Raw genomic sequence first — 72,089 nt, 5'->3', positions numbered from 1 at the left:
TCCACCCTGCTCTCTACTACCTGATGCTCATCTGACAGCTGCTGTCACAGGCCTTTTGGGTCTGACAGCTGCAACTAGGTGGGCTGGGAGGAGAGGGAACAGGTATTAACCATCCCAGCTGGCCGGACACCCCCTTTCCACCACGAGGCTTTGCTCACCATGGGTGTGGCAAGCTGCTTTTTAGTAAATTATTTTTTGACATGAAACAGTGTCAAGTGCCAGAACCTCTGAGAGACCCAGCCAGCAACCCTCTCTCTCCTCAGACTCAGATGCTCAGTGGTGAGGAGCAGTCTTGTTGAGTATTCAGGGAACATCGGGGCAAAGCCCTGAGGGAACTTCCTCTCCCAGAATTTCCTCACATTTATGTGTGTGACCCACCCCAGCTGTCTGAAGGCCTCCATCAGACCCTGCCTCTTGCTGCCCATTCTGTCTTGGAGTCCCTGCAGGTCCCTCTCCCACCCCACAACAAGAGCTGGTACAGGTGGCCAGCAGGGAAGGACACCATGGACCACATGGGGTAGACACAGAAACATGAACATTTGTCATACAATGTGTTCCATGCTGTTTCCTCACAGCTAATGTTAGACCTGTGTTTCCCTCCATATCCACGGTTACTACAATCCCTACTGCCATGATGCCATTTTTCTTCCTGCCAATCTGGGAAGGGACCAGGCAGGGACCTCTCCCTCATAGTAAGGAAAAATAGAAAGATAAAATCAGCAAAAGAGGAAATGCATGTTTCAAACAATAAGTATGGTATATAAAATGTAACCGCATGTGATTTTACAAAGTTACAAAAGCACTTTTATAGCATTATATGCAAGATTTATCAGTTGGACACCATAACAAAATTCAGACCAGTAACTTTATTCTTTTGTTGGTTCTGAAAAAGGCAATAAATTACAGATTGAATGGGTGGAATATCTCTGAAAGAGGGAGACTGAAGTGATGTCATGCACTGCCTTTAAAGCTGAATACTTACATAATTGAACAGCAAGGCAGATATTTTTCACTACATTAACATCTTACAAAAATAAGTAGAAATGATTCAATCATTAGAATATTAAATAGAGCATCTTATCAACCCCATCACACTATATTCCTTTGTCAGCCTGCCAAATTCACCACCTCTGTATATGGGAAAATTATTTTTGCCTAGAACTATGCACATTGTAGGGTAATGATTTTTATTTTCAATATCTGTTTGATCTTTTTGCTTTGTTTCAGTTTGTCTGTTTTCAAAAACATTTGTTTTCCTTTCATAATCAGATTTTTAGCCCTATGACTTTATGTTAATTTCCCCTGTAATATCTTCAAATGTGTTAATAGTTGATATTTATTTTTAATTCATTTTTCTTTTTTCGTTTTGAATACAGCACACAGGGTTAAAAATGATGATGATTGTATTATATTTGTTTCTTGTGTATCAACATGACTTACATGGTGTCAACACATCTTGTTTAATTATTTTGGTAGTTCACAGTATATGAACAAAAATATCTGTTGTGGTATATTCTCTTGAAAAAATAATGTGAAAATGGAAGTCATTGAGATAATTTCCTTGGAATACTCATTGTAATGGAGGAAGCTTTTGCTACAAAATCATTTTCCTATTCTTTCCTGAAACACAGAGTATTCGGCATACAGAGCTATTGTGTAGCCATGAGCTAACAGTACAGGGAATATAAGTCACATTGTCAGCATCTTGTCACTTTTACACTCTCAGATTACCATATTAGCCCCATATCAAGCAATTTAGGGAGCTTATGACATAGGAAGATACAAATGATTTAGATAAGCCCATGGGTTCAGTTTTCCATTATATGCAGTCAGGTTTATTATTAACTGAATAGAAGCAATAAGTCTTTTTATTTTGTTAGTAAGCAAAATTGTCATCAATGAACCCCCTTATCATCTACCCAGGTTATCCTTTATGGTACTTTTGTCTCCCATAAATGAGGCATGAATTCCCTCTGATATTAAGGAAAAGGCTTCCCAGTGTCTGTACTCCCTTAGCTTCAACAAAATCCTAGCATTACTTTAGGAGTATAACTTTGAGCAAGATTTATCAAGTAATATAGACATCCTATAGACTATAGTAATACTATCTTTTTAGAGTCTAAAATGATTTTTGCTATTCCTATCTGTTCCATTAAAAGATACTATTAATTATGATTAATCTAAGTAAAAATAGCAGTTATGTTTACTTGTTCATGAATTCACTTTTGTGATTTTCTTTTTTCCAACAAACATATGTCTTGGTGCATAGTAACACTCCTGTTAATTGTGCATGTATAATTCCTGCTAGTAATGCCTGGGTCACTTTGTTCTTTATTACTTATTTTTATCTGAAAAATAATTTTCATCTTAAGGTGAGTGTTATAGCACAGTAGGTTAAGCTGACACTTGGAATGTACACATCAATCCACATTCCTGATAATTTATTGTGAGAAGCAGATATTGGCCCAAGTACACGGTTTGTTGCAATCTACATAGGAGACCTGGATGAAGTTGCTTCTTCTTGGCTTTGACCTGGCTCAGCTCCAGCTCTAGATCTTGAAGGCATTTCAGGAATGAAACTGAAAAGTTCTCTCTCTCTCTCTCTCTCTTTCTCTCTCTCTCTCTCCCCTCCCTCCCTTCTTCCATCTCCTCCTCTCTCTCCCTCTGTATCTTTCTGTTTCTCCATTTCTAACATTCTATCCTTCCCAAAACAAATAGCTTTATAATAGAATATCTAATGTGCCCACAGAATCAAAGCGGGAAGCATTGTTGGACATGATTTGTTTACCTTTGTATGGAGTAAAATTGCTGTAATTTTCCCAGTACATTTCTGTATTTATTTAAAAGCCTGAATGCATTTATCAATATAATTAAAATAAAACAGGAATTCAGGCACAACCCATGTAATCTTTACCATAAATGAGTCAAATAAATGTTGATGGTGGCTTAAGTACTGAGAGTTCGCTGGATTTTATGAGCTAAAAAGGGTGTATATCATCAAGAATTATGCATACTGATGTTAAGCTCAATGAAAAGAGCTTATCCAAAATTTTGCCATTTGAGAAATTATTGTCTTTTACTTTATGCCCACAATCCAGATAGATACAGTTGAGAAAAAGAATTCCCAAGGGTAGAAAACATTTTTGGATTAGTAACTGAAAATGGAATATGTTGGGTAGAGAGAACACTAGGGTCATACAAAACTAGAGTTAGAAGACACCATTTTTCACTGGGGGGTGTTACTTTGAGGTACTAGGCATTGTAGTGAGATTTTTTCACCCTCACACATTCAGCTTTAAACTATGGCCTCCAATATTATTGTACCTTTTATTTCAATGTGTGTGTGTGTGTGTGTGTATTTGGGATGGGAAATGATAATGAGGGCTAATCAGTCTAGTGATGGTTCTCTGGGATATCCAGAGTTGATACTGAAGTCAATGAGATAAGTGGGGTCAAAATCAAAGAAGAGGTTGAGATAAGTTAATGAACAGATGCTTTACATGAATCACAGCAATTCTATGTCTAGTTAGAAAGCTAGCAATAATCAGGGTTAGGTACAGAGAAGTCATGTACAAGGATATGCATAACAGTGTTTTTATGATATCAAAAAACCATGGAAACAGCTCAAATGTCACCATTATTAGAGTGAACAAACTAATCAGTGCATATTCATGTAGTAAAGACTATGCACAGTGAAAGTGGATCAACAAGACATGTCTACTCTGATGAACCCTAAAAAGTATATTACGGAAGCAACTTGGATATAGCACCATGTGATTTTTTTCATAAACAAAATGCAAAAGCAGAAAATATTAAATAATATCACATAAAGAATGTTTATAGTTGGGTGGAGGAAACCTGACAGGCTACCTCCCTGTGCAGGAGAGAACAATCCACTTAAAGAATGATTATCATAAAATCAGAGAGTGACTTTCACTGGGGAAGAATTGTAACAGAGAGGTAGGAAAAGGTTTCCAAAGTATAGTAAAATTTAAATTTGTAATTTGGTTAGTGGATTCATCAATGCTTGAAATGCACAAACTGTAAATTATATACAAAATATAGAATGCTGGTATTGACTCTTATTGTGTGCTGTCTCCAGGAATTTTCAGAGTATCAGTGACTACTATTGCTTCATCTTATATAAAGATAACTTTGGGCATAGTTACCTGGTCAAAGTCACATGGGGTAAATTATCCATGAATTCTCCATGAACACACATGATGGCTGATTTTCATTTCTTGTGTAACCTTCAATGGAACTTGGTAGAATTTTCCTTCACTATTTCCTTAAAATATACCAAGGTGGTTAATTATATGGCATACTTGAGGGCAGAATTTGAAGGTCTTTTGTGTTGTGTTGTTCCACATGTATCAAATATGCAGACTCACTATTGTGACCAAAAATATCTGCCACATAATTAATACATTTTCAAGAGTTTTTTCTACCAAGAGATGCTTTCAACACTTTCTTTCCACTTTTCTATTTTCAACTTAGTTTTCTTCTTATCAGTACTCTTTACTTGGCTCTATTCATCCTTAAATATTGTTTAATAACTTTTCACAATGTTTTGCATAATAACAAATATTAGCCTTAAAGATAACTTTTTTGTATCCAAGGTAGAGTGGCAATGTCTTGCTGAGCATAGGGCAACAAGCAAGTAGAAAACAACTGAAGATATAAAGGTAGAAACTTTAAGTATAATTTATTTTTACATGATGGAATTAAGGCCCATAGAAGTGGTATCATTGATATCAATTATCCAAATGATATAGTCAAGGTCTAATTTTTAACTCTTTATGAAATAGAAATGTCTTGAACAACTTTAAAAAGTAGATTTTCTTTTTGATTTGATAGTGAATAGGGCTGCCCCTTAATTTCTCTTTATTCACATCTTGTCAAATTCCTGTTATATTGTGTAGAACCTTCTCTTCAGCAACATTTTGAGCAACCAAAGTATATATGTGTTTGATGTCCCATTTATAAAATCAGTGACAAAGTTAACTTTGAATGATTATAATCCCATATATTCACATTAAGACTTTATTCTAATAATGAATCCAATTACACTTTACTCAGTGTTACTATTCTGATGAGATTTTAGAGGATATCTTTATATAAGAGAGGAGATTTCACATGGACATCATCAGATTTGCAAGGAAACCTAAAAATATCAGATAAAATCTTATAAAATTGTATACATACATTTTGTGGATTAAGCAGGAAATTATTTGGAAGAAAATGTTATCAGTTTAATTTATAAGAATCAATAAATGTGGAAATTCAAGATGGTGGAATAGGCCGGGAGCACACTATTAGTCTGGGGGAGAGAAAGTTTAATATAAGTGGAGATACTGCAGGGTCAAGGAAGAGTAGGGGATGAAACAGCAGAGAAAAATCTTCCAGAACTAGTGATTCACAGTGGACCTGCGTGGAGAGCGTGGGAGCCCAAGTTCGGGACACCAGCAGCAGACTCAACACACCAGCACTGGAACGCGAGGTGAGCCAAACCACAATAGCCCGAGATACCAGTGGGCAAGTGGAAAGAGGAGGCTAGAGGGAACGAGGCTTGAAACTCCGTGGGGAAAAGTTCACCAGGCTAACTAGAAGAGAGAGGAAAAAAATAAAAAAGTGACCGATACAGACACAAGTTTCTCTCTCTCCGCGCACCCTTCAAAGGCGAGCAAGACAGAGCAGGCGCCATTTTGGACATACGTCATAAGCAGGGCAACCTCAGGTCTGCACCAGCCCTGAGCCTAGCAGAAAAACCTGACTCTGGGGGGAGGGGTGAAATAACAGGAGATTAGCATCTAACTTGGCAACCCAGTGGGAGACTACAGGAGAATTGGAGCCCACACCGAGGGCAGCAGAGATTCCCTGTGTGGGCCTTGGGAAAGAGCTTCCAATCTCTGGCTCCTGTGGGTATATCATTTGCCTGCTAACTACCTCCAATAACGTTCAGCTGTGCAGAATTACTTCCCTTTTAAATCAAAAAAAGAAAGAGAGATTTACCACACCTAACCTGGGAGTGTCATCTTTGACACACCCTCAACCCTGAGGAACCAAATACAGCTCTCAGTCCACACTCATCTCAAGCCTCTAAGGCTCCACTGAAAGCAGACAGTCCACTTAATATAGAGTCATAGTGTAACAAGAAAAAAACACCACAGTGAAGAAACCAAATATCTCCAACATGCCAAACAACAAACGCAAAAACCAAGCTAACAAGAACAAGGAAGACACTATGATGCCCCCAAATGAAAAAGACACCCCAACTCAAGATTATGAAGATGATGAGATCGAAGAAATGTAAGAAGCGGATCTCAAAAAATTGATAAGAACATTAAGAAGTTCTCAAAAACAAATTCTTGAACTACAGAAATCCTTAATGGACAAGATAGAAAATCTCTCTTGTGAAAGAGAAATATTAAGGAGGAATCAAAATGAAATGAAACAACTAGTGGAACAAGAAACTCTGATAGTGACTAAAATCATAATGAAATGAAGAATTCAATAGATCAAATGACAAACACATTAGAGAGCCTTAAAAACAGAATGGGTGAAGCAGAAGAGAGAATATCAGACTTAGAAGACAGAGAACAGGAAAGGAAACAGGCAAACCAAAGAAAAGAAGAAGAAATTAGAAATCTAAAAAATATTGTCGGGAATCTACAGGATACTATGAAAAAACCCAACATTCAGGTTCTGGGAGTTCCTGAAGGCATGGAGAGGGAGAAAGGATTAGAAGGCATTTTCAGTGAGATACTAGCAGAAAATTTCCCAGGTTTGGAGAAGGACAGAGGCATCTTAGTACAGGAAGCTTATAGAACCCCTAATAAACATGACCAAAAGAGATCCTCACCACTACATGTTGTAATCAAACTCACCACAGTGAAACATAAAGAAAAGATTCTAAAATGTGCAAGAGAGAAACGTCAGATTACTCTTAGAGGATCTCCAATTAGACTCACAGCAGACTTCTCATCAGAAACCCTACAAGCTAGAAGGGAATGGCGAGACATAGCCCAGGTACTAAGAGAGAAAAACTGCCAGCCCAGAATATTATATCCTGCAAAGCTGTCATTTGTGAATGAAGGTGAAATTAAGACTTTTTATAGCAAACAGAAACTGAAGGAATTAGTCGCCACTCATCCTGCCCTGCAGAAGATGCTTAAAGATGTGTTACACACAGAAACACAGAAACATGGTCATCAATATGAAAGAAGGTAAAGGAAGGAAACCTCACAGCAAAAGATCACAGGAAGCTCAGTTTCTCTTTGACATAGAATTAAACTCTGATGCTCTGTTAAAGCAATGTGTTAAAGTAATCTATTATGCTCTCTTGATATCTGTTAAATTCTAATTGTTCAAAAACAGCTGAATTTTTATTAAGAGCTATGGGTTATGTAAATATGTGCTTATTTTCAAAAATTTGAATAATCACCTTGTAACAATGATCAAATTTGGTCTATGTTATGTCATGATTTTAAGAAATCTTATTTCAACCAGATATTTTGGATTTTGAGCCTTCTTGGCATTCTTGACAGGCATTCAAAAAATCAAAGTTTCAAACAATCTGGTCTCTAAAATTTCCAGTAAATCCTGGACTTTGGTTTTTCCAGTTTTGGCCCAACTGAAAAAAATCAAAGGACCTATGTATCTCATCTTATAGAGACACCAACTAATCAGTCTATTTGGATGATATTAGAAGGACTGTCAAGATGTGATGTGGTACCAGACTTTAAGTTTCTATAATGGAAAATGCTATTAATACAAATGTTTGAGAATTAAAAAGTCTAATGATCTTGTGTTACTAGACATGAGAAAAGCCCCAGAGGCCTAAAGGGTTAAATACTTGTAAAATCCTACAGGTGCTTTCAAAAATACTGTGAAGTAAGCAAGTGCCTCTTGTTGGTTGATGAGTTTATAATTTTAAACATGGCGACTTAAAGTCTTTTGTCATCCACAGTTATATATGATCTGCTGCTCATAAAACTAAAGTGTTGTTGGTTCTGTGTTTAGCTGTCCTCCTATAAGTTCCTATGGACTTTTTCCAGCCACTTTTATTGTATTCAGTATTTTGGGATGGCTCTGTAAACAGATGAAGCCAATAATGTATTAACAGTACCAACTGAGAGAAAGTATGGTTAACTGAGGTTACTAAAAACAAAAAGCAATTCAAATCAATTGGCAATCTACAAAAAGAGTTCAAGATTTTAAAAGCTATTATTAAAATTGCTACATTGGTCTATTATGTTATATTATATGTGTGTACATATTGTATGTCCACATGGGGAAATTTTATTAAGAGTTTTATTTTAAATGGCTTATAGATAAGATTGTCCATAAATTTAAGCTGCTAAAATCAATCAAAGATACATTTTAATTTGTGTGACCTGAATCTCTGCATCATATGTTTTAGACTTGTTGGTAGAAAGAAACTAAAAACATTTTAGATGGTTGTGCTTAAGTTTACTGGTTAAACAAACTACACCATCTTAGATATTTAAGAGGTGTTTTCAAATACATGATTCTTAAAATTTATAGAAGGCATTGGACCTTCTGGTAAATGTTTTCTTAAGTTGTTATCTAATGGTTCAAATGGTTTATTAGGTACTCATGTGATATTGCTATTGTCAGCAAGCGATCTAGGACTTGCTCCCTCATTTCTCTATTCTAAGCGCAACTGGTTCTTTCATTTCTCTATTCTCTTCAAGGTAGGAAACTAATTCTATTATGAAGGAATCTGTAGGATGCACAATTTAATCTTTAGACCTTATAAAAGAGATGGCTAACATTTTTCTGCAATAGCATAGCCAAAATAAGAACTTAAATAATAATCTCATAGTAGATTCACTTTGCCATCAGCGAAGTATACAGTAAGTAGAAAAACCTCCCTTTCAGACCAAAGGGAAAGAAAGTTTTAAAGTGAGAATATAATTTTCCTCATGGGCATTGTCTACCTTAGAAAAACTACTACAGAACATGCCTGTGACTATAGACTTGTAGTTCAGGCCACCAAAGATTAGAGATGGGACACAGGCACTCCCTTGTCTTGCATCCTCTGGTCTGCTTTAACACAAACCAGGAGGAAAAGAAAGCTTGGCATCAGAAGCAATGGGTGGCAGGCCTATTAATGGCTGATCTGTACGGTGATCTGCCCTCAAGGAGACCCAACAGGCCAGTCCAGTGCAATGGCTTTCAATGTGGTAAGTCTGGGCTTCAGCAGAAGTCAGCTTGTGAAGAGCACTGGCAGCTCTACCAAGAGTTGGATCACTGGAAATGGACCTGCCCTGGAGTCAAAGGATGCCCAGGTCAGAGCCACAGATCTTAGTGGCTCTAAGCTGAAAAGCCCTTCACTCAGCCCAACTTCCAAAGTGACCACTGCAGCTGAGGGGATGGTCAAGTAGGGTCAGCAACATTGCAGGCAGAACTGTAAATTTCTTGTTAGAGATGCCCCCTGCCTTTACCTGGCCAGCTCTCCTCCCAGGCCAGCCAAGTAATGAAAGTCAACAGAGTGCCTTCCCCTAGGAGGTTCACACCTCCCTTAGGATATACCCCATGTGAAGAGATAGATAGGTCTGGGCCTCTTAACTTACAAGGCCTAAAGCCCACCAGATTATTATCAAGCCCCTTCTATCAGGTTCTATTTGCCTCTCAATCAGAAAAATTACTTGTAGCTTAGACAGCACCTTTCTTAGCTCCTCTAATAATGACTCTGTCCTTTGTTCTAGGCCCTGTCTAGTGCACTTGGGCCTCATTCCTTTGTAATCATAACCTCTACTCTACCACCAATGGCTCTACTCCCAACCTGTGTGTACTGATGGTCCTCTTCCCCACTTAATGCTGTATAATTGTTCAAACCTGGTAAATGCCACTCTTAGGATCATTGGTTACTATCCTCACTCTGTCTTTTATGACCTTGTCTAAATATGATCAGCGTCGGCAAACTTGGAAGGCTTCCATAGCCTTGCCAACTCATGACGACAGCCTAGGATGGTTACTGGCGCCATAAACTAGACTGTCAATTTGTTGGGTCAACAACAGGAGCCACTGTGCACTTGCTCCTGATGTGGGATCTCTGTCCTTAATGTGCTGTACATTTTGATTTAATGCTATAACTAGTACTTAAACAGTATGTTTCACTTTGTGTGTCTATGTGGGTGCAAACTGTTGTAATCTTTATACTAAATTGATCTTCTGTATATAAAGAGAATTGAAAATGAATCTTGATGCAAATGGAAGGGGAGAGGGAACGGGAGAGGGGAGGGTTGCGGGTGGGTGGGAAGTTATGGGAGGGGGAAGCCATTGTAATCCATAAGCTGTACACTGGAAATTTATATTCATTAAATAAAAGTTAAAAAAAAAGTTTAAGAAAAAAAAACAAAAAACAAACAAACAAACAAACAAACAAAAAGGCTTCCATAGCCTTTGCAACTCATGACTAGAGCCTAGGGAGATTACTGACGCCATAAACAAGAATGTCAAATTGTTAAGTCAACAACAGGAGTCACTGTGTACTTACTCTCATGTGGGATCTGTACTTAATGCGTTGTCCAATGTGAAGTAATGCTATCACTAGTATTGAAACAGTATTTTACACTTTATGTTTCTGTGTGGGTGAAAACTGATGGAATCTTTATTGAATATATACTAAATTGATCTTCTGCTTATAAAGATAATTGAAAATGAATCTTGGCCGGTGCCACGGATCAATAGGCTAATCCTCTGCCTTGTGGCATGGGCACACTGCGTTCTAGTCCCGGTCAGGGCACTAGATTCTGTCCTGATTGTCCCTCTTCCAGGCCAGCTCTCTGCTGTGGCCAGGGAAGTGTAGTCGAGGATGGCCCAAGTGCTTGGGCCCTGCACCCCATAGGAGACCAGGATAAGTACCTGGCTTCTGCCTTCGGATCAGCACGGTGTGGCAGCTGCAGTGTGCCAGCTGCAGTGGCCATTGGGGGGGGGGTAAACCAATGGCAAAGGAAGACCTTTCCCTCTGTCTCTCTCTCACTGTCCACTCTACCTGTCAAAAAAAAAAAGAATATTGATGTGAATGGAATGGGAGAGGGAGCGAGGGAGCGGGAGATGGGATGGGTGCAAGTGGGAGGGAAGTTATGGGGGCGGGAAGCCATTATAATCCATAAAGTGTAATTTGGAAATTTATATCTACTAAGTAAAAAAAATAAAGTAGTTAATCCTGGGGCCACCACCTGTGGTTCCGGCACCCTATATGGGCACTGGTTAGACTCTCGGCTGCTCCACTTCCAATCCAGCTCTATGCCAAGGCCTGGGAAAGCAGTGGAGGATGGCCCATGTTCTTGGGCCCCTGTACCCATGTTGGAGACCTGGAGAAGTCTCCTGGCTCCTGGCTTAGGATTGGTGCAACTACAGCCATTGTGGCTAATTGGGGAGTGAACCGATGGATGGAAGACCTCTCTTTCTTTCTCTGTTTCTCCTCTGTGTAACTCTGACTTTCAAGTAAATAAATAAATATTTTAAAAAATAGTTAATCATAATAATATGAATAATTTATAATTGACGATTGTTCACAGGAATAACTACTGCAAAAGTTTCCAAGACATTTACTTTATTTTCTAAAACATGAAGACCTATAAAGAGGTATTCCTAAAAAGTTATTTTAAATGCAGATATGCACTAGAGAAATTGGTAATTCTGTAAATAGCACAATATAAATATACATGTTGGGATTTTTGCTGGAAGTTTGAGTTTTATGACTATGAGGGGCACACAGTATTTAAATTGCATTTATTGCAACATTATATAAAACACTGACTAAATGTTCTTCAGTCTTTGGAGTGAATATCATCTTAAGCAAGGATTTCTTAAAAATTCATAATAATCAGCATACCTATATACCATTACACTTGATAATATGAAAATTGAATATCTATTTAATGAATAAATGATTACAAAATGACATAAATAATGAGAATAATTTTAGTTTGTTTTCCATTATAGTTCCTGCTATCCCCCAACCCTTCATAATTGCAAATTCTCTTTCTTTGGCCGGTGCCGTGGCTCAATAGGCTAATCCTCTGCCTTGCGGCGCTGGCACACTGGGTTCTAGTCCTAGTCAGGGTGCCAAATTCTTTCCCGGAAACCGCTCTTCCAGGCCAGCTCTCTGCTATGGCCCGGAAAGGCAGTGGAGGATGGCCCAAGTCCTTGGGCCCTGCACCCACATGGGAGACCAGGAGAAGAACCTGGATCCTGGCTTCAGACCAGCATGATGTGCCGGCAACAGTGCGCCAGCCGCAGCGGCCATTGGAGTGTGAACCAGTGGCAAAAAGGAAGACCTTTCTCTCTGTCTCTCTCTCTCTCACCATCCACTCTGCCTGTCAAAAAAATTTCTCTTTTTTAATTCCTCACTGATTAGTCAGCTGTGGAAGAAAGAGACTGTCTTCCTGGGGCTGAGTTGGCTCATTCTCACTTCTAGCATAGCTTCATCTGTCAGCTAGGCCACCAACTACTTGGGGACAATTTGTTTCTCTAGTGCTCTAAGTGGAGAGTGATTTAGCAGTCTCCATCTCTAGAATTTTTTAAAATTTATTTCTTCATTTGAGAGGCAGATTTAAAGGGACAGGGAGAGATAGAGACAAAGGTCTTCTATCCTCTTGTTCATGCCCCCAAATGGTTGCAATGGCCAAAGCTGGGCCGATCAGAAGCCAGGAGCCATCAGATTCTTCCAGGTCTCCCACACAGTTGCAGTGATCCAAATACTTGGGCCATCTTCCACTGCTTTCCTAGGCCATAAGCACAGAGCTGGATCAGGAGAGGAGCAGCTGGGACATGAATCAGTGCCCATATGAAATGCTGGCACATCAGGCAGAAGTTTGGCTACTACACCAGAGTGCTATCCCCATTCTCTAGTATTCTTCAAGTTGTTAACTTAATCCAGAAGCAACCAGAAGATTCGGCTTGTGCACTGACAGCAACAGTCAGTGCTTTGCTGGCCTTTGAGTCATCTGTGCCCTAAGATGGTGCACTGCTTTATAGTTATGGAAGATGAAGTAGAACTTGTCTCAAACATGGAGATGTATGGAAACCAGAGGGTGATGTAGCCAGTCTTGGCCCTAAGCAACTTGGATAGCACAGCACCTGCATGACGCTCTTGTCACCCACTAACAAGATAATGCACAAGGTAATGTTACTACCCTCTGATTCTGCTCCACCAGGTCTGCATACATGATGGCCATGCTGCCTACCATCAGCAGCATGGTCAGGCAAACATTACACTGGTGTGGTGGTGGTAGCAGCATGGGCAGTTACTGAGACCCATGGTCTAGGTGACGTAGGAATATTTAGGTCATTTGAAGTTCATGACCAGGCAGTCACACCTCCCTGTCTCTGTGTTGCCATGTTCATGAACCTGTCAAACATGTGACCCCTCCTCCAGAAGCACTTGTTACCTGGGACATAGGGGTGGTACCATATAAACACTTTTGTTTTTCTAAGCTCATAAAAAGCCAGGTAGAATGGAAGCTCCAGCTCTCCTCCTAGTGGACTCAGAATGAGAAGGAGGGTGTGAACATTCTCTTTTAACTTTCCTAGCCCACTCTTCTTAAACAAAACCCTTATTTACCTATGTATTTTTCTCACTTTGTAAATAACCTTATTGCACTACGTGTCTTGTTCACACCTATACTTAGAATGCTACTCTAAGTAAAAGAAAAGAGTTTGGGTATTAATTTAGGCCCAATCTAGCCCACAACATATTGGTAGAGCCAAGCAGGAGACAACCCATTTCTTTCTTTTTTTTTTGTAAAGATGCATTGAATTATTTGAAAATCTGAGTTACACAGAGAGAGGAGAGGCACACACACACACAGAAAGAGAGAGAGAGAAAGAGAAGGAGAGAGAGAGAGAGAGCGGAAGAGAGAGGTCTTCCATACACTTGTTCACTCCCTGATTGTCTGCAATTTTTTTGACAGGCAGAGTGGACAGTGAGAGAGAGACAGAGAGAAAGGTCTCCCTTTGCCTTTGGTTCACCCCTCAATGGCTGTCGTGGCCAGTGCACTGTGGCCGGCACACTGCACTGATCTGAAGGCAGGAGCCAGGTGCTTCTCCTGGTCTCCCATGCGTGTGCAGGGCCCAAGCACTTGGGCCATCCTGCACTGCACTCTCAGGCCACAGCAGAGAGCTGTCCTGGAAGAGGGGCAACCGGGACAGAATCCAACACCTGGACCAGGACTAGAACCCAGCGTGCCAGTGCCGCAGGTGGAGGATTAGCCTATTGAGCCATGGCATCAGCCCCAGGAGCTTCTTCAGGGTTGCCCATGTGGGTGCAGCGGCTCAAGGACTTGGGCCATCTTCCACTGCTTTCCCAAGCTTTAGCAGGGAGCTGGATCAGAAGTGGAGCATCTGGGACCTGAACTGGAGCCCATATGGGATGTTAGCACTGCAGGCGTCACTTTTCCCCATTACACCACAGTCCTAACACTGATAATTCATTTCAAACACATGATTTTTGCCTCAGCAAATGTGCTTGAGCAAATGCACAATTTTTGCCGTAGGGAATGCACCTCAGCAGCACAGTTTCAGAAGCAACAAGTCTCAGGTGGCTCTTGCCTCAGAATCATGTAGTTTCTGAAGCCTGAAAATGATCCTCCATTCAATCTCTCTTCCCTCAGTGCATGTGGCTTGGGAAGGCTAAGCAAAAATTCAAACTGTATTATATTTTCTGTTCCCCACTTTGGAATCTTTAGGGGAGCATAAGCTAAGACTGTTTCCATTAATAGAATTTGGGTCAAAAGGTGGGAGGAAAAGGGGTCTGTTTGTGAGTGTTTGCCAATGTTTCAATGCTTCCAAGTTGTCTGTGATGTGTTTGTAAGGATAATTTATGGGGGCCAGCACTGTGATGCAGCAGGTTAAAGCCCTAGCCTTAAGCACCAGCATTCCATGTGTGTACCTGTTCTAGCCCCAGCTGCTCCTCTTCTGATCCTGCTCCCTGCTGTGGCCTGGGAAAGCAGTGGAAGATGGCCCAAGTCCTTGGGACCCTGCATCCACATGGGAGACCTGGAGAAAACTCCTGGCTCCTGGCTTCAGATCGGCATAGCTCTAGCCATTACAACCATTTGGGGGGGTGGAACAATAGATGGAAGACTTCTCTCTCTGTTTGTCTCTACCTCCCTTTGTAACTCTGTCTTTGAAAGAAATAAAATTTCTTTGAAAGAAATAAAATAAATCTTAAAAAAAGATAATTTATGTATTTGGGGAAGTTAAAACTTAAGCCTTTAGTCTTAGGGGATGATTTTATGGTTACTGGTGATTGCTTTGCCTCAGGATTTTGGTTTTAAGATCTGGCATGCTACAGTGACTTTCCTATGACTGGTTTTGTGTGGCACAAACTGGAAAGAACAGGTTCTGTTGCCTAGTAACCACAATAGTCTCAGGAAATGGGGGTTCAAACTCAGTGGAGGGTCTACTTCCTATGGTAGAGGGTGGGGCTTCAACCCTAATATGTCAGTTTCCACTAAAAACATAGTTGCCAGGAAGGCAGACTCCATGAGGACTTCTGCCCTTACCAGAATATGGGCAACATATCTCATGCACAGAATGGTGCCTTCTGCCTTTTGCATAGCGGTTTGCATGTTACTTGCCTGGTTTGCAGTTCAATGTATTTTACCTTAGTTTGGTATTTTGGATTTGTGCCACTGTGCTCTAATACCCTCTGAGAGTGAATCTCTGACTTTGGCGATGTTCTCTGTAACCATCTGAGAGTGAATCTCAGATGTTGGGGAGTTCTCTGTGGCTTCCTGGGATTTTATGTGTCAGTCATGGTGGTGCTCTTCTTGGATAGGGTTTCTCAAATCAGAAGATATTCTCAGTTTTCTTCTGGAATGGCATTTCCCAGACCAGGTGGTATTCTCTATGGCCTTCTTGGACAGCATTTCCCAGATCAAGTGATATTTTTTTTAGTATGTTACTCTTGGTTTATGCTGGTTGTTGAAAACACCTTATGCATGCTTGGTAAAATAATGAATCCTATTTTTGATAAAAAATTGTTCTCTAATGTGTCAAAATAATAGCTAATGTAATGTAACCTAGTCATATGTTATCCAAAAGTAGGCTGATGGAGAGCCATGTCTACTTTGTCTTCTCAGGTCCTACAAAGACTATTCAGCTGTATAGTTTTGTATAAATTTCTAGGGACTCATTTTGAAGGGTACAGTTAGAATGTTCTATGGGATCCCAAATTTCCAGGAGATGCATGGTAAAAGTAGGTAAAATTAGATTAAAGAGGAGAGAATCTTTCAACATGCTAAGCAGCCCATACAGCAGACTCACAGAATGAAAATCACTGTAAGTGTGACTCAGTGTCCTCAGAATCAGTCCATAAGGAATTCTGGTCTGATCAAAAAGCACACAAGAGCATTTGAGGTATTGGAAGTCGGGACATTAGTACAGAGTGCCCCCCCCAAAAGGACTATGTTTTGCCCAGGTCTTTGTGGAGAAAAATGATCATAAAAAGACTGTACTTTGAAGGGAAGGGTGAACTTCCACTTTGCTCATGGACTTGCCTAAAGATTGATGAAGTTTGCAAATTTAAGAGGCTTCTGCAGCCTAGGCATCTCATGTGAAGACCCATGAGTGATCACTGACATCATATGTAAGAAGGTTAATTGTTAGAAACATGAGACATTTATAGTCTTTTTAAAAAATTATTCATTTATTAGAAAGTCAGAGTTGCACACAGAGAGAGGAGAGGCAGAGAGGAAGAGAAAGGTCTTCCATCCACTGGTTCACTCCCCAGTTGACTACAACAGCTGGAGCTGCACTGATTCGAAGCCAGGAGCCAGAAATTTTTGGGTTTCCATGCAGATGCAGGGGCTCAAGGACTTGGGCCATTTTCTACTGCTTTCTCAGGCCATAGCAGAGAGCTGGATTGGAAGTGAAGCATCCAGGTCTTGAACTTAAGCCCATATAGGATGCAGGTATTGCAGGCCTCAGCTTTACCCACTACACCACAGTGCTGCCTCCGTTTTATTTTTATTTTTTAACAGTGATTCTTTTCCTCTTTCTACTTTGGTTATCCTAGAGTAACTGTGTTGATTTTTATTTTTTTGTCCTCTCAAAAAGCAATCTGAACACAATTATTTCAAATTTCTTTGTGTTGGGAACTGTTTTCTTTTATACACTAAATATATAAATTATTGAATTTATTAGTCTTTTCCTTAGAGGTTTTGAAGAAATAAGTAGTGAGAATGTGTATAAATGTCATATGCATGCTTATGTTTGTGGCAACTGTGGAGAATGAGCAGTTGAAGGTACCTGAGGAATTGGACAAGAACTCACATAGGTTGCTTGTAAACCAAGTGGTAGGGCTTGATGAGTAAAGAAAATCATTATCTTGCTTCATATTACTATACTCAAAGAATTTCTTAATGTTTGAGGTTGGCTTTTAGCTATTCAAGTTGAAGTTGCCATGATGGTTCTGGAAATCCCAAAAAGGTACCAATTAACTTGGAGACAATAATGTGATGACAGTAAGTTGCAGAAAAGGGTTAGTGAATGATTCATTGCATTTAATATCTTCACATGACCCCTAGATATGATCTTTTTATTTCAGATATGCTATACATGTGTATTTATTCATAAACATTCATGTACTCCTTTCCCCACACACTCATTCACACACACACTCAATTATGGGTATTATAATTAAAAATAATAAAATATCTTATAGAAGTTAATTTTTAAGGAAAGAGTAAAATTTAACATTTAAGAATATGTATAACATTTATAAATAAATTGCAAACATTCTAAATATAACTTCCTGCAGGCCAATGAGTTTTAACTTACTGAAGTGAAAATATATAACTTCAGCTTTTTGGAAGAGTGATCATATGTAATTACACCTCAAGAACTCTTGCAGAGCTTCTACCTTCCAGGCAAACAAACAAAAAAATCATCATTTATATCTTATCACCATCCCAGAGGATAGTTATTCTTTTTGTTAAAATTTTTAAATTTTATGTAAGTTAGACAAGTTTCATGGTTTCCATATATACATATTTAGAAAAAAGTGATACTTCCTACCCTACTCTCCCTCTAGTCTATGCTCCACCACTTCCTCCTCCACCCTTGCATATCCCACTCTTAATTTTTACAAAGGTTGATTTTCAATTCACTTAATGATCATATTGTAAACCCTACACTTAGTAAAAGAATCGACAGTTTCCATGAAGTAAAACAAACAAACAAACAAACAAAAAACCATTGTTCCTCAATAGAAGAGACAAATGCTATGACAAGCATTGAATCACAAAATGTCTATTTCATTCCAATATATCACATTTCAGGCACTCTGTTACCTCAGATCAGGAGAAACATGTTATCTGTCTTTTGGAGACTGGCTTATTTCACTAAGTATAATGGTTTCCAGTTGCATCCATCTTACTGGAAAAGACAGGATCTCATTTGTTTTTACAGCTGAGTTATATTGCATTGTGTGTATATATCATAATTTCTTTATCCACTCAAAAGTTCATAGACATCTTGTTTGATTCCTTAACTATTGTGAATTGTGTTGCAAAGAACATGAAGATAGATAATAATTTCATATGCTGATTTCATTTCTTTGAGTAAATTCCAAGTGGAGGGATGGCTGAACTATTATGGTAGGTCTATATACAGATATCTGAGGTATCTTCATATTGTCTTTCACTGTGGTTGTATCAGTTTACATTCCCACCAACAGTGGACCAGGGTATCTTTCTCTCCATATCTTCACCAGCATTTGTTGTTTGATTTCTGTATGAGGGCCATTCTAACTGTGGTTAAGTGAAACTTCAATGTGGTATTGATTTGATATTGATTTGCATCTCTTTGATGGCTAGAGATCTTGAGCATTTTCTCAGATGTCGCCTATTTGAATCTCCTCTCTTCAAAAATACCTGTTCAAGCCCTTTGCCCATTTCTTAACTGGATTGTTTGTTTTGTTCTTGTGGAATGTCTTGAGCTCTCCATAGATGCTGAATGTTTTAATAGTCTCTTAGTTGTTTGTTTGTTCTTGTGGAATGTCTTGAACTCTCCATAAATGCTGAATGTTAAGCCTTTATCAGCTGTGTAATATGTAAATATTTCCCCATTGTGTTTGTTGCCTCTTCACTTTGCTGTTTCTTTTGTAGAGAAGCTTCTTTTTTTTTAACTTTTATTTAATGAATATAAATTTCCAGTATACAGCTTATGGATTACAATGGCTTCCCCTTCCCATAATTTCCCTCCCACCCGCAACCCTCCCCTCTCCCGTTCCCTCTCCCCTTCCATTCATATTAAGATTCATTTTCAATTCTCTTTATATACAGAAGATCAATTTAGTATACATTAAGTGAAGATTTCAACAGTTTGCACCCACATAGAAACACAAAGTGAAACATACTGTTTAAGTACTAGTTATAGCATTAAATCAAAATGTACAGTACATTAAGGACAGAGATCCCACATCAGGAGCAAGTGCACAGTGGCTCCTGTTGTTGACCCAACAAATTGACACTCTACTTTATGGCACCAGTAACCACCCTAGGCTTCGTCATGAGTTGGCAAGTCTATGGAAGCCTTCCAAGTTTCCCGACTCTGATCATATTTAGACAAGGACATAAAATCAGGGTGAGGATAGTAACCAATGATCCTAAGAGTGGCATTTACCAGGTCTGAACAATTATACAGCATTAAGTGGGGAAGAGGACCATCAGTACACATAGGTTGGGAGTAGAGTCATTGGTGGTAGAGTAGAGGTTATGATTATAAAGGAATGAGGCCCAAGTGCACTAGACAGGGCCTAGAACAAAGGACAGAGTCATTATTAGAGGAGCTAAGAAAGGTGCTGTCTAAGCTACAAGTAATTTTTCTGATTGAGAGGCAAATAGAACCTGATAGAAGGGGCTTGATAATAATCTGGTGGGCTTTAGGCCTTGTAAGTTAAGAGGCCCAGACCTATCTATCTCTTCACATGGGGTATATCCTAAGGGAGGTGTGAACCTCCTAGGGGAAGGCACTCTGTTGACTTTCATTACTTGGCTGGCCTGGGAGGAGAGCTGGCCAGGTAAAGGCAGGGGGCATCTCTAACAAGAAATTTACAGTTCTGCCTGCAATGTTGCTGACCCTACTTGACCATCCCCTCAGCTGCAGTGGTCACTTTGGAAGTTGGGCTGAGTGAAGTGCTTTTCAGCTTAGAGCCACTAAGATCTGTGGCTCTGACCTGGGCATCCTTTGACTCCAGGGCAGGTCCATTTCCAGTGACCCAACTCTTGGCAGAGCTGCCAGGGCTCTTCACAAGGTGATTTCTGCTGAAGCCCAGACTTACCATATTGAAAGCCACGGCAGTGGACTGGCCTGTTGGGTCTCCTTGAGGGCAGATCACTGTACAGATCAGCCATTAATAGGCCTGCCACCCATTGCTTCTGATGCCGAGCTTTCTTTTCCTCCTTGTTTTTGTTAAAGCAGACCAGAGGATGCAAGTCAAGGGAGTGCCCATGTCCCATCTCTAATCTTCGGTGGCCTGAACTACAAGTCTATAGTCACAGGCATGTTCTGTAGTAGTTTTTCTAAGGTAGACAATGCCCATGAGGAAAATTATATTCTCACTTTAAAACTTTCTTTCCCTTTGGTCTGAAAGGGTTTTTTTTTTTTTTTTTGTACTTACTGTATACTTCGCTGATGGCGATGTGAATCTAGCTATGAGATTATTATTTAAGCTCTTATTTTGGCTATGCTATTACAGAACAATGTTAGCCATCTCTTATAAGGTCTAAAGATTAAATTGTGCGTCCTACAGATTCCTTCATAATGGAATTAGTTCCTTACCTTGAAGAGAATAGAGAAATGAAAGAACAAGTTGGGCTTAGAATAGAGAAATGAAGGAGCAAGTCCTAGATCACTTGCTGACAATAGCAATATTACATGAATACTTAGCAAACCATTTCGACCCTTAGATAAGAACTTAATAAAACATTTACCAGAAGGTCCAATGCCTTCTATAAATTTTAAGAATCATGTATTTGAAAACACCTCTTAAATATCTAAGATGGTGTAGTTTGTTTAACCAGTAAACTTAAGCAGAACCATATAAAATGTTTTTAGTTTCTTTCTACCAACAAGTTTAAAACATATGATACACAGATTCAGGTCACACAAATTAAAATGTATTTTTGATTGATTTTAGCAACTTAAATTTATGGACAATCTTATCTAAAAGCCATTTAAAATAAAACTCTTAATAAAATTTCCTATGTGGACATACAATATGCACGCACATATAACATAGCATAATAGACCAATATCAAAATCCAAAATATCTGGTTGAACTAAGATTCCTTAAAATCATGACATATCATAGACCAAATTTGATCATTGTTACAAGGTGATTATTCAAGTCTTTGAAAATAAGCACATAGTTAAATAACCCATAGCTCTTAATAAAAATTCAGCTGTTTTTGAACAATTAGAATTTAACAGACATCAAGAGAACATAATAGATTACTTTAACACATTGCTCTAACAGTGCATCAGAGTTTAATTCTATGTAAAAGAGAAATTGAGCTTCCTGTGATCTTTTGCTATGAGGTTTCCTTCCTTTACCTTCTTTCATATTGGTGACCATGTTTCTGTGTTTCTGTGTGTAACACATCTTTAAGCATCTTTTGCAGGGCAGGATGAGTGGCGACTAATTCCTTCAGTTTCTGTTTGCTATGAAAAGTCTTAATTTCACCTTCATTCACAAATGAGAGCTTTGCAGGATATAATATTCTGGGCTGGCAGTTTTTCTCTCTTAGGACCTCGGCTATGTCTCGCCATTCCCTTCTAGCTTGTAGGGTTTCTGATGAGAAGTCTGCTGTGAGTCTAATTAGAGATCCTCTGAGAGTAATCTGACGGTTCTCTCTTGCACCTTTTAGAATCTTTTCTTTATGTTTCACTGTGGTGAGTTTGATTATGACGTGTCGTGGTGAGGATCTCTTTTGGTCATGTTTATTAGCGGTTCTATAAGCTTCCTGTACTAAGATGCCTCTGTCCTCCAAACCTGGGAAATTTTCTGCTAGTATCTCACTGAAAATGCCTTCTAATCCTTTCTCCCTCTCCATGCCTTCAGGAACTCCTAGAACCCGAATGTTAGATTTTTTCATAGTATCCTGTAGATTCCCGACAATATTTTTTAGATTTCTAATTTCTTCTTCTTTTCTTTGGTTTGCCTGTTTCCTTTCCTGTTCTCTGTCTTCTAAGTCTGATATTCTCTCTTCTGCTTCACCCATTCTGTTTTTAAGGCTCTCTAATGTGTTTGTCATTTGATCTATTGAATTCTTCATTTCATTATGATTTCTCATCACAATCACCATTTCTTGTTCCACTAGTTGTTTCATTTCATTTTGATTCCTCCTTAATATTTCACTTTCACGAGAGAGATTTTCTATCTTGTCCTTAAAGGATTTCTGTAGTTCAAGAATTTGTTTTTGAGAACTTCTTAATGTTCTTATCAAATTTTTGAGATCCGCTTCTTGCATTTCTTTGATCTCATCATCTTCATAATCTTGAGTTGGGGTGTCTTTTTCATTTGGGGGTGTCATCGTGTCTTCCTTGTTCTTGTTACCTCGGTTTTTGCGTTTGTTGTATGGCATGTTGGAGATATTTGGTTTCTTCACTGTGGTGTTTTTTTTTTTCTTGTTATACTATGACTCTAGATTAAGTGGACTGTCTGCTTTTGGTGGAGCCTTAGAGGCTTGTGATGGGTGTGGACTGAGAGCTGTGTTTATTCCTCAGGGTTGAGGGTGTGTCAAGATGACACTCCCAGGTTAGGTGTGGTAAATGTCTCTTTCTTTTGTTGATTCAAAAGGGAAGTAATTCTGCACAGCTGAACGTTATTGGAGGTAGTTAGCAGGCAAATGATATACCCACAGGAGCCAGAGATTGGAAGCTCTTTCCCAAGGCCCACACAGGGAATCTCTGCTGCCCTCGGTGTGGGCTCCAATTCTCCTGCAGTCTCCCACTGGGTTGCCAAGTTAGATGCTAATCTCCAGTTATTTCACCCCTCCCCCCCGAGTCAGGTTTTTCTGCTAGGCTCAGGACCGGTGCAGACCTGAGGTTGCCCTGCTTATGACGTATGTCCAAAATGGCGCCTGCTCTTTGTCTTGTTCGCCCTTGAGGGGTGAGCGGAGAGAGAAACTCGTGTCCGTTTCGGTCACTTTTTTTTTCCCTCTCTCTCTTCTAGTTAGCCTGGTGAACTTTTCCCCACGGAGTTTCAAGCCTCGTTCCCTCTAGCCTCCTCTTTCCGCTTGCCCGCTGGTGTCTCGGGCTATGGAGGTTCGGCTCACCTTGCGTTCCAGCGCTGGTGCATTGAGTCTGCTGCTGGTGTCCCGAACTTGGGCTCCCACGCTCTCCACACAGGTCCACTGTGAATCTTTAGTTCCGGAAGAGTGTCCTCTGCTGTTTCTTCCCCTACTCTTCCTTGACCCTGCAGTATCTCCACTTTTATTAACCTGTGTCTTGCCGAAGAATATCAATGTGCTCCCTTCCTATTCCACCATCTTGGTTTTTTTTCGAGAAGAAGCTTCTAGGTTTGATGTAATCCCATTGTCAATTTTGGCTTTTATTGCTTGTGCTTCTGGGGTCTTTCTTTTCCAAGAAGTGTTTACCTTGTACCAAGGTCTTGCAAAGTTTCCCCAATGTTCTCTTGTAATTTGATGGCATTGGTTTGTAGATTGTTATTTGATCCTTTTTGAGTGGATTTTTGTGTAAAGTGTAAGGTACGGGTCAAATTTCATATTTCTGCACATGAAGATCTAGTTTCCCCAGCACCCTTGTTAAAGAGACTGTCATTCTTTAGGGATTTATTTTTGCCTCCTTTGTCAAAGATAAGTTGGTTGTGATTGCATGGTTTGATTTCTGGAATTTCTATTCTGTTCCATTGGTCTGTTTTTATGCATCAGGCTGTTCTGATATTAATTGTCCTGTAGTATGTCTTGGATTCAGGTATTGTGATGCCTCCTGCTTTGTTTTTCTTATATATGATAGCTTTAGTTATTTGGGGTCTCTAATGTTTCCATATGAATTTTAGCATCCTTTTTTCTAGATCTGAGAAGAATGTCATTGGTATTTTGATTGAGACTGTATTGAATCTATAATTTGCTTTCAGAAGTATGGACATTTGATGATGTTGGTTCTCCCAAGTCATGAACATGGAAGATTTTTTTTCATTTTTAAATGTTTTTTTTTCTTTAGTGCTTTTGTAATTTTCATCATAGAGAACTTGGACTTCTTAAATTTATTCCAAGATACTTAATTGTTTTTGGAGCTAATGTGAATGCGGCTGATCTTGAAAGTTCTTTCTCAGCTGTGACATTGTCTGTGTATACAAAGACTATTGATTTTTCTGTGTTGATTTTATATTCTGACACTTTACCAAACTCTTTCATGAGTCTTAATAGTCTCTTAGTGTAGTCTTCTTGATCTCCTATATATACAGGATTATGTTATCTGCAAATAGGGATAGTTTGATTCCCTCTTTTCCAATTTATATCCTTTTGATTGCTTTTTCTTGCCTAATGGCTCTGGCTAAACCTTCTAGGACTATATTAACTAGCAGTAATGAGAGTGGGCATCTTTGTCTGGATCTGAATCTTAGAGGAAATGCATTCAGCTTTTCACCATTCAGTAGGATGCTGACCATTGGCTTGTCATAAATTGCCTTGATCATATTGAGGAATGTTCCTCTTATACCCAATTTGTTTAAGATTTTCCTCAGGAAAAGATGTTGTATTTTATTAAATGCTTTTCAGTATCTATTGAGATAATCATATTGGTTTTGTTCTTCAGTTTCTTCATGTAATGTATCACAGTTATTGATTTGTGAATGTTGAATACTAAAGATAAATCTCACTTGATCCAGGTGAATTATACACTTGATGTTTTGCTGGATTTGAGGGGCTAATTTTTGTTGAGAGTTTTGCACCTACGTTCATCAGGGATATTTGTTTATAATTCTCTATTGTATCATTTTTCTGACTTAGAAAGTAAGTGGTTTACATTTCATTAAGGAGTTTGGGAGGATTTCCTCCCTTTCAATTTTTCTGAGTAGCTTGAGAAAAATTAGAGTTAGCTCTTTAAATGTCTGGTAGAATTTAGAAGTGATGCCATTAGGTCCTGGGCTTTTCTTTGTTGGAAAGGTCTTATTTACTGATTCAATCTTCATTGATTATCAATGTTTAGATATTCTATGCCTTCATGACTAAATTTTGGTAAATTATATGTGTCTAGGAATCTCTCCATTTTTTCTAGGTTTCCAAATTTTTTGGCCTATAGCTTGTTCTAGTAATTCCTCATGATGCTTTTTATTTCTGTGGTGTCTGTTGTTATATTTCTATTTTTATCTCTGAATTTATTGAATTGTGTCTTCTCTCCCTTTTTTGATAGTTGGCCCATTGGTGTATCAATTTGCTTATGTTAAAAAAATAAGCTCTTTATTTCACTGACTTTTTGTGTTGTTTTTTGCTTTGAGTTTTATTTCTTCTCTAATTTTAATTATGTATTTCTTTCTACTAATTTGAGGTTTGGTTTGTTGTTTTTTTAGGTCTTTGATATACATTAATAGCTCATCTATTTGGTACCTTTCCAATTTATTCATGTAGGCAACAATTGCTATAAACTTTCTGCTTACCACTGCTTTTATTATACCCCATAAATGTTGATAGGATGTATTGTCACCTTCATTTGTTCCCAGAAAGTTTTTTATTTCACTTTTGATTTAATCTATGAACCACTGTTCATTCAGGAACATGTTTTCAGTCCCATGTATTTGCATATGATCTAGAGATTCCTGAGTTGTTGCTTTCGAGCTTCATTGCATTGTGGCTAGAGAAGATGTATGTTGTGTTTCAACATTTTTTTAATTTGCTGAGACTTACATTATGGACTAGCATATGGTCTAGCCTAGAGAAAGTTCCATGCACTGATGAGAATGATGTGCATTCTGCAACTGTAGGGTGAAATGTTCTGTACATATCTGTTAGGTCCTTTTGGTCCATAGTCTATTACCTCTGTTTCTGTACTGATATTTTGTCCATTTGATCTATTAATAAATGTGGGATACAGATATCCCCCCTTACTATTGTATTGAAGTCTATGTATCCTTTTATATCCATTAACATTTCTTTTAAATAGCCAGGCACCCTATAACTAGGTGTGTATACATTTATTTTAGTCACATCTTCCTGTTGAATTGATTCCTTAATCATTATATAGTGCCCTTATTCATGTTACAATTTTTTTGTGTTAAAATCTATTTTGTCTGATATTAGGATGGAAACATATGCTTTTTTTTTACTTTCGATTAGCATGTAATAACTTTTTTACTTTCAGTTGGTATGTGTCTTTGTTGGTGAGATATTTTTCTTATAGGTAGCAAAGAGATGGGCCCTATATTTTAATCCATTCAGCCAGTCTGTATTTAACTGGAGAGTTGAGGCCATTTGCATTCAATGTGACTATTGATATTTAACAACTTGGCTCTGCCATTTTCAGTAAATATTCCTAGTGTTTACTTTGTATTTCTTTTGTATGTTTACTGGAGTATTATCAGACTTTACATTCTTTCATATTGGTGGCTATCTTTATGTTTTTCTGTGTATAACACATCCCTAAGCAGCTTATGTAAAGCTGGGTTAGAAGTGACAAATTATTTCAATTTATGTTTGTTATGAAAGGTGTTTATTTCACCTTTACTCATAAATGAGGGCATTGCAGGGTACAGTATTCTGGGTTGACAGTTTTTTTTCTTTTTTTCTCTTAAGATTTGGAATATATGTTGCCATTCTCTTCTAGCTTGTATTTCTGATGAGAAGTCAGCTGTGAGTCTAATTGGATCCTCTGAAAGTAATCTGGATTTCTCTCATGCACATTTTAGGGTCTTTATATTTGACTGTAGAAAGTTGGACTACAGGGTCTTGTGATTAAGATATTTTATGTTCATATCTGTTAGGAGTTATATATACATCCTCTACATGAGTGTCCCTTTCTTTCTCCAAATTAACCAAGTTTTCTCTAATTATTTTTACGAAATGGAGCCTCTAATCCATTCTCTCTTTCTACACTTTCAGGAATTCCTAATACCTGTATATTGTGTTATTGGATAGTATCTCATGAATCTCTAACACTGTTTTTAAGTTGTCCAATTTCTTCTTTTTCTTCTTCTTTGATCCGATTCAACAATTTCCAAAGTTTTGTTTTCTAGGACGATATTCCTTCTTCTTCCATGCCAAGTCTGCTGATATTGCTTTCCACTGCATATTTTATTTGGTCTATTGATTTTTTCATTTTTAATATTTCATTGTTATTTCTCTTTAACATATCAGTTTCATGGGAAAATTTTCATTCACACCATGTATGGTTTTCTTAAGTTTGTGGATTTGCTTCTGATTGGTTAAGAATAACCTATGTTTAATTTTTAATTCCATTTCCAGAATTTCCTCAATATCTTCATCTAAACATTTAAATATTGAAAGATAGTTGTGTTCTTTTAGGGGAGGGTAACAGTGTCTTCTTTATTTCTTGAATTTTTTCATTTGTATTTAGTTAAATACAATTAATAAGTTTGTGGAGTTATTTTTTTTTCATGATGGAGTTTTTCTTTGAGCTATGCCTCTGTGATTCCTCCACTTTTAGTAAATACCCCGAAGAATATGGTTGGTACAGCCACGGAGCTCTGGTCAGTGCTTAGGTGTGGGGTAATTATCCAGAGTAACACACAGGTGATTATAGTAGATCTTAATGCCTGGGTTTATTCTGAACCACTATAAACCGCACAAGTGTTCTGTACAGTCTTCACTGTGAGCACAGTTTCTGCTGCAAAGACCTGTTATGAGTAACTGAGGAAATCCAAGCATGTGTAGCTGCAACCAGTGATTGCCCACAGGCCCCACTATACCCTGTACCTTTTCATGTATCCACCAAATCTCTACAATCTCAGTACAAAAGGCCCCAACAGACTCCAAGTGCACAGGTTTCTCTGCCCTACGAGCCTGTCCAATCAATAGAGTGGCAAATGTTCACTGAAACAGTTCTGCCTAGGTGTCTTGCTCCTGGGAGTGTGGGCGCCTCATTGTCCTATGAGGTTGACCACCCACCTCCCTGTCAGGCTCAAAGTCAGTGGGGACTGCCTAGTAATCTCTTTGCTAGAATCACTGGATCACATGCATACACAAGAGTCATAGGACAGGCTGGCACCATGGCTCACTAGGCTAATCCTCTGCCTGCGGTGCCAGCACACCAGGTTCTAGTCCTGGTTGGGGTGCCGGATTCTGTCCCAGTTGCTCCTCTTCCAGTCCAGCTCTCTGCTGTTGCCTGAGAGTGCAGTGCAGGATGGCCCAATTCCTTGTGCCCCGCACCCACATGGGAGACCAGAAGTACCCAGCTCCAGGATTTGTATCAGTGTGGTGCGCTGGCCACAGCGTGCCTGCCGTGGTGGCCATTGGGGGGTGAAGCAATGGAAAAAAGGAAGACCTCTCTCTCTCTCTCTCTCTCTCTCTCTCTCTCTCTCACTGTCCACTCTGCCTGTCAAAAAAAAGAGACACTGGACAAATGTTGCTATCTCCTTACCATTACTGCCAGTACTGCCACAAATAGGGAGTCCTACTCAGCCAGTTGCTGTGCATGTACACAAATGCTTCTGCAGCTCCTACCCTAATCCAAAATGATGCTCAATCCTTCTCATCCAGGCAGCAGGGCTTTCGTGGGGAAGTTGGGGAAAATAAATATGCCCCTTCTCCTTCCACTGGGTCCGTGGACAACCTGTAGCAACTGCTAGCCTCCATAGCTCCAGTCCAGACTCACACTGTGTCTCCCTCTGGCTATATCACCATGGGTTGCTTCAGCCAAGCCTCACCTCTGTCTCCAAGCTGCCTCCTGCTCCAGCTCTTGGCTGCTTCAGTTGTGCTTGTGGTGGTGTTCTTGCTGCATATCTGCATCTTCCATACAGGTCCATGACATTCCTTTTCCTGTTGTAGGATTTCCAGTACACTTTTCTCTCCTATTCTATCCTGAGAGTGTACTCCCTATCCTTTTGTTTCTGTTCATCCCTAGCCTAGCACAGTGTGTTTTCCCCAAATTCACCATCTTGGAATCTCACTATAGTTATTCTTACCACAGAAGAGTGAGTCAGTTGTAAGAAGAGTCGATTCTGTAATATCACCCACAAACCTCACTCAATTTGGAATTTGGCTTAGAGACTACTAGAATGAAGCCAGTGTGGATTCATAGGAGAGGCAGTGCTCCACAGAGAAGCACATTAAGTCAGAGTTGTGAAGTTGGAGGGTATTTGAAATCTTCAGAATTATTTTGGTCAATGTGAAAACTAAACCAACTTTGATTTCTGGGAGATCAAAATGCTGAGACAAAAGGGTAAGTCATAGGAAGTGTGTGCACTTTTGTGTTCTATAACACCTATGGAGTTTCTGGTTAAAAAGGAACAAGTATTTCTGATATGAATTTGAGCCAATAAAATGGTATATTTAAAGCACAGTTAGGAAAAATTTGATAAATAAATTATTCATGAAAATATGCATGGCTAGATTTTTAATCTCTCAATAGTGTTCCATCCTCCCCATGCCAACACACAGGCATGTGAAATTTCCTTTAACATCTCAATGCTTTTTCTTAAGTATGGAAATCAATGTCAAAACCAAAACTGTCTGTATAACTTCTTCCTCAACATTTCCAGTTGATTATTCATTGAGTGCTGAGGATGGATGTTAAATAAATAAGGCCAAATATCTGTGCTTATTTCCAGATGATTTTCCATTATATAATCACTCATGTTCTTACAATTATTTTGGTTGTTTATCTTGCATTCTATGTTCATGAATTGTAATTTTAAATATAATTAGAAATCAGTGACATAACTCAAAGAATGATTTATTACTCTCAGGGAGTACTGAGTGCAAGCAGTCTTAAAGTAAAGCACCAAATTTTCATAGGTTTGAATTAAAAACTCTTAATTTTATAAAATACAACTAGACTATAAGATTAGAGCTCAGATTATCCATTATTATTTATAGCCAGTTGGATCTGTAAAAGAACAAAATTACTAAATAAGTTTGACATGATACAAAGCAATTTCACACCAGATGTTTACCTAAGTGTGTTCAGGCCACTGTCAGACATCTTCCAATTTCCTCCTGAGAATAGATAGCTGAGGTGGTCTATTATTGAGTATATGCAGTATTATAGTCTTTAGATTATACACAATGGAGACAGAAGAAATCATGTCACTGTTGACCATTTAATCCATGGAGAGCCTACAAAAAGAAGAAAGTTAACAAAGTACAAATCCATTCTCTAAGTACCTTCAGATGAAGGAAGCTGGCTCAGGTAGACTCAGGAGCATCTTCCTGTGTTCTACATATTAAACTAGTCAGTTATCTCTAATTAACAGCAAGTATTGATGTTAACTTTTCCTTAAACCTAATTTTTTTACTGGGATATATCTTTTTATCATCTACCTTTGGGTTAACACAGATGTTTTTAAGTTTGAAGCTTGTAAAAGATCATCTATTTTATCTATGAGCACTGCAAAATATTTACCCTTTAACTACAGTACAAGATAGGTTTTGAACACCCATGATTGTTTTGAACAAGATAATTAACAGGAAACAGAGGGAAATATCTCAAATATCCCTTTGTGGCAAATAGAGGGAGATCAAGGATCAAAGGAGGAGAGAAATACACAGGAAAGTAGGTCCCTCATTCATAAGGGTGATGGGTACTGAGTGTCTTAGTGCAAGAACTTTTCAGCTTTCTTATAGTTATGAAAAAGTGAAGAGACAAAAGGGGAACTGATGCCATCCATCATTCTTTTACATTACATAGGACTCCCATACTAATTCAGAACCTTGAAAGTGCAAATAATAAAATACTGGCAGCCAATATGAATGTAGGCAGGTGTACCATAATTCCAATGACTTTAGAACGAATTCACTCAACGTCATAAGTCATAAGAAAAAACAAACAATGTATACCAAAAGCACCACAACTCTTCACTACTGGAAAGAATGCCCTCCCCTATGTGCACTAATAAGATGTAGAAACATGATTCTCAGCTGGGCAAGTTTGACTTCCCAGAATTCTGTAAACTGTCTGGAGACATTTCCAGCTTCACATAAGGGACTTATGCCTTCCAGTGGATAGCTGTCATCCTCCTAAAAATAGTACTGGCCTGTGCCCCAACTAAGTATTATCCAGCTCAAAATGAGTACAGTGCCCAAGTAGAGCATTTTGGCATAGGGAAAGGATCTATATTTCCCCTCTTTCAAACTCTTCACTTCTTAAACCACTTTTCCAAAAGTTTGAGATATGGGGATACTTTTGTATCAGAACAGTTTTTCTTTTCTTTTTTTTTCCTTTTTTTTATTTAGTGAATATAAATTTCCAAAGTACAGCTCATGGATTACACAGGCTTCCCCCCCCCAAATTCCCCCCCCACAACCCTCCCCACTCCAATTCACTCTCCCCTTCCATTCCCATCAAGATTCATTTTCAATTCTCTTTATATATAGAAATTCAATTTAGTATATATATAGATTTCAACAGTTTGTCCTCCCATAGCAACACAAAGTGAAAAAATACTATTGGAGTACTAGTTATAGCATTAAATAACAGTGTACATCACATTAATGACTGAGATTCTGAAAGACATTTTTTTAAAAATAGATTGATTATTTTTCAATGTAATTTCCAATTTAAAACCAAGGGTTTTTTTTTTATTTTCAATTATCTTTATATACAGAAGATCGCTTCAGTATATACTAAGTAAAGATTTCATCAGTTTGCACCCACACAGAAACACAAAGTGTAAAAGTACTGTTTCAGTACTAGCTATAACATTACTTCACCTTTGACAACCTATTAAGGACAGATCCCACATGGGACGCAAGTACACAGTGACTCCTGATGTTGATTTAACAATTTAACACTCTTGTTTATGGCATCAGTAATCTCCCTAGGCTCTAGCCATGAGTTGCCGAGGCTATGGAAGCCTTCAGGGTTCGCCGACTTCGATCCTATTCCAACAAGGCCATAGTCAAAATGGAAGTTCTCTCCTCCCTTCAGAGAAAGTTACCTCCTACATTGATGGCCCCGTTTTTTCCACTGGGATCACACTCACTGAGATCCTTCATTTAGGTCTTCTTCTTCATCTTTTTTTTCCCCCAGCTTGTCTTGGCTTTCCATGCCTAAAATACTCTCATAGGCTTTTGAGCCAGATCCAAATGCCTTAAGGGCTGATTCTGAGGCCAGAGTGCTATTTAGGACATCTGTCATTCTATGAGTCTGCTGTGTATCCTGCTTCCCATGTTGGATCCTTCTCTCCCCCCACCCCCTTTTTTTTAATCAGTTAGTATTAGCAGACATTAATCTTGTTTGTGTGATTCCTATGACTCTTAGGCCTATCAGTGTGATCAGTTGTGAACTGAAATTGATCACCTGGGCTGGTGAGATGGCATTGGTGCATGCCACCTTGATGGGATTGTATCGGAATCCCCTGGAAGTTTTCTAACTTCATCATTTGGGGCAAATCCAATTGAGCATTTCCCCTATTACACATCTCCTCCATCTCCTTTTCTCTTTCTTATATTTAACCGGGATTACTTTTCAGTTAAGATTTAGACACCTCAGAATAATTGTGTGTTAATTACAAAGTTTACAAAAAAATACTAAAATAGATAAAGTGTTACATTGTACATCAACAGTCAGCACCATAGCTGATCAAGTCACTATTTCTCATAGTGTCCATTACACTTCAACAGGTTACCCTTTTGTGCTCAGTTAGTTGTCGCCGATCAGGGAAAACAAATGATATTTGTTTCTTTGGGATTGGCTTAATTCACTTAGCATGATGCTTTCCAGATTGCTCCATTTTGTTGCAAATGACTGGGTTTCATTGTTTTTGACTGCTGTATAGTATTCCATAGAGTACATGTCCCATAGTTTCTTTATCCAATCTACTGTTGATGGGCATTTGGGTTGGTTCCAGGTCTTAGCTATTGTGAATTGAGCTGCAATAAACATTAATGTGCAGATAGCTTTTTTGTTTGCCAATTTAATTTCTTTTGGGTAAATTCCAAGGAGTGGGATGGCTGCGTTGAATGGAAGGGTTATATTCAGGTTTCTGAGGAATCTCCAGACTGACTTCCATGGTGGCTTAACCAGTTTGCATTCCCACCAACAGTGGGTTAGTGTCCCTTTTTCCCCACATCCTCTCCAGCATCTATTGTTGGTTGATTTCTGAATGTGGGCCATTGTAACCGGGGTGAGGTGAAACGTCATTGTGGTTTTGATTTGCATTTCACTGATGGCAAGTGATCCTGAACATTTTTTCATGTGTCTGTTGGCCATTTGGATTTCCTCTTTCAAAAAATGTCTCTTGAGGTCCTAGGCCCATCTCTTAAGTGGGTTGTTTGTTTTGTTGTTGTAGATTTTCTTGATTTCTTTGTAGATTCTGGTTATCAACCCTTTATATGTTGCATAGTTTGCAAATATTTTTTCCCATTCTGTCAGTTTCCTATTCACTTTCCTGACTGTTTCTTTTGCAGTACAGAAACTTCTCAGTTTGATGCAATCCCAAATGCTAATTTTGTTTTTGACTGCCTGTGCTCCTGGGGTATTTTCCAAGTAGTCTACCTGTGCCTATATCTTGCAAGGTTTCTCCAATGCTCTCTAATAATTTGATGGTGTCTGGTTGTAGATTTATGTTTTTGATCAAAGTTGAGTGAATTTTTGTGTAAGGTGAAAGGTAGGGATCTTGCATCATGATTCTGCACATGGAGATCCAATTTTCCCAGCACCATTTATTGAATAGACTGTCCTTACTCCAGGGATTGGTTTTGGATTTTTGATCAAATATGAGTTGGCTGTAGATATTTGGGTTGATTTCTGGTGTTTCTATTCTGTTCCATTGGTCTATCCATCTGTTTCTGTACCAGTACCATGCTGTTTTGATAACTACTGCCCTGTAGTATGTCCTGAAATCAGGTATTGTGATGCCTCCGACTTTGTTTTTGTTGTACAGGATTGCTTTGGCTATTCAAATCTTCTGTGTCTCCATGTGAATTTCAGCATCATTTTTTCCAGATCTGAGAAGAAGGTCTTGGGTATCTTGATTGGTATTGACTTGAATGTATAAATTGCTTGTGGGTTAATGGACATTTTGATGATGTTGATTCTTCCAATCCATGAGCATGGAAGACTCCTCCATTTTTTGGTACCCTCTTCTATTTCTTTCTGTAAGGTTTTGTAGTTTTCATCGTAGAGATCTTTAACGTCTTTGGTTAAGTTTATTCCAAGGTATTTGATTGTTTTGTAGCTATTGTGACTGGGATTGATCTTAGAAGTTCTTCCTCAGCCGTGGCATTGTCTGTGTATACAAAGGCTGTTGATTTTTGTGCATTGATTTTATATCCTGCTACTTTGCCAAACTCTTCAATGAGTTGCAGTAGTCTCTTAGTAGAGTTCTTTGGGTCCCCTAAATAAAGAATCATATCATCTGCAAAGAGGGATAGTTTGAGTTCGTCCTTCCCGATTTGTATCCCTTTAATTTCTTTTTCTTGCCTAATAGCTCTGGCCAAAACTTCCAGAACTATATTGAATAGCAGTGGTGAGAGTGGGCGTCCCTGTCTGGTACCAGATCTCAGTGGAAATGCTTCCAACTTTTCCCCGTTCATTAGGATACTGGCCGTAGGTTTTTCATAAATTGCTTTGATTGTATTGAGGAATGTTCCTTCCATACCCAGTTTGCTTAGGGTTTTCATCATGAAAGGGTGTTGTATTTTATCAAATGCTTTCTCTGCGTCTATTGAGAGAATTTTTTTGGGGTTTCCTGTGATCTTTTACTGTGAGGTTTCCTTCCTTTACCTTCTTTCATATTGGTGACTGCGTTTCTGTGTTTCTGCATGTATCACATCTTTAAGCATCTTTTGCAGGGCTCGATGAGTGGCGATGAATTCTTTCAATTTCTGTTTGCTGTGAAAAGTCTTTGTTTCACCTTCACAAATTAGAGCTTTGCAGGATATAATATTCTGGGCTGGCAGTTTTTCTCTCTTAATACCTGGGCTATATCTCGCCATTCCCTCCTCGCTTGTAAGGTTTCTGATGAGAAGTCAGCTGTGAGTCTAATTGGGGATCCTCTGAGAGTGGTCTGATGTTTCTCTCTTGCACATTTTAAGATCTTTTCTTTATGTTTCACTGTGGTGAGTTTAATTACAATGTGTCGTGGTTAGGATCTCTTTTGGTCATGTTTATTAGGGGTTCTATGAGCTTCCTATACTAAGTTGTCTCTGTCCTTCTTTTTTTTTAACTTTTATTTAAGGAATATAAATTTCCAGTGTACAGCTTATGGATTACAATGGCTTCCCCCTCCCATAACTTCCCTCCCACCCGCAACCCTCCCCTCTGCCGCTCCCTGTCCCCTTCCATTTGCATCAAGATTCATTTTCAATTCTCTTTATATACAGAAGATCAATTTAGTATAAAGATTTCAACAGTTTGCACCTACATAGACACACAAAGTGAAACATACTGTTTGAGTACTAGTTATAGCATTAAATCAAAATGTACAGTACATTAAGGACAGAGATCCCACATCAGGAGCAAGTGCACAGTGGCTCCTGTTGTTGACCCAACAAATTGACACTCTAGTTTATGGCGCCAGTAACCACCCTAGGCTGTCCTCATGAGTTGGCAAGGCTATGGAAGCCTTCCAAGTTTCCCGACTCTGATCATATTTAGACAAGGTCATAAAAGACAGAGTGAGGATAGTAACCAATGATCCTAAAAGTGACATTTACCAGGTCTGAACAATTATACAGCACTAAGACTGTTACTGCGGTATGAGTGGGAAGTGCAAATATATCCTAGGAATTGAGGTTCGATGACAAGTGACAAAAAGAAGCTGGATCTCTCAGTCATGTGCCATAAGGAAATAAATAATGCTGATGATAAGTATGTATTCATGAGCAGATAAATCTGATCCTGCAGATGACAGCCAATCCATGTAGAAACTTGATGGTATCTTCAATCATGACTGTAGTCCTTTCTTGGTAAGGGCGTCTTTCCTTGTCTCCTGGACTTCCTACTCTATCATGACAGTTTCTGCCTGCTTTTCTAGATGATTCATTCCACAGTCCTTCTCTCTCAGATCCTCCATGTCCCTGGATATTTCCTGTAAGCATGATCAGTCCCTAAGTTAAACTAATACAACTAAGAATCCTGTTACAGTGACTTCAGCAAGGTGTCTCAATACTAACATATCTAACATGTTGAACCTGCCTAACTTCTTAAAATAAAGCTCTCCAAAATTAAATGATCAGAATCTTATATTGTCTTGTATAATTTACTTCACTTATACCAAGTGTTTAAGCATTTTTGCTTCTTACTCATTAATGTCATTCAGATTAGAAATGTATTTTTATTCATGATCATGATTTTTATTCAGGTATATTTTGTGTCTCAGCAGTGTGAGAAAAGGAAGACAAATTTACACAAGAGAAGGAAATGAAGAAATGTGATTTATATGCTGTCCAGCCTGATCAGAGTGACTGCTCCATCAGATTGAACTCTTAAGGACTCAGTGTGGCACATTTAACCAAAATCCTCTGCCAGAAAAATCTTAGAAGCAAACTCATAAAAGGTTACTTCAAAGAGAGGTTGTGAAGAAGAAACACACTAAATTAGGAACTTGAGGGAAATATTGCCTTATACATTGTGCTCCTAATTCATTTATTCAAGCCTATTCAGTCACTGCAAGAATAAAAAAGGCACTGAGGGCTAAGACTCTTGTGAGCTGTCTGTGTGAAGTGTATAGCTTATTGGAGTAGAGACAGAATAACAAGGACAGTAAGCTCCAAATAATCACTGATAGACAAAATAGGGACAGGAGGGCATGGTGGCCACACTTACAATGTCATCAGTGTTACAGAATGGTAAGGGTCTTAGGGGTTGAGGGGGTGGGAGGGCAGAAATACAGGAAAACACAATGGTTATCCACATTAGGAACAGAGACAGGTGTGGTGACTCCTCAGTGGCCCTTCTCAAGACTCAAGTTCAAGGATTTATTCCAGAGCTAGAAAGGAAGCCTTAGGTCAGATTCTCTGTATGATTGACTCTGGAGGACCCTGTAGTAATTCTGGCCATGTAGTCCCTGTTCTAGCAGACAGCAGGAAACCCCTGCCTCAATGGTCACCACATGATGCTTCTCATCACCAAGAAAGACTTGAAACCTGAGGATGTAAGGAAACATCCACCCTCATTAGCATCAATTCTGCAGTGTTTGGCACTCACACAATACCTGTGCCAGTCCTCACACAGGAGCAGTTATGTGGGGGGAAATGGCTAATGATCACATCACCAAGTCATGGGGTTAGGGGAAGAGGAGTTACAGGATTTGATCTGTGTCTGAAGTATCCCAGTACCCATCTTCCCAGACACTCTATCTTTATGAATGGTGTAGCCTTCTGTGGACATCTGTCTCTGGGATCTTTCCACAATTTCATCACTTTCTGTTTTCTAAAATGTGTGGTCTGACTGGGCTCCTGTGTCTACAGTGTACTCTCCCATCACTTTCTGGGTCAGTCTCCTAGTGGAAGGATCACATGGAAACAATTCAATTAGGGCCATGAAAAGTCAAGTACAATTGCCAGGCTGCATTGTGAAGACTTTCCTGAATCCTAAGGAAGAGACTTCAATCAAGTTCTTCACATTCAGACAGGAAGCCTCTAGGTATAAATGCCAATCAATAACCATGGGCAAGTGCTAGGAGCAGAAATAAAAATTTTATATTCCTGAGTCCCAAATCCATTGAGATTCAACAATTATTATTAAGCCCTGACAGTGAACCTGGTCCTATTTCCAAAATTTTACAAGTCAGATTTGATGTTCTGATTTTAGAAATAGACTATGGTCAGCCAGCACTGCGGTTCACTAGGCTAATCCTCCATCTGCGGTGTGGGTACCCTGGGTTCTTGACCCGGTCAGGGCACCAGATTCTGTCTCGGTTGCTCCTCTTCCTGTACAGCTCTCTGCTGTGGCCCAGGAGTGCAGTGGAGGATGACCCAGGCCATTGTGCCCTGCACCCTCATGGGAGACTAGGAGGAAGCACCTGGCTCCTGACTTCGGATTGGCACAGCGCATCAGCCACAATGCACCAGCCATGGTGGCCACATGGGGGGGTGAACCAAGGGAAAAAGGAAGACCTTTCCCTCTGGTCTCTCTCTCTCACTGTCTAACTCTGCCTGTCAAAAGAGAAAAAGAGAAAAAGAAACAGACTATGATGAGAGTGTTGGTAAGAGACTGCTCACCTGCCATGTAGTATCAGCCAAATGACTTTTTCTCTGCCTTGCATTCTCTATAAAATAAGGGCAATGGTTCCTGATGCCCAAAACTGTTTTTGAGTGTAAAGAGTTCCAGCTGCAGACACTCCTCAGCTAGTGTCTGACATACCCTAAACCCTCAATAATTCTTAGATTTCAGGATTTAGAATGTTACACCTTGTGATGATTTAATTGATGTTTTCTCACTCCCTATTCACCTCTAGTATCCACAAAGGAAGGGGTCTTTTCAGATTACTTCTCATTCTCAAGACAGTGACTGAAATGTAGAAGACCTCTAGACTGAAGAAAGGAATGATCAACCAAGAACACAGATTTTCTATTCAATTCTGTCATCTTATCAAGTGGATACTAGACAGGCAGTAAAGAGCACTGAGTTCTGGCCTCAGTTTTACCAGAGAGGTAAGTCATTGTCTCCAGATGAGTGTTACTGTGGCTATAACAGCGTGTGAAACTTACATACACAGAGGCCTTATCTCCTAAACACAGGCCTTGTACACAGGCTTCTCACAAACACAGGACAGCACATCACACAGGCCTCTCTTCTCTCTCTCAGAAAAAATATCTGACATTCTGTCTCAAGGGTGTCCTACATGCATAAGTGTAAGGAATAGACCTCACTCCTCCCTTACTCCAGTACCAAGAACACACCAGAAATCATTGAGTGAGTATTAAGAATTGGACATGAAAAGTTCATACTGATGTGGGAGAAGAAGTTATGGAAATAACCTTCTGTGATCTAAGACAACGAATGCAGTGATATATGCTCTTATGAGATTCTGTACAGATTTAGAGAAACAACTATCAATCCCACCAGTACATGCTCAGGGAAGATTTATCCTAAGAGGTGAAATCATATTGAAATATTCTAAAACATTCCTTTTTTCATATCTTAAACGATTTAAGGAAAGATCAAGGTGAGCTTTGCAGATCTGAAGTCTTGTGATGCTGAGAGTTCGGAAATCATGTAAAATAGACAATCAGAAAGAATCTAGTCTCAGAACAACCAGGACACAGTGCATCCCAAGGACCCAGATGACATAGACATAAATATGTTAAGACATGCAGTATTTCAAATAATCCACTGAAAATCTTAAGTCGTATAGATGCAGGAGTGCCTACTATTCTGTATCTCCCTCCCATACCACTTCAGTCGGACTCTGGAAAGATGATGCTGGGATCTGTGGGACCTTGGAAACCCTACTAGGTCATACAGATCACTTAATAGCTCTTCAACATTAGAGGCCCCACACCTAACTATCAGCAGTGGCTTTTGAACATGAATCATTGAGGTTCCACAGACATACCAAGATGGCTCAAATGCATTACCTTTTGCATGAGTTCAAACAGATCCTGGGCACCTGCTGCTTCTCAATTTCTGTTTGAAGATGAGATCATGTTGCAGAGTGTGAGAATCACTCAGATTAGACATAGCAGCCCTTGGGTTAGGATAGAACATTCAACAGCAAAAATGAGATTATAACACTTGGCCACACTTGCTTTCTCATGAAAAAGAGATCTCCCCTTTATGCTTCTCCTCATGTCCCCATTCTCAGCATCTTTTCTCTGTGTCTCAGTGCTCTGACACTCTCCATATTAATTGTTTCTCTCTTTTAACTCATAGCAGCTTCTACCTCCAAATTACAACTTGGCATGGTATTTTCACACTCCCCACTGCCAGTCCCCACATCAATTTATAACATCTCTCATTTGCATATTTTAATTTCTTTCCTGGACAGCTACTAGAATACTAAGTTTCCAAATTCCATGAGATTAATCAATTATTGGATGGTCTTGGGTCAAGGGTCCAGAACCTATTAGTCTGTTCATTTTACTTATTTCCTCTGCTTTTCTTGATTATTTACCATGTTGTATGCACTACATTTTACTTCATGTTCCTTCCTAATTATTTTTCTAGGAGCAATTGTTCTCATGGAATCTCAGTCTAACATCTTTAAAGGGCATTTGAAAGCTGATGACATCTTAATATCTACCTACAGCCCAAACACCATCTTCAGCTTCTCTTCTATATTTAGTATACTGTCTCATAATAACTTATTTACATGGCTTACTAATCATGATGTCTAATTGCCAGCTCCAAACTCACCTGCCCTGACCATATTAATCTCTCTTTCTCTCCCTCCCTCTCTCTCGCTCTCTCTCTCTCACACACACATACGCACACATACACATGCATACACACACACACAGAAGTCTGCCTTCATTATCCATTTGAATAACCCTAAACTACTATTTTCTTCTCAGACCGAGGCAGGAGTCAGCTAAGGGCTAATTGGGGAAGCTGAGAAAAACAAATTCCCGAATTATCTAGTAGTCTTAGTATGTTTTTCCTTTTTCCAGTCTCTACCTCCTTGCCCTCATACTTGACCTTGAGGCAATAGACAAAGAGATAATTGGGGAAGCTAAGGAAAAAAGTTGCAAACTTGACCTTCATATGCATATGGTAATGTCCAGATGGCCTACATGCCAGATGATCTCAGAACCACACTGAGGCTTGCCTCTCATAAAATAACCACCCCTATAAATATACAGACCTTAAACACATTCAAGTGGCTTTGGTCTCAGCCTGTTGGCCAGCTCATATTTTCATAATGAGTGTACTTTACTTTCCTGTAATAAACATTTTTTTGTTTTACTTACTGCTTGTGTGAGCCTCATTCAATTCATTGTCTGAAGTTCAAAAGAGCATAGTCATGAACTTTCCACTCTCAACTCCAACAATACTAAATACTTAACTAATAAATAGCTATTTCTGTATTTTGAAGATCTGATCTCACGTCCATCTACTTCTACCACCAGCATTTTTCATTCTATTCCTATGTGACTCCATCTCCTGGACTGCTCAAAATCAATATTCTCAAATTGGTACTTATTTGGGGCTAGTGCTGTGGTGTAGTGAGTAAAGCTAGTGCCTGGAGTGTCAGCATCCCATATGGGCACTGGTTATAGTCCTAGCTGCTCCTCTTCCAATTCAGCTCTCTGGTATGGCCTGGGAGATCAGTAAAAGATGGCCCAAGTGCTTGGGCACCTGCACCAGCATGGGAGACTCGGAAGTTATTGGCTCCTGGCTTCAGATCAGCCCAGCTCTGGTGGTTGCAGTCATTTGGGGAAGTGATCCAGTGGATGGAAGCTCTCTCTCTCTCTCTCTGCATCTGTCTCTCTGTAATTGCCTTTCAATTTTATTATTTTTTTTTATTTTTTGACAGGCAGAGTTAGACAGTGAGAGTGAGAGAGAGACAGGGAGAAAGGTCTTCCTTTTCCATTGGTTTACCCCCCAAATGGCCATTGCAGCAGGCACACTGCAATCCAAAGCCAGGAGCCAGGTGCTTCCTCCTGGTATTCCATGCAGGTGCAGGGCCCAAGCACCTGGGCCATCCTCCACTGCTTTCCCATGCCACAGCAGAGAGCTGGACTGGATGAAGAGCAACTGGGACAGAATCCAGTGCCCCAAACGGGTGCCAGCGCCGTAGGTGGAGGATTAGCCAAGTGAGCCATGGCACTGGCCATAATTGCCTTTCAAATAAATAATAAATAATAATAAAATATTTTCTTAAAAAATTGGTACTTAGGGGCTGGCACTGTGGTGCAGCAGGTTAAAGCCCTGGCCTGAAGTGCCGGCATCCCATATGGGCACATGTTCTAGTCCCAGCTGCTCCTCTTCCCATCCAGCTTTCTGCTATGGCCTGGGAAAGCAGTAAAAGAAGGTCCAAGTCCTTGAGTCCCTGCACCCACATGGGAGACCTGGAAGAAGCTCCTCGCTCTTGACTCCTGGCTCCGGGCTCCTGGCTGCAGATCAGCTTAGCTCCAGCTGCTGTGGCCATCTGTGGAAGACCTCTCTCTTTGTCTCTACCTCTCTCTGTAACTCTTTCAAATAAATAAAATAAATATTTTTTTAAATATTGGTACTTAATAGTTACCTAACAATAAATCATTTATTTGATCAAATTTTATCATATTGCAGCATAAATATCCTTTTGGTTCTTTAGCCATAAAAATGTACATCCCGGATTAAAATTTTGTTTTCCCATTCCACTCTGATTTTAATGACATCTCTAATCTAATTTGTATTTCCAATATGATCCTGAGTAAAGCCTTCTCTTTCCCTAGCCCTTGGTTTCATAATGTATAAAATGAACTCACTCAAAATGAGCACAGGAAATGTTCAGTAAGGAGATCCATGGGTCTGTCACTCCATTGAAATGTGCTAAATTGGAATGAATGTATGATCAAAACAACTCTCTGAAAGCCAGTTTCTAATTTGACCATCCATCATATCCATCATGAATATCTTTTTTGAAGAGATAATCTTCAAAACATTAATATTTAAGAAACCCTCTGCCAAATCACTGTCTGATCCAGAGAGAACACAACAGAAATTTCAGTGACAACTCACAACAAGGAGTGTATACTTTGTAAAGTATTTCAGTAGGATATTCATAGAAATATATGACTGTAGCTGCCACAAAAACTCTGATGTGCAAAGGAATCTGATTTCCACAATAGTCCTAAATTACATATCCAGACTGTCAAATTCTGAGCAAAATGAAATTAACACTTTTATAAAATAAAATTATATTCGAGTCAAAAAAGCATAAACTTTCCCTATGAAAAATTTATATTTTAAAAGTTTTTTTTCCTTATGAAAAGTATAATTACTTTTAAAAACATTTAGTTAAACACCCTACAAATGTCCACAGGGTTAATGAAAGCAGGAGAAAGATGTTTTTACTGTGCCCCAACAAACAAGTGCTAACTCTTAATCAAAATGTAAAAATAAAATTATGTAATATAAAGATTTTTACACATTAAATAGTGAATAAGGTATCAAGACATTTAGGAGATAATAATATAAATATGGAATTAAAATTATGAAAAAATTTAAATAACAGTTTTGAAGAGACACAGGAATCAATGAACATCAAGAGAAGGCAAATGAAGTTATCTAGTAAAACATGTTACGTGTTTTACTTATGTTATTTAGTAAAACACAAAACAAATGAAAAAATAAACAGACAAGTTATTTGCAGTACACCATCAATTGTACTAACACATGTATCATGGGATACCCATTATGAGTGGAGAAGGAGACGCAGAATATTTAGAAAATTATGTCTAACAATATCCAAATATGACAAAACACAGTTATCTGCCCATGTAAGATAATCAGTGAAGTTTAAGAGGATGGACTGTAAAAATCTGCACTAAGAAACATTCTACTAGAGTTAATGTATAAATATGAATGCTTAATCGTAAAAGGAACAAATGAGAAGTGACTTTAGATTCACCAAAGACCTTCAAGAAGGATAACAGCTGATTTTTTGTACAAAACAATATCAGTCAGAAGTTAGTGGGTGGCACATTTAAATCACTGAAAGGGAAACAACCACAGCTATCAGATATGAATTTTGTATAAGATAATGTGGAAATAATTGAAATAGTGTTCATAAGAATGGCTGTCAATAAGTGAGAAAAGAAGTTTTTAGGTTAAAATGAAGAACATTATGAATAAATCAACATCATAGATATTGGTAACAACATAAACGTAAAAAACATGCTTTTTTTTCTTTATGTGTTTAATTATTTTATGTGTTTAATTATTTTTTCTATGTGAGTTAAAGTCAAATGAAAAAAAAAACAGTAATTATAAAGCCATGTTGAGGAGTACAGAATGTTTATGACCTGGTGGTGTTAAAGCTGTATTAGTGGACTTCATATTTAGTAAGGGGACGCTGGGCTTTTGTATGTGGGAAGATTTTTAGTGAATATTTTATTTTTACTTGTAATGACTGTCCACAACTCATTTCTTGATATACAGGAGTAATTTGAAATGTTCATGATTCACTGGAATTAAAAAGAAAATTTATTTGATGAAAAACTAATTTGAAATCCATGTGTAACTTTTTCATAATATGTGTTTTCCACAAAACATTAAAGATGGTCTTGTAAGTAAATTCACTTAATTTCTTCAGTTACCATTCATAATATCTGTCTCTAAGACACTTATTTTGTAGTAGTCCATGGAAATAGGTTTTCTTGGTACTTTGAGTTGAAAATAATTGGTATTTTAATATAGAGGAAGAAATGAATATAAAATTAAGTTATGTTTGAAGATAGTATGAAGAAAATTAATTTGATGACTCAGAGGTTTATACTCAGAACATATATTAGGCACTATTATAAGCCACTAAACATTTATGAGTTTAATAGTTCAAAGCCCCAAATTAATTACACAGATTCATTAAAAAAGAAAAAAATACATATTCAAGTTTATCAAGAGAGAAAAATAAACACAGAAATCAGCCATTTTCAATGATTCATTAAAATCTATCTGTATATAAACAACAGTGAATGCACTACATGCATATAAATAATGTTAAGTAATTTATTTAAAAGTTTGACTAATTAAGCATACAAATAAATGGTCATAATGTTTTATGACCAGGAAGCAAATGATAAAGTTCTTTTTCAGATTTCAGATGTAAGTGTTTAAATAAAAAATAGATATTAGATATAAAAATCTATCATTGTTTCTCTCACAACAGAAATCCAGCACATCATAATTTCTTGGCATTCTAATGACAATAGTAACCATCAAGTAAAGTGTAACAAGTGATTTGTCCCTAAATGTACATTTCATTAAGATTATTTAAGTTAGGGTCAGTGCCGTGGGTGGCTCATTTGGTTAATCCTCCACCTGCAGCACCGGCATCCCATATGGGCACTGGGTTCTAGTCCCCGTTGCTCCTCTTCCAGTTCAGCTCTCTACTGTGGCCTATGAGGGCAGTGGAGGATGGCCCAAGTGCTTCGGCCCTGCACCCGCATGGAAGACCAGGAGGAAGCACATGGCTCCTGGCTTTGGATTGCCTTAGCTCCTGCCTTAGTGGCCATTTGGGTGATTAACCAACAGAAAGAAGACCTTTCTCTCTGTCTCTCTCACTAACTCTGTCAAATAAAAAAAGAGAAAAAAGGTTATTTAAGTTAACTCACAATTTGAAATATGCTATCCAGAAGGATTATTTTTGTAGAGTCGTGAAAGTGCTAATGAGAAAAAATGATGATTGAAGATAAAGTCCTGAATTTGGATAATTAGTTCTTGCCAATATTAGGTTAACACTATAGCAAAACAGTAACTGTGGACTTGTGTATGGGTTTTATTCTTTGTAAGGAAATGTAATAATTCATAAAAATTGTCAAAATATTGTCAGTTATCTAGCATTAACTTAAGTTTAAATTAAATTGTTAATATTAAGCTAATCATATTCTACCCATTCTCATTAACTTATAGTGATCTGGGAAGAGCAGCATGTTCCAAATGAAATGAAAAAAGGGATTTCTCTTTATATATATATATATATATATATATATATATATATATATATATATATATATATATAATGCCAGGAAACTCTTGAGTTATTCCCTTGATGCATCTAGAATGTTCACAGAACTTTTTCACTTCTCAATAGGGCGGTATTGATTATTTTTTTTTTATTTTTATTTTTTGACAGGCAGAGTTAGACAGTGAGAGAGAGAGACAGAGAGAAAGGTCTTCTTTCCAATGGTTTACCTCCCAAATGGCCTCCACAGCTGGCGTGCTGAGCTGATCTGAAGCCAGGAGCCAGGTGCCTCCTCCTGGTCTCCCATGCGGGTGCAGGGCCCAAGCACTTGGGCCATACTCCACTGTCCTCCTAAGCCACAACAGAGAGCTGGACTGGAAGAGGAGCAACTGGGACAGGACCGGCACCCCAACCAGGACTAGAACCCGGGGTTTCGGTGCCACAGGCGGATGATTAGCCTAGTGAGCCGCAGCACCAGACAAAAAAGGGATTTCTCATGAAACATGATTGTCTACTACAGAAAATCTATTTGAAACATTATCTTGTATACTGCAAATAATTGTGCTTTTGGGGGAAATTGTTATATGTCCAACAACCTATAATGCAGAAAATTAAAATAGTCGAATGCTGCAAGATTCACCAAAATGTCTAATAAAGTTGGAAGGAATATTTGAAAACCCCCAAACTAGAAAAGCAAACCAAATAAATTTTCCATGGAAGGAACAAAACTAAGAAACAGATTCTCTGTTCATAAAGGACTTCTCATGAGGATGAGAAATATTTTTGGGGTGTTCAGATTAGAGGGGCAAAAACAATAAAAGTAAACTAACTGCGAACATTCCAAGGCGATATCTCACTCATATGATAAACAATCTTATTTACTTTTGCACACAGAAATAACCTACCAAAATAAAATTTCACATTACATAAGCTTTAGACAGGGGGATTATCTTTAAAACATGTAATTCAATACAATGCAGATAGGAGAATCACAAAATACATGAAAATAACAAGGGTCCAAATGAATAAAAAGACATATTTGGGAAACAGCAATTAAATTGAATCTACTTAATATAAAATGTATGTTAAACATTAGCCTGAGCCAAAGAAAAAAACTACTGAAATGTTATGTTAAGCATAGTTAGTAGAAGTACAATAAAAAGAGAAAATCAATAGAAGTTAAAAATATAAACCTACATATACAAAGGTTAGAATGAAAAGAAGTCAAATAATTTAATTGTGTCTCTGGATTATACAAAAGAAACCAAAGAAGCTAATCTAAGAATTATTGGTTGTTCAAGTTTCAAAAATTGACAAGAAGACACAAATCAGTGAATTCAGAATAGTGGTAACATCAAAGAAAATACTTAAATGACAAAAGGATGATAATCTGCAAAGATAAAAATCTCCATAGTTTATATGTGTGAAAGCAGAAATAACTATTAGCAGATCATTGAGAAATTGTCAGTAAAACCAGAACTGGATGCTTAGTTAATATGCTTTCAACAAACATTAATATGCAGATTACCTTCTGAAGTAAGATCTAAGGATTAGGTAGCAAAAGCAGCTTTATAAGATGCCAAGTCTAAAGGAAAAAAAATCCTGCATTAAGTTAGGAAAGTTTAAGAAGTAATTTCAATGCATGGAGACCATTGAACTAAGGGAGGCATATAATCTTTGGCAATGTCAAAGTAAAAAAAAAAAATGGTTACAAGTAAAAAACACAAGTAAAATTCTACACATTTAAATTAAAATTTAAATTCCTTAATTTTTTGAATATTTAACAGAGTGAGAATTCAGCTTTTCAGATTTGTTTCATCAACTTGTTAAAATTGTCATATCAATCACATTTTTCAGAGTACCAATTATTCTTTTATCAGAACTAATAAATATCAAAGGACTGGCCATGGCATACACATTTCACACAAGTCTCTGGACATCCAGTATAATTGGATCATATTTCCACAATACAGTTGAGAAGGATGACATTGTGATATCCACACAGTACATGATCACAAAGAAACTCACCAGCAGCAGGACAGTATGGGTGGCCCTTTTTGCTGGGGAGTTTCTTGGGGTAACACTCATGCTGTGAAGGTACTCACAACTCTGATGATTAGATAAGAAAATCACCATGTATGCACTGGACAGCAACATGATTCCTACAAAGAAGATGTTCTGGGACAATGCAAGCATGAAAAATATTTCCGTGATGATAGAATTCATTGAGGAAAGTGAGCAATACTTACTGACATGGAGTAGTTTGGTCATGTTGGAATGAGCTACAGTGTAGATGATCATGTTACTATTGAAAGAAAGGTTGAGGGACCAAAAACAGAAGAAAACCTGACTAGTATAATTTGTGAGTCCATGTTTAAATCTTGACATGTAGAAGGTGCTGGGGCTGATGGTGATGACCTGGATGATGCTCAAGAGGGACATAGTACTGATGGAGAGACCCCTCATCACCCTGATCATATAGAGCAAAATCTTACATTTTAAGTCATTTAGAAAATTCAGTGACTTGAACATATCTGCAGATAAAATTTCCAGTGTTGTGAGTAGCATCATTATATGGACAAATGCCAAGTGACACGTGGTCACATCAGTGGGCTTAGGTCTATGATCTTGGTGGATTGTCAAGATGTGGAAGAGAAAGAGGAAGGTATTGGCTAAGATTCCAATGGCAGCTTGAAAAAAATACATTTTTTTAAAATTTTTTTTGACAGGCAGAGTGGACAGTGAGAGAGAGAGAGACAGAGAGAAAGGTCTTCCTTTTGCCATTGGTTCACCCTCCAGTGGCCACCGCTGTTGGCACTCTGTGGCCGGCGCACCGCACTGATCCAATGCAGGAGCCAGGGGCTTATCCTGGTCTCCCGTGGGGTACAGGACCCAAGCACTTGGGCCATCCTCCACTGCACTCCCTGGCCACAGCAGAGAGCTGCCCTGGAAGAGGGGCAACCAGGACAGAATCTGGTGCCCTGACCAGGACTAGAACCCGGTGTGCTGGCACCGCAAGGCGGAGGATTAGCAGTGAGCCGCGGCACTGGCCTAAAAATACATATTTTTTAATGATAGCATAAGTGGAAACATTTTTCATATTAACAGCATACAGGAAACATTTTAGATACCTGTAAAATAAAAACAGATCTTACATTACCAGTGTTCTTTCTTTTGTCATGAAAGTTATCACAAATATCATTTTTATTTTACCCACTTATTTTTAAGGAACCCTAAATATTTTGTACAGATTTTTGGTAGTAAGATTTCTGCATTGTCTGTAACAAATGAAATTTTTCACTACATCCATATTCTGAACCCTTTGAAGACTCCTATATTTGTGAATTTCAAACATGTTTGCAACAAGATAAACAATTGCATTTTTCTGTAAATATTTTTAAATGCTCTACATACATAGACCTGGTGCGAAATGGCTCGATCTCATAAATGAATGGAAGAAGTAGAAAAATTCCTCTACAACCACGGGACATGCATGAGTTAATGAAAGCACATGGAAGAGTTGGTAAAGTCATTGTTGAATTTGCTTCAAAGGCTTAATCTACTAAAGCAAAAGCACTATGAATCATAACTGAATAATTGATTTTCCATAAATGTGTAGTATCTGTACCCATGGCACCAGAAAAATTACCAGGACCATATTGACTAGAAGATTAACTGTCTCCACATTTCAAGGATCATAATCAATTCAATTATATATTTAAGCAGTGTATGATATTAGTGAAATTATTTTAAATTTTAAAATTTTTTTTGACAGGCAGAGTGGACAGTGAGAGAGAGACAGAGAGAAAGGTCTTCCTTTTGCCATTGGTTCACCCTCCAATGGCCGCCGCGGTAGCGCGCTGCGGCCGGTGCACCGTGCTGTTCCGATGGCAGGAGCCAGGTGCTTATCCTGGTCTCCCCTGGGGTGCAGAGCCCAAACACTTGGGCCATCTTCCACTGCACTCCCTGGCCACAGCAGAGAGCTGGTCTGGAAGAGGGGCAACCGAAAATTATATATATATATATATATATATATATATATATATATATATATATATATATATATATATATAGTCCTATTCATACATTATGAGATGTTTGGTGAAAGAGATAACATAATTACATGAAAGAAAGTAGATAAGGATTTCAATATTTTCTTCTCCTGCCACAGTGATATTTGGCTGATTATCCCTACCTCATTTCCTTCATTTGGTAAATGCCCACCAGGCACTGAAACAAACTTGCTCTAACAGATAATCAATTCTTATTTGTTTCTAATGAGGCTCTTGATAACATACAGTCTGGGTGAGAAAAAAAAACATGGCTACTGTAGATGAGTGATAATAGATGAAATATAATCATTTAGATAATTGCTTTTGAAAATGCACATTAATTCCCTGTATCTAACAACTGATAGTTATCCACAACATATATGTGTACTCCAAAATACCATACTATTTGTTTGTATTTTAAAGCTAGTTTTGTATCCTGTATTTTATGTGAATAATCTCCAGTTGCATCATGGAAGGATCGCTGAAGGTGCAATTATATGTTGTCAACATGTAAGAAAGGAAATAGAGGAGTTTGAAGATGGTCACTTACAGTTTGGTTAGGGTGTAAAGAAGAATTGGGTCCTTTGAAACAAAGTAAATACTTAAACATATCAATGTACAGCTCAGTTCTCACTGGAAGATTACTGGAGCTGAGAGTGCAGCCTCTGAGCATTTTAAGAAGACAGAAAGTGTGGGCAACATTCACCTTCTTTATCCTGCCTTTCATCTTATATATCAAAATATTCACTTCATTTTGCATCATGGTGAGGAAAACACCACAATTAAATGAACCTGGACTTTTTGGCCCTCTCCCACACTAACCCTGAGGGCTGTTCTGGCTGCAACACACTCACCCAGAGCTCCAGGTTCCTGGAAAGCTAGCACCGCTGTCCTCTTCTTCCAGGTGGCATCATGCTTATCTACTGGGACCTCATCAGTGACAATGAGATGTTCTATAACATTTGCAAGATGTGCCTGGAGGTGGAGGGGAAAATGGCCAGTGGGCAGAGAGTAACAATGATGATTCCTTGCTTTGCATAAATGTCTCTTCTGAAGGCCCTGAGGGCAAAGGTACTGGAAGCACAGTAATCACTGGTGTTGATGTTGTCATGAAACATCACCTGCAGGAAACCAGATTCACAAAAGAATCCTTCAAGAAGCATATTAAAGATTACCTAGAATCAATCAAAGGCAAGTTTGAAGAACAGAGACTAGAAAGGGTAAAACCTTGTATGACAGAGGATGCACAACAAATCAAACACATCCTTGCTAATTTCAAAAATTACCAGTTCTATTTGGGTAAAAACATGAATCCACTTGGCATGGTTGCTCTGCTGGTACTACTGTGAGGATGGGATGACCCCATTTATGATTTTCTTTTAGAGTGGTCTAGAAATGGAAAAATGTTAACAAAATTGGCAAGTACTTTGGATCTATCACTGCTCATCATAACTGGCTGCTGCTTGTTAACCACATAACACCAGGATTTACAGGAAATGGGACTGATGTTATCTCGAGACCTTCATTTATTTTGGCCGTGATTTACTTGGAATGAAGGCATTGTTTTTAAGGGAAAATTGTCTTGTAGGTTGTCTAAAAATTATATGCATTTTAACTCAAATAATATAGATAAATAGACTAGGAACCAAAAGGCTAATGATGAAATCTTTGGGCTTAGATTAGGTATGTACATAAAACAGAAGCAGTATGACAAAAAGATGCCATCTATATAAACTCAAGGGCTACTTGATACACAAAGTATGTTTTAAAAAATATTTACTCAAAAGTCAAAAATACAGACACACACATACACACACACAGAGGTAGTGAGAGAGCCAGGCATCTCCCATTCACTGGTCACTCCCAGAGATGCCCAAGAAAACTGGTCAAAAATAGGATGAGGAACTCCATTCCAGTCTCTCATTTGTGTGCCAGGAACCCAGGTACTGGAGCCATTATCTGCTGCTGCCTAGTTGCACCAGAAGCAGGAGGCAAAGGGATCAGAAGCATGTATACAGGACATGAACCAACACATTGATAAAGGATGAAAATGTCCCAGCATCAGCTTAACTCTCTGCACCACACTGGTTTCCTCAAGAAACATAATTTTTATAAAGCATCTTTTCTTATCTTTATGAAAATATAAATTATTAAAATATTGTTATATCATGAGTGGTAACTTCAGGAATATTTGACTAATGAATGTACAGTGATGTGTATAGTCCCTGTAGATTTAAGAATATAAGTATATAAGATATAATTTACTATTTTATTATGTTAACAATGCTGTCTTCACTATAAATTTTACCATACTTATTACCAACTTGACCTATGACATTGACAATATTAAAATAATGCAGAATTTGTGATAAACCAATCATGGGGAGTAGGTTAATTGTGTTCATTGATAAAATGAGTCAGTTTGCATATTCAATTAGGAAAAAAAATCCTTTCCACTATGATTAGTTTCACAAAAATAGTTTTTTAAAGATGGACAAATTCTAGAAGAATAAACAGGACAAGCATCTAATAGCATTGAATGAATGCAATGTGTCATCTATTTAGAAACTTAATTTAATGCAGATATAGCACAGAACTGATGAGGAATATGCAATCTCAAAGATTGAATTCCTAGTTGCACTGAGAAAAATCATAAGTAATAAAAGTGTCACCACAGAATTGGGAGACAAAAAATATAGCAGAACAAGGTAACAGCTGGGGACACACAAAAATCGTCCATGAAATTGCACTTTTTTTAAACCACCAGGATCAAGTAGACACCAGGAAAGGATAAAACTGTGTTTTTAAGAGTTAATAACATGCCCTCACCCAGTACATTGCACTGATATGGAATTCATAGCCATAGCAACCCCACCATGACAAATTTATAAAACAATGGAAAATGCTCTAAGTTCCCTAATCAGGCCCATGTTGGTACTTGAATATTACCCTCCCTAGGGCATGAATGCAGGTTTTTTTTTTTTTTTTTTGACAGGCAGAGTCAAACAGTGAGAGAGAGAGACAGAGAGAAAGGTCTTCCTTTTTCTGGTGGTTCACCCCCAAAGTGGCCACTACGACTGATGGGCTGATGTGTTGCGGCCGGTGTGCTGTGCTGATCTGAAGCCAGGAGCCAGGTGCTCCCTCCTGGTCTCCCATGCAGATGCAGGGCCCAGTGGCCTGGACCATCCTCCACTGCACTCCCAGGCAACAGCAGAGAGCTGGCCTGGAAGAGGAGCAACCGAGACAGAATCCGGCACCCTGACTGGATCTAGAATCCAGGGTACTGGCACCACAGGTGGAAGATTAGCCTGTTGAGCCACAGCGCCTGCCGAGGAGGGACTTTTTATACATAAAAATTTTAAAAACAAATGCAACCCAAATCTTTTGAAGGACATCAGAAATGTTGATGGTAGGGAATATTTTTTATCTTAAACACTATTTTCTTCACGTGTTATAAATTATTTTTCTCTGATTTCTTTAAAAATTTTTAATTTTTTATCAGTGTTAAAATGTTTATTTAAAAAACTAAATACTAAAGTAACTTTTTTAAGGATGCATTGGAACTTATGTTTTTTTAAATATTTTTCACCCAGACTAACAATTTTTAAAAATACTTAATCTACAATAGAAAATATTTCTAGATAACTTTCTTGTTAGTAGCAATCACTGTAATGGATTTTTTGCATGGCCACCTGTTAAATTCATTATTGTTTAATATTAAGAATATTGCACGGTTCATAGGGCCATGAGGTGAAACCATCCTAAAATTCTGAAATATCTTACAATAGTTCAAAAATTAAGAGAACAAAATAAACATCACTAAATCATACTGAAAATCTAGTATAGTTCCAATTCAAGTACACCAAAAATCACAAATATACTTTTCCAAACCTATTAATTTAGGGCCTTATACAATCCACAATGTTGATAATTTCAGGTGGAGTAACATGTAAGATTGATAACGTGAGCAGAGACTTATCCTAATGTTGCACTGCAAAGATGCCTGCTTTCCTATAGAACTCAACTGCTCCTGGAGCTCATTCTGTACATGAAACAGATACTCATCCAGCTAAGTCTCTGATGTTAATCCATTATGAGATGAATCCCCAAGATGTGCTTATAGGGCTGGGATGGCATCAGCTCATATCCCTCCAGGCCCATAACTGTCATTTCTCTTGTGGAAGCAGGACAGCCTTGGGCTTGGAATCATTAGAAGTAGGAACAAACTCAGGGAAAAGTGAACTTTCCAGGTATCTAGAGACAGCAGAGAGCAGCTGGGTTCCATTCCTCTCACCTATGGACTAATTTCTCCAAGTCAGGCCTGCCTGGACAGGTTTTTATCTCAGTCCTTGTCAACAAATAAAAATAAAACATGTACAAGCCACATCTGATTTCTCAAGCTATCCCTATTGCTTCAGGAGACTCCTGGTGGCATCCCCACTTGTTCTCCTGTGGTGTCAAAGTCTAGTGAAACAGTACTGCATCTGTAAATCAGGAAAATGTCCCCTCCTCCAATTCTACACAGGAGAAGTGGTTGTTTTCCCCAGTGGACATGGCCCTGAGTCAGGGAACCTGAATTAGAGGCAGAATGCAAGCTGAAGTAAGTCAAGTAGGGGGGCTGGCATGGCAAGTTAAAGTCCCAGTCTGCAGTGTCTTCATCCCATATGGGTGCCAGTTTGAATCCTGGCTGCTGCACATCTGATCCATCTCTCTGCTATGGCCTGGGGAAGCAGTAGCAGATAGCCCAAGTCTTTAGAGACCTGCACCCACACTGGATACCCAGGAGAAGCTCCTGGCTCCTGGCTCCTGGCTTTGAATCAGTGCAGCTCCAGCCATTACAGCCATCTGGTGACTGAACCAGCAGATTATAGACCTTTCTTTCTGTCTCTTTCTACCTCTAACTCTGCCTTTCAGATAAATAAATAAATCTTTAAAAAAAACTTAATTAGAAGCTTAAGTATTTCTGAAACTAGTAAATATTGATACTTAGTAAATTTAATGTTATTTCATGAAATATTGATATTTATGTATATAAAAGGTTGATATAAAAAGTATAGTCATTTTCTAACTATGAATATAGCATGGTAACTTTTCCAATTTTAATATACTACATTAACTATTTCAGAGCATGTGAGGTACCATGTTTTCACAATGCGAATATCTCGGTTATCCTTTTGCATATACGTCTTTTCTCAAAAATTCATTCATTAACGTTGGATAAGCATCTAAAGGATTAAATTTCCAAGAATTTTGTCTATATTGTTGTTTAAAACTGCAGTTGAACACTCAGTTACATCTTTGTTAGTTTTTTTTTAAAAAAAAACTAATAATAACTGCACATAGAATCTTGATCTAATATACAGTCCAGTCAAGTAAAAAATTATGTCTCCTTCTTCTTAGTATGGACTGAGATTAAATTGTATCAATCTAAGTACTATAATATTGAGTCTTAAAATACTTAGAATTTTTATCTAATAACAGAACAATTAGTTACAGATTTCTTGTAACAATTTTTATGTTTCTGAATGATGGCATAAATTTTGATCATATATAATCAATAAATGAATCATAAAATCTGTATGTGTACTTATTTATGATGTGATATTTTGTGGCATCCCTTTTGGAATTTGTATGACTATATATGGTTTTCATTATATCGGAGAATCACTTGCTTTTAATGATTTATTTACTTAAAAGGCTCAGTGATGGAGAGAGAAGCAAAGACATATATTATACATGCTAAAATGCCTGCAACAGCCAGGGTTGTGCCAGGCTAAAGCACAGAGCCAGAGACTCCATTCAGGTCCCTAGAACTGGCAGGAGAAACCCAAGAATTTAGGTCTTAGCTGTTGCCTTTCATGTTCATTTTCAGGAAATTATATCAGAGGAATGGCTTGTCTGGGGCTCAAACCAGGCATTCTGATATCGAATGTTGATGTACCAAGCACTAGCTTAACCCACTGCATCATCATGTCCACCTTCTGAGGGTCACTTATTCTTAATGCACAACTTACTATATTCATTAAATTAGCTTATTTCTTCCTATATATTGCCTTGTTTGAATTCTTTTTGTCCTCTATCTTTTATTTGATGAAACAGAATTCTCTCTTATTTTCTCTTTGTATTTTTGGTTTGTTTATCTAGTCTTTTTCCAAACTATAATCTTCTTTTTAATTATTATATTCATTAACTTGGTTATTAGAAATAAAATATCATAGTGACATATTTTGCACATTTATCTAATTACAAACTCAAGAATGAAATATTTTAATACAAATGTTAATATTTTTTTATTTTACACTGGTATTTATTTCTTATAACTCATTTATACTTTTCATCATTTTATTTTTTGTTGTCTGTCAAACATCTTTCTCTTCATCAAAAATGTCCTGTATTTCCTAAGCTTTACCATAAGAATTATTTTTGACATTCATTGAATGTAAAATGAGGCCCTTTCAAGTTCATTCTTTTTTTTTAATTTAAAAAAAAATTTTTTTTTGACAGGCAGAGTGGACAGTGAGAGAGAGGCAGAGAGAAAGGTCTTCCTTTTTGCCATTGTTTCACCCTCCAATGGCCACCACGGTAGGCGCACTGTGGCTGGCGCACCACGTTGATCCGATGGCAGGAGCCAGGGGCTTATCCTGGTCTCCCATGGGGTGCAGGGCCCAAGGATTTGGGCCATCCTCCACTGCACTCCCAAGCCACAGCAGAGAGCTGGCCTGGAAGAGGGGCAACTGGGACAGGATCAGTGCCTCGACCGGGACTAGAAGCCGGTGTGCCGGCGCCACAAGGCAGAGGATTAGCCTAGTGAGCTGTGGTGCCGGCTCAAGTTCATTTTCTTATCATGTTTCTATAAGTCCCTTTACCTGTTGACACATATATTTTATTTTAAGTCAAAGAATATTTTCAGAAGCATCATAAGTGGTATAAATCTAGTTCTTTGTAATCTTTATATTAAAAACTTTTGGCCAGGGCCGAGGTGCAGTGGGTTAATCCTCCACCTGCAGCGCTGGCATCCCATATGGGAGCTGGTTCTAGTCGCAGCTGCTCCTCTTCCAATCAAACTCTCTGCTGTGGCCTGGGAAAGTAGTAGAAGATGGCCCAGGTCCTTGGGCCCCTGCACACACATGGGAGACTGGGAAGATACACCTAGCTCCTCGCTTCAGATCCGCACAGCTCTGGCCATTGCAGCCATTTGGGGAAGGAAATAATGGAAAGAAGATCTTTCTATCTCCCCCTCTTACTGTCTGTAATTCTACCTTTCAAATAAGTAAATGAAATCTTTAAATTTTTGTGTGTGTGGATGTTTATTGCTATCAACTTTCCTCTTGGGAATGCCTTTGCTGTATTTCATGGAGTTTAGCATTCTATATTTCCAATTTTTAAGCCTTAAGAAAATTTTAAATATCTTTCACTATGACTGGCTAGTCATTGGGGATGGTGGTGACATTGGTACAATTGGGGTCATCAGACTACCTCGCATCTTTCCTGATCTCTGATTGACTCCAAAACAACTGTGAGATAATCTGCTATCAGTCTTTGTAATTGCTGTGGTCTTTTGGAGGTCCTCTGTCAAAAAGTATACAACTCTCAAAAGTTATTTTATCATGAAAAAAGCCATGATCCGTATAGAAGCTTTCCAAAGACAAAGTGAATACAGACTGAACAGAATAAGGGAAATATGAATATAAGGCATTTTTCCAGAGACATGTGTACTGCAATTACGTATTTCCTCATTTTGGATATTAAAATGAAACATATACTTACACATATAATTATTTTTATGGATGCATGTTTATATACACATATATTTAGAATAATATAAACATATGTATGCATTTGTTTTCTTATGTACTATTAAATTATTAACATAAATTACATTGAAATTAAATATTTTTAATTAAACTTTTATTTAATGAATATAAATTTCCAAAGTACAGCTTATGGGTTACAATGGCTTCCCCCTCCCAAAACTTCCCTCCCGCCCCCAACCCACCCCTTTCCCGCTCCCTCTCCCTTTCCAATCACATCAAGATTCATTTTGAATTCTCTTTATATACAGAAGATCAGTTTAGTATATATTAGGTAAAGATTTCAACAGTTTGCCCCCATATAGCAACACAAAGTGAAAAAAAAATACTGTTGGAGTACTAGTTATAGCATTTAAATCAGAGTGTACAGCACATTAAAGACAGAGATCTTACATAATATTTTTTAAAAAAATTAATTAATTTTATATGCCATTTCCAATTTAACACCATGTTTTTTTTTATTTCCAATTATCTTTATATACAGAGGATCGATTCAGTATATAATTAGTAAAGCTCTCATCAGTTTGTACCCACGCAGAAACACAAAGTGAAAATATACTGTATCAGTACTAGTTATAGCATCACTGCACATTAGACAACACATTAAGGACAGACCCACATGGGATGTAAGTACACAGTGACCCCTGTTGCTGACTTAACAATTTGACACTCCTGTTCATGATGTCAGTAATCTCCCTAGGCTCTAGTCATGAGTTATCAGGGCTATGGAAGCTTTTAGAGTTCACCGGGCTGATTTTGAGGCCAGAGTGTTGTTTAGGACATCTGCCATTCTATGAGTCTACTGTGTATCCCACTTCCCATGTTGGATCTTTCTCCCCCTTTTTGATTCTATCAGTTAGTATTAGCAGACACTAGTTTGTGTGATCCCTTTGATTCTTAGACCTATCAGAGCGATCAGTTGTAAACTAAAATTGATCACTTGGACTAGTGAGATGGCATTGGGACATGCCACCTGTATGGGATTGTGTAGGAATCCCCTGGCACATTTCTAACTCCATCATTTGGGGCAAGTCTGATTGTGCATGTCCCAAATTGTACATCTCCTCCCTCTCTTTTTCCACTCTGAAATTTAACAGGGATCACTTTTCAGTTAAAATTTAAACACCTAAGAATAATTGTGTGTTAATTACAGAGTTCAACCACTAGTACTAGAACAACAATAACAACAACAAATACTAAAATGGATAAAGTATTACATTGTACATCTAGAGTCAGGACAAAAGCTGATCAGGTCATTGTTTCTTATAGTGTCCATTTCACTTCAACAGGTTTCCCCTTTTGTGCTCAGTTGTCACTGATCAGGGAAAACAAATGATATTTGTCTCTTTGGGACTGGCTTAATTCACTCAGCATGATGCTTTCCAGATTCCTCCATCTTGTTGCAAATGACTGGGTTTCATTGTTTCTTACTGCTGTATAGTATTCTATAGAGTACATGTCCCATAATTTCTTTATCCAGTTTACTGTTGATGGGCATTTGGGTTGGTTCCAGGTCTTAGCTATTGTGAATTGAGCTGCAATAAACATTAATGTGCAGATGGCTTTTTTATTAGCCAAATTAAGTTAAGTTCCTTTGGGTAAATTCCAAGGAGTGGGATGGCTGAGTTGTATAGTAGGGTTATGTTCAGGTTTCTGAGGAATCTCCAGACTGACTTCCATAGTGGCTTAACCAGTTTCCATTCCCACCAGCAATGGGTTAGTGTCCCTTTTTCCCCACATCCTCTCCAGCATCTGCTGTTGGTAGATTTCTGAATGTGAGCCATTCTCACCGGGGTGAGATGGAACCTCATTGTGGTTTTGATTTACATTTCTCTGATTGCTAGTAATCTTGAACATACCCAGTTTGCTTACAGTTTTCATCATGAAAGGGTGTTGTATTTTATCAAATGCTTTCTCTGTGTCTATTGAGATAGTCATATGGTTTTTCTTCTGCAGTGTGTTAATGTAGTGTATTGCGTTGGTTGTTTTACGAACGTTGAACCATCCCTGCATACCAGGGATAAATCCCACTTGGTCTGGGTGGATGATCTTTCTGATGTGTTGTTGCATTCTATTGGCCAGAATTTTATTGAGTATTTTTGCATCTATTTTCATCAGGCATATTGGTCTGTAATTCTCTTTCAATGCTGCATCTTTTTCTGGCTTAGGAATTAAGGTGATGGTGGCTTCATAGAAATAATTTGGGAGGATTCCCTCTTTTTTGACTGTTTTGAATAGTTTGAGAAGAATTGGAGTTAGTTCTTCTCTAAATGTCTCGTAGAACTCTGCAGTGAATCCATCTGGTCCTGGGATTTTCTTTGTTGGAAGGGCCTTTATTACTGTTTCAATTTCTATGTCAGTTATTGGTCTGTTTAGGTTTTCTATGTCTTCCTGGCTCTATTTGGGGAGGTTGTATGTGTCCAAGAATCTGTCCATTTCTGATAGATTTCCCTGTTTGCTGGCATACAAGTCCTTGTAGTAATTTCTGATGATTCTTTTTATTTCTGTGGTGTCTGTTGTTATGTTTCCCTTTTCATCTCTGATCCTATTGATTTGGGTCTTTTCTCTTCTTTCTTTAGTTAGTTGGGCCAATGGGGCGTCAATTTTGTTTATCTTTTCAAAAAACCAGCTCCTTGTTTGGCTGATTTTTTGTAATGGTTTTTTGGATTCAATCCTGTTGATTTCTTCTTTGATTTTAATTATTTCTCTTCTCCTACTGGGTTTGGGTTTGGTTTGCTGCAGATTTTCTAGATCCTTGAGATGACTTGAAAGCTCATCTATTTGGTGCCTTTCGAATTTCTTGATGTAGGCACCTATTGATATAAACTTTCCTCTTAACACTGCTTTTGTTGTATCCCATAGGTTTTGCTATGTTGTGCTTCTATCCTCATTTACTTCCAGAAAATTTTTGATTTCTCTTTTAATTTCTTCTATGACCCATTGTTCATTCACGAGCATGTTGTTCAACCTCCATGTGTTTGCACGTGTTCTAGGGATTCCCGAGTTGCTAATTTCCAATTTCATTCCTTTGTGGTCTGAGAAGCTGCATGGTATGATTCTAATTCTTTTGAATTTGCTGAGACTTGCTTTATGGCCTAGTATGTGGTCAATCCTAGAGAAGGTTCCATGTACTGCTGAGAAGAATGTAAAGTCCTTAGATGTAGGATGAAATGTTCTGTAGATATCTGTTAGATCCATTTGGGCTATATGTCATTTAAATCTACTGTCTCCTTGTTGATCTTCTGTCCTGTTGATCTGTCTATTTCTGAGAGTGGAGTATTGAAGTCCCCCAGTACTATTGTATTGGGGTCCAAGTCTCCCTTTAAGTCCCTTAACAAGTCTTTTAAATAAGCTGGTGCCCTGTAATTAGGTGCATATACATTGATAATCATTATATCTTCCTGTTGAATGGATCCCTTAATCATTAAATAGTGCCCCTCTTTGTCTCTCCTAACAGTTTTTGTGGTAAAGTTTATGTTGTCCGATATTAAGATGGCTACGCCCGCTCTTTTTTCATTTCTGTTGGCATGGTATATCTTTTTCCAGCCTTTCACTTTCAGCCTGTATGGATCTTTGTTGGAAAGATGTGTTTCTTGTAAGCAGCAAAAAGATGTGTTTTGTTCCGTAACCCAATCAGCCAATTGGTGTCTTTTAACTGGACAGTTCAAGCCATTAACATTCAATGTGACTATTGAGAAGGAGTAACTTTGCCCTGTCCTTTGCCACAGATTTTTTTCTAATATATAGTTTGAGACTCCTGTGATCTTTTGCTGTGAGGTTTCCTTCCTATATCTTCTTTCATATTGGTTACCATGTTTCTGTGTTTCTGTATGTAACACATCTTTAAGCATCTTTTGCAGGGCTGGATGAGTGGCGACAAATTCTTTCAGTTTCTGTTTGCTGTGAAAGGTCTTTCTTTCACCTTCATTCACAAATGAGAGCTTTGCAGAATATAATATTCTGGGCTGGCAGTTTTTCTCTCTTAGTACCTGGGCTATATCTCACCATTCTCTCCTAGCTTGTAGGGTTTCTGATGAGAAGTCAGCTGTGAGTCTAATTGGATATCCTCTGAGAGTAATCTGGCGTTTCTCTCTTGCACATTATAGGATCTTTTCTTTGTGTTTCACTGTGGTGAGTTTGATTATGACGTGTTGTGATGAGGATCTCTTTTGATCATGTTTATTAGGGGTTCTGTGAGCTTCCTGTACTAGGATGTCTCTGTTCTTCTCCAACACTGGACAAAATTCAATACCAATATGAAATAAACAGTTGGATAAAAAATGAAAACGTCAAGCAAACTAGAATGGAGGGTGAATTTTCTCAATCTGATTAAAGGAAAGCTCTACATCAACAGTTCAACTAGCATCAAAGACAATGGTTGAAAACTGTAAATTTTTCTAAGATCAGTAACAGGGCAAGCAAATTCCTTCTTACTATGGCTTGTAAACATCTTCCTGGAAATCCTAGCTAATGCAATAAGATGAAAAATGGAAATGTAATGCCTATATATTGAGATGGAAAACAGTAATAAGATACATAATTATTGATCTGAAAAATTATAAATGATCAACTCAATTATTCTTTGAATCAATGATCAATCATACCAAGATTATACATAATTTTGTTCAGTTTCTTTCCTACTAATTGAATTTAAGGAAAAACACACATTTACATTAACCCCCCAAAGATATATCTTGGTATAATTCTAACAAATCATATAAATGTAGGTAGAGTATAACAAAATATGCAGAAGTTCTATATGAGGGAACTCATAAGCCTTTGCTGAATGTTGTTGCAAAGAATTCAATATTTGGAGATATATTCTATGATCTGCCCAATATAACCAAGATTATTAGTCCTTCTCCATGTGATATACAGATCAAATGTAAACCCAACTAAAATATTAGCTATTGATGTTGTGTTTATAATTGAAAGCTGACTCTACAGTTAATGTAGAAAATCCAGCATTACAGAATAGCCAACTCAACTCATTAAAGAACCAGAAGAATATACTTGGAGAATCAGCAATATTCAACTTCAGTGCTTAGTAGAATGTTAGCCAAGACAGTGCAATATTGATGAAAGAACTTGCAAACAGATAAATATCAGAATATACACCCAGAATTGACCTTTCCAAGTATAGGTAGTAGGTAAATAACAAAGGAGTGAATGCAAAATAATGGATCAGAGATAACCTTGCTACAAACATTGAACACATAATACAATGAAAATCTATGCATATATTTTACAAAAATTAACTTAAATATTATAGTGGGTTATACATCCAACCACAAGAAAACAAAATTATTAGTCACCGAGAAAATAATTTTGCAGAAAAATTAAGGTAATATTGGGTGTGATGCTGTTTTTGATACAACACTGAAAGCATAATCCATGAAATAAATGATTACTAACTGGACATCATGAAAATGAGAAACATCTCTTCTGACAGACAATGTCAAGAAAAAGGGGTAAAAATGAGAGAAAATATTCACAAAAGTCATTTATGATAGAGAATATATGCATTATCCAAAATTAAAAAAAGCAACATTTACAATCAGTGAAATGAAAATGAAAGCAGATTTAAGATGGGCTCCCAAAAAGGAATTATGTGCACACTGAGTAGACCCGAGGTGAATAGGGGTACCCTGGAGTTTTGTAGCTGAGGACTGGTCAGGACATGCATGAAAGATGACCACTGGATCTATGGAATCACAGCAAACAATATCAGTGCTAATAGAGATGAAGATAGAGCCTCTTTCTAACCAGTGTAGAATCATCCATTCCAGAGGCATGTGCTAGAATTCTAATATATTTGCCTTGATAATGGGAAAAATTTATGCAGAATTTAATGCTGACCCATAACCACCCACAGAAGAATAAAATTAAAACTTGAAAGGATGCAACTAGTTTTAAATGACTTAAGTGATTCCCAGATCAAACCTAAAGAACATAAAAATATCCACCTAAAATATTTGCAAAAACATGCAAAAAATCATAGATACAGACTTTAAACAATTTAAATCAAAATGAATAATATGCTTAAATTATAAATGTGAAAGAACAAAATTCCTACAACAAAAAGGATGACCCTGTGTTTGATAATTAGATTTCAGTATCATACCCATAACATAGTTCCTAAATAAAGAAAAAATAGGAACTTTGTGAAAGTTAAACACATTTTTGAAAGAAATTTTTAGTGATATCCCAGTGGAAAGAATGGAGCCATCAAGGAAGAAGGTACCTTTCTCTGAAGGGAGGAGAGAACTTCCACTTTGACTATGACCCTAGTGGAATAAGATCAAAGTCAGCGAACTCTAAGGGCTTCCATAGCCCTGGCAACTCATGACTAGAATCTAGGGAGATTATTGATGCCATGAACAGGAGTGTCAAATTATTAAGTCAGCAACAGGGGTCACTGTGTACTTACATCCCATGTGGGATCTGTCCTTAATGTTTTGTCTAATGTGCAGTGATGCTATAACTAGTACTGAAACAGTATTTTTACACTTTGTGTTTCTGCGTGGGTACAAACTGATGAGATCTTTACTAATTATATACTGAATTGATCTTTTGTATATAAAAATAATTGGAAATGAAAAAAAAACATTTTGTTAAATTGGAAATGGCATAGAAAATTAATTAATTTAAAAAATATTATGTAGGATCTCTGTCTTTAATGTGCTGTAAACTCGTATATAATGCTATAACTAGTACTCCAACAGTATTTTTTTCACTTTGTGTTGCTATATGGGGGCAAACTGTTGAAATTGTTACCTAATATATACTAAACTGATCTTCTGTATATAAAGAGAATTGAAAATGAATCTTGATGTGAATGGAAGGGGAGGGGAGGGGGAGAGGGGAGGGTTGTGGGTGGGAGGGAAGTTATGGGAGGGGGAAGCCATTATAACCCATAAGCTGTACTTTGGAAATTTATATTCATTAAATAAAAGTTTAATAAATGGAAAAAAGAAAGAAATTTTTTAAAAAATAATGAGAGATTACAACTAAAAAATACATCTGTGTCAGAACTGAGATTAAAATATTTGTGGAAACATTGCAAGACATTGGCATAGGGAAAGCTTCTTGGAAAATACACCAAAAGCACAGCCAAATAAACAAGAGAAATGGGATTACAACAATTAAAATATATTCTGCACAACAAAGGAAACACTCAAGAAAGTGGATTGGCAACCAGCAGAATAAGTGAAAATATTTGCAAACTATGGAAATGATAAATTATTAATATTCAGAATCTGGAAAAAAGCTGAAGAAACTCAACAACAAAAAATGCAGTTTGGAAATAGGCAAATGACATGAATAGGCATTTTTCGAAGGGTGAATTAAAAATGACCAACAGACACAAGAAAAAAAATGTTCAAGATCACTGGCCATCAAAAAAATGCAAACCAAAACCACAATGGGGTTTCACCTAAACCCAATTGGAATGGCTAACATTCAAAAACAAAAACAAAAACAAAAACAAAAAACAAAAAACGGGCAGACACTGTGAAATAGGGGTAAGACCACCACCTGCAGTGCAGTGCTGGTATGTCATGGGGGGCTGGTTTGGGTTCTGATTGCTCCAATTCTGATCCAGCTCTCTGCTGTGTCCTGGGAAAGCAATAGAGGATGGCCCAATTTCTTTGGTCCCAGCTTCCATGTGGGAGACCCAGAAGAAGCTCCTGGCTCCTGCCTTCAAATTTGTGTAGCCCCAGACATTGCGAATAACTGGGGAGTGAACCAATGGATGGAAGACCTCTATCTCTCTCTCATTCTTTGCCTCTTCTTCTCTCTCTGTGTAACTCTTACTTTCAATTAAATAAAAAAAATCTTTAAAGATTAAAAAATAATGCTGGTAAGGTTGTAGCAGTAAATTATCCCAATCCACTACAGATGAAATGTAAACTAGTACAACCATTATAGAAGCCAATATGAATGTACCTCAGAAATTTGTATATAGATCTACCATAAAACATTGTCATCCTATCCCTGGCAATTTACTAGAAACAAAATGAGCACGTGAAACAGTTATTTTTTACCCTATGTTTATTGGAGGTCAGTTTACTAGAAAGAAGTCATGGAATCAATCCAGTTACCCTTCAAATGATGACAGGATAAATAAAGCATGCTGCACACATGCACACACACACACAAACACACTATGAAGTACTTCATAGTCATAAAAATGAGTAAAATCTTCTTTCACAGTGAAATGGGTGTAAATGGAAACTACTACGCTTACTGAAATAATCTATTCCCCAAAAGACATATGTTTTCCTTGATATGTGGCAGTTATTCTAGGATAAAAAAAGGTATAGGGATGAAATGAACACATTCTTATTTGATTGTTATTTTTAGCTCTTGTTTATACTCCTGTGGAACTGTGGTCTTTACTACTTTTTATTTGTTTAATGTCATGGTTAGTGGTGCATTAAGCCTGTGATTATTGAGCAGATTGAAATAATGTTTTTTGCAAAAATTATGAAGATAAAAAACAAAGGAAGGGCATTGAGGGAGGGAAATATGGTTATATTCTTGGAATTGTTAACTATGAAATGCATGAAATCTGTTCTTATATTGAATGATTTTCTTAACATATTGTTATAAAAATATATCCCTTAAAACAAGGCTATAAAAATATATATCCTAACTGAAATTGGGTAAATATCCAAGAAGGAAACATTATATTACATCAATAGATTCCAATAAAAACACAGAAAGATGTTTAGCATCATATTTCACTACGAAATTGCAAATGAAAACCACACAAAGACATCAGTACATATACATTACAAATAAATACAAATATTTGACAAAACAAACAATTGGTAACAAATAGGAATCATGTGTCACTGCTGACAGAAGTGCAACATGGTAAAGCAACTCACATTTTTCACATTTTTAATATATTTTGAAATGCAGTGTTACAGGAAGAAAGGAAGACACAATGAGATCTTCCATCTGTTAGTTCACTCCCCCAGTGTCCACAGCAGCCAGAGCTGGGAAAGACTGAACCCAGGAGCTAGGTGCTTCATCCAGGTTTCTCACATGGGTGCAGGTACTGAAGTACTTGGGCCATCTCCTACTGATTTCCTAGGCTCATTATCAGGGAGCTGGATAGGAAGTGGAACATCTGGGACTAAAAATGGTGCCCATATGGGATGTCAACTTTACAGATGGCAGCATAGTTCATTATGCCATAATTCCAGCCTCTATTTTTAATATTTTTACTTACTTAGAATAACTATTTGAAATATAGACACACAGAGGCACAGAGAGTAATAACACCCAATTGCTAGTTCACACCCAATATGCACAGCATCCAAGGCTGGGCTAGAGAAAAGAATTGAGTAGGAAATTCAATTAGAATCTGCTACTTGGGTCAAGGACTCAACTACTTCAGTCATCACCTACTGCCAACAATGGTCTGTGCTAAAATGAAGGAGGAATCAGAAGTGGAGCCAACGGCCATTGGAGGGTGAACCAACAGCAAAAAGGAAGACCTTTCTCTCTGTCTCTCTCTCTCTCTCACTATCCACTCTGCCTGTCAAAAAAAAAAAAGAAGTGGAGCCAAGACTTTAACCCAGGAGCTCTGTCTAAAGTGGTATCTCCACCAGTATGCCAAATGAATACCGCACAGTTTCAGCTGCTTCCTATGTAGATTTTAAAATGGCTTGAATGCAGATCATGCAATTGTATAGTTAGGGAGTTACTTCAGTGATCCAAAAACTTGAGTCAACACTAGATCTTGCATGTATGCAAATGCTGATGCCACATTATATCCATCAAGAATAAAAAATCAGGGTCTGTGCTGTGGCTCAATGGGTTAAGCCATGGCCTACAGTGCTGGCATCATATATGGTCACAAATTTGAGTTCTGGCTACTCCACTTCTCATCCAGCTCCCTTCTGTTGCACCCAGAAAAGCATTAAAAAATGGAACAAATCCCTTGACCTCTGCAAACATGTGGGGGGTGCAGGGGATCTTACTGACTTCTGATTTATCCTTGGCACAGCCCTGGCCTTTATATGGTCATTTGGGGGAAAGAACCAGTGGAAGGAAGTTCTCTCTCTCTCTCTCTCTCTCTCTCTGTATGTGTGTGTATGTGAGTGTATGTGTGTGTGTATGCACGTGCATATGTCTAGGTCTCCTCTCACTGTGAAAATCCACCTTTAAAGTAAATAAATGATACTTAAAAAAGAATTATAAGGCATTGGTGTATTTTGATAGGTGCATAAATCAGCAGGAGTCACTGCAGTTTCTCTTTATGTAGGATCTCTGTCCTTAATGAAACTACTATGAAAATTAATGGTAACAATAGTCTTCAAACAACCACACAATGTCTGTGTGGTTGCAAGCTGTTGAAATCTTTACTTAGTATATACTAAGTTGATCTTCTGTACATAAAGATAATTAAAAATGAATTTTTTTAAAATCAGAGTTAGACAGTGAGAGAGAGAGGCAGAGAGAAAGGTCTTCCTTCCATTGGTTCACCCCTCAAATGGCCACTATGGCTGGTGCTGCACTGATCCAAAGCCAGGAGCCAGGTGCTTCTCCTGGTCTCCCATGTGGGTGCAGGGCCCAAGCATTTGGGCCAACCTCCACTGCCTTCCTGGGCCACAGCAGAGAGCTGGACTGGAAGAGGAGCAACCAGGACAGAACTGGCGCCCCACCCGGGACTAAAACCCAGAGTACTGGAGCCTCAGAGGAAGGATTAGCCTAGTTAGCCACAGTGCCAGCTAAAAATGAATCTTAATGAAGAATGAGATGGGAGAGGGAGTAGGAGATGAGATGGTTTGCAGGTGGGAGGGAGGTTATTGTGGGGGGGACCCCTATTATCCAAAAGTTGTACTTTTGAAATTTATTTTTCAAATATAATTTTTCTAAAAAAATAAATAAACCACAGGATACCCATACAAGTTATTTCTATTCAGCAATATAAAGGAAATGGCTATCATGTCACAGATCCAGATCTATCTGAAAGGGTAAAACCAAAATGATGGGAAAAATTAGTGCTGTGACATATGGGTTAGAAAAGATGTGTATGTGGAGTAGAGGGGAGTGTTAAAGAACATTGAAATTTCCATGGAGGTTGATATTACACTATGGGTTAGTCCAAATCTATAGATTTTTAGTCTATTAATTAAAGGTAAAAAATGTCAGGAAATTCAGGAACTGAACACAGAATGTGAAGAAACAAGGAATAATGTATTCTAAATGTAAGGAACAACCTCACTGAAGGATATGGGATTAGTGCTAAATTAAGTAACTGTAAAAGTGTGTGGGAGGGCAGACATTGTGGAAAAGCATTGTGATACTGGCATCCAAACTTGGTGGTGGCTCATGTGTTGGCTGTTCCAATTACTATCCAGCTTTCTGATAATGACCTCGGGAAAAAAATATAAGTATGTCCATTGTTTGGGCCCCTACCATCTATTTAGAAACCCTACTAAAGATCCTGGTTCCTGGCATTGGCCTGGTCAGCCCTGGCCATTGCAATCATCTGGGAGAGTCAATCAGCAAGTGAAAGAATCACTTTCTCCCTTTCCCTCTCTCTCTCTCAGGGTGTGTGGGTGTTTGTTCCTCTGTCTGTATTTTCCTCTCCCTATAATTCTGACTTTCAATAAATCAATAAATCTGAAAAAAAATTTGATTGAAGTTTGGCAAACTAAGGCTAAATGCTGTTCTTTGGCTCAGCAAGTAACTAACTACCAGAGCTGTGGCTCCACAATTTTGAGATGGTTAAGTGGCATGTACTAAGGTGGAAGAAGTAAGTTGAAAAAGACAAACTTTTAATTATTGGAGTGGGACTTCATACGTAAGCAAGAGAAACATCCAGAAAGATATATGTATTGGATCATCAACATTAACCCATACTCCATTGAATACAGATGCAGCATATTACATAGAAACAATTTGTAGATCCATGACATTCATGGGTTACTAACATATTTAGTTCCTTGTTGTCAAAGAGTTTAAAAGTGCAGCAGTACCCCCCCCACCATATGAAGAATGCCCAGCTGAATGATCTTTCTGGTGAGTTGACTCCCATGTGGAGTCACCTCATATCCTTGCATCAAACCAAGTGAGACACAATAACTGGAAGAAATGATGTTGCTCAGAAAATTCTAAGAGTAAAGAATCTGAGGAGCAGGGACAAAAGCTGGAGATATATATTATATCCAGAAGATGCAGAGAAGAGTACTGATGAAAAATTTGCAACATTTTTTTAGTCACACATTCCAATTTTATATAGAAGTAAACACAGGGAAAATATGCCGAAAGACCTAAGACCAACTTTAAGATGTAAAATTAAAATGTCTGAAAAGAGTAATTTCTGAAATCGAAGTTGTGCAGATGAGACATTTAAGAAATGAATAGTGAACATGAAAACATAGCAATATAATTATCAAAGCAAAATTTAAGGAGAAGAAAAGATTTAAAAGGCTGAACAGATCTTCATTACAATAATATATTTAAATAGGATCTCAAAAATGGTGAGGTGAATACTTGGGGAAATTATTGCCAAATTTTTCAAACTTGACAAAAATATAAGCCATAGTGTTTATTGCACTCTAAGCACAAAATTAAAAAAAAAATCACTGTGCCAAGTCAGATCATAATTACATTGCATAAAACCAAAAATAAAGTTAAATTCTAAAAGCTCAAATTCCAACATGATTGAATAGGGAAAAGATTTTGATCACAAGAAAATAACAGAAAAACAGGAGAGGATCTGTATTCCTAGGAGATAACTGGAATGGAGCTTTTAATGAAAAGCCTGTAGAAACAAGGCCTATGTGAAGCAGAAATGATTGCACAGACATGCAGCAGCTTGCAATTCCCACCAGCAACTTCCAAGGACAGTGTCTGGAAGGGAGGCTATCTTGCCAGAACAAGGTGAGAGAAATCTGCAGAAGCTCTATGCCACTGGTGATCTTGTCTGAGAAACTGATTCATGGCCCCTACTGAATCCAGGAAGAGGAGTTGGCAGGGGAGAGCGCTCACTTAATTCTTTGAATGGGAGCAAATTTATTTTCTCTCCACCCATCAACCATGCTGTGCCTCAGCTAGAGGGGAGAGCACCATTTTACCAGAATAAGGCTGCAGCAGCCCAAGCATATCTGGTGGTTTTTGTCAGAGAGAGAAGTCCATAATCTACACTGATTTTGAGTGCAGGAACACTAGCTGGCAGAGGGCAATGTGCTCACTTAACTCTGGGAACAGAGACCATGTTGCTTCACTCCCCTATCCTCCAAGGGCCCATGCTCAGGAATGGGGTGGCTCTCTGGATAGGGAGGCTTGCAGGGTAGAGTGGATTCCATGAAGCCTGTGACTGCAGGAATACTGCACACTGTGACTGTGGGAATGCTGTGACTGTGCAATAGGTGGGGGAATCAATAAGATAATAGGATGTCTCTGGGTCTCTGGGCAATTACCAAGTCCAATTTCAGAAGTTCAGAATTCACACAGTGCTGGGCATGGACAATGAAGATGGCTCAACGTTCACACCACAGAATACATACATTATATAGTTCATGTGCCTTAATGACAGGGGGTGCAGGCACTAAGGGCTTCACCTTGGCACAGAGAAAGATGGTGGCAGTGATCATATAAGCCAGGATGATGATTTTTTCAACCTCACTGGCTACAGAGAACTATCACAATTTGGAGCTTACCCTGGAATTCTGTCCCACCCACAAATGTTGGCCAGAGCTCCTCCTCCACCTAGTACACACTTCTGGATATCTCCCAGAGTTGCTGGCATCCCACTATGCCTAGAGGCACATTTCCAAAACCAAAGACTTCACAGGAAATATCAACAACTGCTTATCCAGATGCATAAAAATTAGAATAGAAATACAGGAAACATGAATAAGGAATATAATCTGGTTCCAGAAAGGAACATCATAAGACTTCAATATTAGACTGTGAACATGAGGAGATTGATGAAATGCATGGAAAGGAAGTCAAAAGATTGAAAGAAAATTCAAAAACAGAGAAGAAATTAATATGAGTTAAATCTGTGAATTTTATCGATGAAGAATGCTGCTAATAAGACATGTTAAAAATGTAACTGAAATATTAGAAATGAAGAATTCAGGGGCCAGTGCTGTGTCACAGTAGGTTAATCCTCTGTGGTTTCATCATCCCATATGGGCACCAGTTCTAGTCCCGGGTGCTCTTCTTCCAATCCAGCTCTTTGCTATGGTCTGAGAAAGAAGTAGAAATGGCCCAAGTCACTGGGACCCCGCACTCATGTGGGAAACCCAGAAGAAGCACTTGGCTCCTGGCTTTGGATCAGTGCAGCTTGGGCCATTGCAGCCATTTGGGGAGTGAACCAATGGAAAGAAGACCTTTCTCTCTGTCTCTCCTTCTCACTGTCTGTAACTCTTTCAAATAAATAAATAAATAAATCTTTTAAAAAATAAAGAAATGAATTCAACATGTCAAAGAGAAAACACAGTGGGAAGCCTGAACAACAGA

General features: G+C 38.1%; 1 protein-coding gene and 1 pseudogene across 1 annotated transcript; one reads left to right on the top strand and one right to left on the bottom strand.

The window, feature by feature from the left end:
* Positions 1–47,653: 47,653 nt before the first annotated feature.
* On the bottom strand, positions 47,654–48,301 carry LOC133754160 (vomeronasal type-1 receptor 90-like). The gene has a single exon (XM_062184705.1). The coding sequence runs from the start codon at positions 48,299–48,301 to the stop codon at positions 47,654–47,656; it is 648 nt and encodes a 215-aa protein (XP_062040689.1).
* Positions 48,302–50,688: 2,387 nt separating this feature from the next.
* On the top strand, positions 50,689–51,195 carry LOC133754222 (translationally-controlled tumor protein-like; annotated as a pseudogene).
* Positions 51,196–72,089: the final 20,894 nt, after the last annotated feature.

The sequence above is a fragment of the Lepus europaeus genome, chromosome Y, assembly GCF_033115175.1.
Source record: "Lepus europaeus isolate LE1 chromosome Y, mLepTim1.pri, whole genome shotgun sequence".
In the NCBI taxonomy this organism is placed as follows: domain Eukaryota; kingdom Metazoa; phylum Chordata; class Mammalia; order Lagomorpha; family Leporidae; genus Lepus; species Lepus europaeus.
The sequence above is the reverse complement of the archived record's forward strand: the minus strand, read 5'-3'. Positions and strand labels throughout refer to the sequence as shown.

What these genes read in the sequence shown, in the direction of transcription:
- LOC133754160 (XM_062184705.1), bottom strand. Translation starts at nt 48,301, where the DNA reads ATGCTACTCACAACACTGGAAATTTTATCTGCAGATATGTTCAAGTCA.